The sequence below is a fragment of the Otolemur garnettii genome, unplaced genomic scaffold (assembly GCF_000181295.1).
Source record: "Otolemur garnettii isolate 467f Iridium unplaced genomic scaffold, OtoGar3 scaffold00026, whole genome shotgun sequence".
NCBI lineage: Eukaryota > Metazoa > Chordata > Mammalia > Primates > Galagidae > Otolemur > Otolemur garnettii.
In genome coordinates this window covers 7,816,665-7,868,561 of record NW_003852421.1, presented here as the reverse complement: position 1 = coordinate 7,868,561, position 51,897 = coordinate 7,816,665, and the positions used below count along the sequence as shown (strand labels likewise).

Here is a 51,897-nt window from a genome sequence, read left to right as displayed (position 1 = left end):
AAAAAAAAAAAAAAAGGAAAAGAAAAGAAAAAATAACTACCTTAAAGATTGTACGTCCTCTGGGCAGGAAGTTGTTGAATATAATTAGAACAGGATCTCGTATTCAAGGGCAGAGTTCCTGCCGAACAGCATCTGAGGCTGGCAACTGCAGATCATCGCAGGGCAAATGAGGATAGGGAGACCCATTCCATACCAGACTCAGGGGTGCTGTATATTTGGTTTCCAATGTCCAAAAAGTATATCTAATATTAGGGAACTCCTGCACAAACAGCATAGACTACGGAGATGCAGGCAGGCCTTCCCTCCTACCACACATAGACAAGTATTGCAGTATTCATAATCCAGCTAAAAAAAAAAATGGAAAATGACCACATGGCAGAATTAATATAGAAATCAAACCCAGAGCAGTAAGACAGCTCTGATGCCGCCCTGGGGCACCATGGCCCACCATGGCGGGGCCCTGATACAGGTTGTAAGGCCTGGAATATTAACATCCCACATGGACAGGAGATGTGGCCTCCAAACAGTGGAGGGAGAGAAACTGGACCAAGCCCTGACATGAATCACTGAGCCTCCTTTATAAAAGGTGGTCTAGAAATTTCTGCACATTGTCCCAGGAAAGAAACAAGAAATATGGTCAGCTGTGCAGGGATTAGAATGAAAGGAAAAATCCCATTATACCTGAAATAAAAATTACAGGCATCTTCCTTACGTAGATGTAAAAGAATATAAACCCAGATCACTATCTTATTGCATATAAAAATAAACTCAGTATAGATTAAATACTTAAATATGAAAGGAAAACTAAATCCTGAAAAAACTCTAGGTAAGTATATTTTCAGTATAAGGATGACAAAGACCTTCTTAATTATGACTGGAAACTTGGGAGCCATTTAATACACATTGATGGTATATTTGACTCTAAAGGAGTCCTAAAAATGCTTTATGGCAAAAGAGAACAGAAACAATAAACAAAATAGATTCAGATAAATAGTGTCAGTGCAGAGAATAGACACAGAGTTAGTATCTATAATATGCAAATATTCCTTATTCCCATAAGAACAGAACAAAAGTAGAGCATTGAGAAATAGTATGAAGATAATCATGATGCCAAACCTTCAAATTGCCAACAAATATATGAAAAGATAAGCAAATTTACCAAGTTAAGAAAATGCATATTAAATTCAGAGTGAGCTATCACTCTGTACCAATCAGACTAGCAAAAATAAAAAAAAATTCATATCTATTTGTTGTTCAAATTCAGGAGACATTTCAGACATTACTCGGAGGCATGAATTATTATAGCTTTTTTGAAAAGTAATCTGACAATTATTATTACAATTTTTAAAAATATACACTATATTCTAGTTTGTAAGCCCAATCCTGCCCAGGTTCACTTGTTTACATATTTCTCATAGCTGCCTGGGCCCAACAGCAGAAGTAAGTAAAGACCACAAGACCCATCAAGCCTAAAATAATTTACTATAGGAGCACCTAAGTTGACCACCCAAGGGACTGTAACAAATTGGACAACATACAGAGGTAGTCAACATAAGGAACTTCCATTGAGTACATGTGGTGCGGGTCGGGTCTATGAAAATTAGGTCAACTTAAGGTAGGGGTCAATGTAGGGAGGTAGTCCACTATGAAGGTTCTACTATATTTCACCCTTTATAGGAAAAGTGTATTGACGCCTAGTCTAACCCATGGAAATAAAAGCACAAGTCCATATAGCTATTTGTACAAGAATGCTTATTGCAATATTATTTGTAGGGACAAGAAAAATGTTAAGTCCACTATTCCACACCATGGAATAGTAAGTAAGTATTAAAGCAATGAATTAGGCTGGGCATGGTGGCTCACACCTGTAATCCCAGCATTTTGGGAAGGAGAGGCAGCAAGATCCCTTGAGGCTAGGAGTTTGAAGCTGCAGTGTGGTATGATTTCCACATTGCACTCTGGCCTGGGTGATAGACACCCTGCCTAGAAAAAAGCAATGAATTAAAATTTGACCTATTGATTTAGAAGGGTTTCTATAAGATATCTTTGAGCAATATATCAAAAAGCACATATATGATTCTATTTTTAGGAAAAAAATACAATAACCAAAACCACATCCCATATATATATTTATATATGAAGTGTTAGATTATGATTACATGAGCAAGGTGAAAACACATGGGACAATAATACACTGACTTAATGTGAGTTTCTTAGGATGGGGGAAAGTGAAAATAATACACTGAGTTAATGTGAGTTCCTTAGGATGGGGGAAAGTGAAAATAATACACTGACTTAATGTGAGTTCCTTAGGATGGGGGAAAGTGAAAATAATACAGTGACTTAATGTGAGTTCCTTAGGATGGGGGAAAGTGAAGTAAGCAGAGAGCTGGAGGAGAGAACCCGGATAAAGGAAAACAAGAGAGTAAGTACACACACGTACACACAAGTATGTTCAAGGCCACATTTATATATTTATATAAAAATATAATTGTGTCTAAGCATATAAATAGTGGAATGAAAAACTGAATGCTATTCAATGGAGGGGGTTAAACCAACTGGATGTAGGTGAAGAATCAATATACTAAAAAGTTAAAGATGAAGAAATCTAGTAAAATGACAGGCAGATAAAATGTTGGAAAACTTAAAGGGTCCAACACTGGTCTACTCAGAGGCCCAGGAGAATACAAGGAGAATGGAGGAGAAAGGAAATGTCAAGGGAATGGCTGAGAATTTCCCAGAATTGGTGAAAGGCCTACGCACAAGTCTCAGGCCACATTAATGAACACATTTATTCCTGGAAACATGGCGGTAAAACAGTACAAAAACAAAGGAACTTGTGTTGGGGTGGCAGGGTTAGGTAGGAGACAGACTGCTCACAAAGGGAGAGAGTTTACAGCTTTCCTAATTTATCATCGACACCAACAGAAGCCAGAAGACAACAGAATGGTAACTGCAAAGTGCAGATGAGAAATAACTACGATTTCCACATCCAGCTCTTCTTCTGAGGAAGGGCAAGATAAAAACCTGTTCAAAGACAGGAGCACTCTACAGGGAGACTTTCCCCAAATGACTGCTACAGGATGTGGCTTCAGTGAAAGGGAAACTGAAGACAGCAGGAGGGATTGGATTGCAAGAAATAATGGGGTGCAAAGAAACTAGAAAACATGTTGGTACAGCTAAAGAAGCTTCAACTCTTAAAAATGTAATAATAGGGCGGGTCTTCCGAGGCTAGAAGCGGGCTTACCCTAGTCTGAAGTGAGTGACAGCACTACAGGCCACTCCTTTTCACCAAAGGGATGGAGCTCAAGGGTCGACCACCCCTAACTTCTGCAGATCTGTTCCCTTGGCAACAGGGCTCTAGAGGGCTTGACCTGATAACCTTGCCCCATTCCTCTGATGCCCTGGCAATGAAGATTCCTAGCCTTCAAACTATCCCTGAGAATAATAACTGACAATTGTACGGTTTCCAACAGTGTTTCTAAAAAAATATACATATTCTGAGTCGTGAGAGTAACATGAATTGTAGCCAGCATTAAAATAAGTTAAATAGAATAGGAAAAAAAAATAAAAAGATGATAATGATTAATTAATGACAAATAATAATTAGTTAAAATTAAGGTGAAGTGAAAACATTCGGCCCCAATAACAAGAGAGACAAGGCCAGGCGCGGAGGCTCATATCTGTAATCGTAGCATGCTAGGAGGCCGAGGTGGGTGGATTGCTTGAGTTCAAGAGTTCAAGACCAGCCTGAGCAAAAAGCAAGACCCCATCTGTACTAAAAACAGAAAAATTGACACAAGGGGACTGCTTGAGACCAAGAGTTGGAGGTTGCTGTGAGCTGTGCCACCATGGCACTCTACCCAGGGTGACAACTTGAGACTCTGTATCAAAAAAAAAAAAAAAGAAAAGAAAAGAAACATGAGAGATGAACAGGATGGAACACTTACTACCTCCTGAGGTCCTGGTATTGACAAGGAAACATCACAGTCTGTCTTTAGCTGTTTGTTGAGCGAGCATCCCTTTTTAAGGAAGAAAGCATCCTTTTTAAGGAAGAAACATATGACTGCCCACCCCTAACAATCAGGTTTTTTAAGAGGCAGGCAACAGAAACCAATGATTTAAGCAGAAAAAGGGTTTTTTTTTTTTTTTTTTTTTTGAGACAGAGCCTCAAGCTGTCCCCCTGGGTAGAGTGCTGTGGCATCACAGCTCACAGCAACCTCCAACTCTTGGGCTTAAGCAATTCTCTTGCCTCAGCCTCCTAAGTAGCTGGGACTACAGGCATCCACCACAAATTGTGACCGGCTATTTTTTGGTTGCAGCCATCATTGTTATTTGGCAGGCCAGGGCTGGATTTGAACCCACCAGCTCAGGTGTACATGGCTGGTGCCTTAAGATGCTTGAGCCATAGGCGCCAAGCCAGAAAAAGTGTTTCTTAAAAAGAGTATCCGGTAGCTCACGATCTCAGGAAGAGCTGCAGGAGCAGAACCAATGCTGCCCTTGGGCTGCAGAGCTGGCCCCCACCACTCGCACTGTCCACGCCCTGTACAGCATCACACACGCCACCCTGGCACCCCTGCAGAGCTGCCTAGGCAGCACAACTTGCTGCAGACCAGAGGGATGTTTCCCTGTGACAGCCTCCTTGGGGCCACTAGCTCCCACTCACGGGAACACGTGGCACGTGGGGCCACGGTGGTATGCTTGCACAAGTGCTGCACTGCAGGCAGGGAAAGCAAAGGTCTGTAATTTTCTCACTTGTACTGGGAGAGATGGGCTCAGCCTTCTAAGACACATGAGGTAGAGAACATTCCCAAACAGAGCAGCCATTGAACCACAAAAAAAAAAAAAAAAAAAAAAAAAAAAAATTGACATATGTCCACTACAACATGAAAAGAATTTAAATAGGAAGCATAATGTCCTGTGGAGGGAAAGGGGAAATGAAGAAAACACAACAGAAGGTAGGGGAAGAGGAGGTGGGAGGGGATTTGTCTCCTAAGGCTGTGCTAACAAGGTACCACAAACTTGGCGGCTTAAAACAGCAGAATTTTATTCTCTTCAGGCTGGAGTCTGAACTCAAGGTGCTGGCAGGCTGGACTGCTTTTTAGAGGTTCAGGGGGAGAATCAGCTCTCTGCCTCTCTCCTAGTGTCTGTGGTTGCTGGAAATCTTCCCCATTCTTTGGCTCCTGGATGCATCACTGCAATCTCTGCCTCCGTCTGCATGTCATGTGGCCACTCTGCACCTCTGTGCCTCTGAATGTCCCTCCACACAATGCAGGAGGGCCTGCTCTCAGCCAAGTAGCCTCTTATCGTGATTATGTCTACAAAGAACTCATTTCCAAATAAGGTCATATTCATGGGTTCCAGATGGACATGGATTTTAGAATTCAGGCCAGTATGGGGGGAAAGAAAGGATAGTAATCACTTGGGGGAAACCATGTTTAAAATATAGAATTTTAGTCCAGACCTCCTGAGATTCGGATCCAGGGGACTGAAACAAAGAAAGGCCAAGACTCTGCATTAGCAAGCACCCCCAAGTGACTGTGTGTTGGGAACACTGGCTTAGCAGAAGAGACAAACAGGAAGTGATCTCCTGGAGGTACCAAGGCTACAGGATCACTGGGGTCCAGGGAAGGCTGTGTGGAGGAGGTGTCCCCGAGTTAAGCGGTGGTCACCAGGCAGGGTGATTGACATTTGCAGCAGCCTGGTGCAGGGTGTGCAATAACACAAAAGGACTGATGGACCAAAGGGAAAGGGAAGAGGTGGCTGGAAACCCCAGGGCTCTGCGTTTCTTTCTGTTTCATTTATTGGTCTGCAGAGGAGCAGGCTTCTATTTACATGTAATCACTAATGAATGTGAATTAATTTGAAAACACAGTACAAGATTTGTCACATATTTTGTCTTATTTCCAAATCAAATTAAATGTGACTCTGTGTCTATTTAGGAGGGTTGGTGAGGCATTTAATATTAGTCATTACTGGCAGCATATCTAAGAGTCTGATGGACCCTACACATTCTGAAAACTTCATAAAAGGCTTTCAACTTCAGGCCATCAACCTTGACATTCAGATGTCCATCACTTGCCCCCTAGGGTCCACTTAAAGGTGGGCACCTACTGCTCACAGTATGACTCCCTGGGCTCAGCATGGCCATGGAAAACATGGCTGCAGTTTCCAAAGCAGGAGTTTCAGCATTCAGATCCCAGGTATCTATAAGCAACCTCCGTCAGAGACCTGTCACTTTCCAGGATCATGTAGGCGTGGGTGCACTTTTCTGCTCTCAATTCTTGGGAATCCAATCACATTGCCCACAGGCCACTAGGTCACTGTCTTTAAACGTACCTTCCCTTTGCAAGTCCTTCTCCTTGTTGGACAATCCAGATTGAGAACTCTACCGAGCCAAACCTGTTGAGTCCCTGTGGAGTGACACAAAGGTTGGTTGTTCTACCAGAGGAGTGAGGAGGAAACACATAATAAACACTGATGATGCTTAATTAGTTCATCCTGCCAAGTGTGCTTATGTAAATTAGGGCTTCATCTTGTGTTTGCATTTGAATATGTACTTGTTTTCCTTTGGGCTGAATGACACAGAGTGATCTGAATGCTTCACATGAAAAAGAAAATCTATTTCTCCTTCTCTAAGCAACAAGGCTGAGGCTCAGGGTCTGGCACTTATCACATGTTCGAGCTATTTTACTTCTTTGAACCTCAATTTCTTTACCTGTAAAGTGTTAGGATAATATTTTTCCTTCCCACCTTACTCCTCAAAGGGCTTTGAGATTTGATGAAGGCAATATACAAAAAAAGGATTCTGCAAATCAAAAGCTATATTCAACACGAAGCTTTGTTATTTCCATGACATCTTACCAAAGGGAGGGTTTCCCTGACTCCCAAAAGTAAATATATGGGGCTTTGGATCAGTCATCCTTTCATCACTCATTTTCTAAAACTGTTTTCTGGAGTCCTACAGGGGTTAGTGAAGTCCACACTCCATTTGGGAGTCCTGCTCTTTTCTCCAATTTCAGGCTTTCATCAGTAAAACTCAGAGAGACTATAAATACTTGGTGTTTTTTTGTTTTTGAGGGGTTTATTTTGTTGTAGTTTTTGGGTTTTGAGGGGTTTTTTTGGTTGTAGTTTTTGGGTTTTGAAGGGTTTTTTTCTTTGTTTTTGTTTTTTCCTTTTTGGAGACAGCGTCTTGCTCTGTTGCCCCGGCTATAGTGCCATGACATTAAACTAGCTCACAGCAACCTCAAACTCCTGGGCTCAAGTGATCCTCTTGCCTCAGCCTCCAGAGCAGCTGGGCACCTGCCACAACGCTGGCTAATTTGTCTATTTTTAGGGCAGTGCCTGTGGCTCAAAGGAGTAGGGCACCGGCCCCATATGCCAGAGGTGGCAGGTTCAAAACCCAGCCCTGGCCAAAAACTGCAAAAAAAAAAAAAAAAAAGAAAAATTTCTATTTTTAGTAGAGGTGGGTCTTGCTCTTGTTTAGGCTGGTCTTGAACGCCTAAGCTCAAGCGATTCTCCCGCATAGGCCTCCCAGAGTGCATGAGCCAACGTGCCTAGCCTGTATTTTGTTTTGTTTTTGTTTCTTTCTTTACATAACCACACTCAGAGTAGCACCTTGGCTTTATATGGAGAGGAAAGATGTCCCCGTGTGGCCCAAACAGTCCCAATTTACATCTGCTATCCTAGCCTAATGATGTATAATCCCTTTTCCTCTCCTTGACCCTCAAAATTTTTCTAGTTAGATCAACAACATATATGACCTGGCCGCTTTAGGTAAAGAGATGACACAAAACACTGTGCCCCATATAATGACCAAACTTCCACTCACTAACATCCTTTTGAAGAAGCACACTCCTGACCAGACCAGACCAGAGATCGGACTCACCTGCTAACTCTTGAAAACTGTCGCCACCTTGTGGCCAAAGGCTGCTGTTCCTACAGCATCGGACAGGAAAGCTTCCTTTTCGGAAGGAATGGAGAAGTAAACACAGAAGATGCAGAAAGAATCAGGGCTTGAAAAACTGAGTATCCTTAACACACACTCTTGTGTTTGTCCATTAAAGAAAATGGCAGCCATTTTCAGGAGACACTCATAAGGCAGGAACGAGGCCTCTTATTTTAGACTCAGATTCCAATGAAAAGATTGAATATGGGCATTTTGCAGGCTAAAATGTTATTTTGATATAAGTTCTACTTATATTGAAATATAACTCAACATAGTGGGAATAATTACATTTAATCAAAATAAATCCATTAACAAATGTTTAACTCTTTGAAACATTGAAAGACAAACTATTTTAGGAGAATAGGTAACAAAGGAACTGACCGGAAAGAGGGTGAGTGTTTAAAGGAAGCTTCCCTGAGAATGTAACTTATAAGCTGAAATCTTAAAAATGACTGGAAGGTAAGGTGAGGGGGACAGTGAGTGGAAGGAACGAGTGATGGCGGTGGATCTGAGTGAGGACCACGTGTGTGTAACTGAGAGATGACTCACACAGATGGAAGTGTTGCAGGTGACAGTGTGAGAAGATGCTGGAGGGGCTGGTGAATGCAGCACATCACTGGGTGCATTAGGTATTTTCTACTTTCCCATACTCTAGGAGCAATGTCACAAGCAAAGAGAAGAAAAATCTGAGTTGTGAAAAGATCGTAACAATGAGGAGAAAAGACTAGAGATGGGCTGTCATGATCTGAGACCACCACCATTATAATGGTGAGGAATATTCAATATATGCTGAGCTCAGTTCTGAATGCTCTATGTGTATTGACTCATTTAATATTTACAGAAACCCTATGAGACAGGTGCTAGCCTTGTTCCTATTTTACACATGAAAAATGAAAATTCTAGAGACCATACTTGTGGTCACTATATGACATTGCCTACAGACAATGACAGGAAAAGTATATGGTTCAAGAGCTATTTCAGAAGTAAAATTGAGAACTGGTGATGTGGTAGAGATAGGACTCCAGAGAATATCAAGGATATTTTCTCTTGCTTAAAAAAAATAAAAAAGAATGCTTCAAGCAACTAACTGCATAGTGGCACTGGGAGAATACCAGGCTTGGAGGTCATAAACTTGACCTCACAGATGTTGAGTTCGACCACAATTTAAGATACTGCAAAGAGGAGATACTGCAAAGGCAGTTAGAAATGTGGGCACTATTGGTGAAGATTGTAGGTGAAGTCACAAATAGGACTGCCTGAGGAGACAGCACAGAGTAAGGAAAAGGGAGCTAGAACCTAACCCTGAGGAACCCTGCATTTACGTGCAAGGCAAGCCTAAATCAGACAAAGGTGTGACCAGACAGGCATGAATAAAATCAGCAACACCAGGAAAATGGAGTGTCACAAAGGCCCAGGGAAACAATATTTCAAGGAACACGGAGACACAAGGGAGAGTGCCAAGTGAAGACGAAGGCAGTGATTGGAGTGATACATCTCCAAGCGAAGGTCTGCAAAGGACTGCAGGCCTTCACCAGAAGCCAGAAAGGTATGGAACAGATCCTTTCTCAGAGCCCCCAGAAAGGAATCAACATTGCTCACACCCTGACTTTGGAATTCTACCCTCCAGAACTGTTAGAAAATCAATTTCTCTTGCTTAAAACAAAATAAAAAAGAATGTTTCAACAAGGAAAGTGCAACTACAGGAAATGCTACCGGGAAGTCAAAGATGAGGACAGGAAAGTGTCCTTCAGATTTTGTCAGTGGAGTCCCAGAGATAACTACTTAGTGGGGCCTGGTGCCAAGTGGAAGAGTGGCCAGCAGCAGAGGGGACAGGGAAGAAGGAGGTCTTTCTTCCGTTCTTTCAAGATGGAATATGTTTAATGAATATATTTAAATGTTGAAGGGGAATAATCCAGTTGACCGGGAGTGACTGAATATATACAAGAAATCAATGATGGTGTTGACTTCCTGAGAAAGTGGGAGGAGAGAGGATCCAAAGCACAGGAAGAGGGACTAGTTTCAGACAGGCAGAGAGGTCTGTCCTCTAAGGCACTAGGACAGACATGACAGGTGTGAACGGACTCCAGGGACTCCAGGCCAAGGCTTCAATTTGCTCTGTGAAATAAGACACCCAGTCCCTCCCCGGTGTGGGGTGCATAGTCAAGGGTGGGAGATTAGTATTTGGTACACCAAACAACTAAGTTTAACTAAAATCATTTCCAAACCCTCTTATTCCAGGGGATATTGTATTCACATAATTTAATTAAATATTACAATGAGGCTGGGGGCAACAACTCATTCCTATAACCCATCAATGAGATAGAAGTGGAGAGGTTAGCTTAAGGCCAGGGTATCTACCTGGTCAACACAGTGAGACTCTGCCTCTACAAAAAAATAGAAAAATTAGCCAGGTGTGGTGGCACATACCCAGCTACTTAGGAAGCCAAGGTAGAAGGACCACTTGAGCCCAGAAGTTCAATAGTGCAATGAGTAGACTGCACCACTGCACTCCAGCCGGGGTGGCAGAGTGAGACTTTGTCATATATATATGAATACACACACACACATATATATAATTTATACTTATATCACAGTGAAATATATGCATATATATTAAAATGAATTATTAAGTGTAAAGAGACAGTTGCTATTTCTATGAACACTTAAGTGATTGCTTTGGGAAAAAGTTGTTAAAAATTCTGTCTACCGAGGTACAACTGAGAGAACTATAAAATATACACATACTTTATGGCAATTAACTATAAAATATATCTACTGTATATACCATAAAATAAATAAAACAGTACTATGTTAATCGTACCATGAAAGGGAAACACAGTGCCACGGATGGTAAATATAGTAAAAATATTTGCCCTACAAGGTTCTGTTCTTATTCAAATTTTAAGAGAACACCACTACAAATAAGGGAATTGTCTTACTTTTTCAAAGAAAACTGAGATTCAACTCTAATAAATGTATATTCAGTGAAAGAAGCCCTGGGCTTACCTAGAAATAATGTAGGTCTACTGACTTTTTCAATAAATTGGGAAATTTCTGGATCATGTTGTCATTGCTTCTATAGTTACAAAGATAAATAAGGAGAAGGAATGGAGGGGGGTTAAGTTACTGATTGCCTATTCTATATGAATATGTTTGATGGCTATTTTTTAAAAATCAGACCTATGAGATAGGTATCATTTCCATTTAGTAGACAAGGAAGAGAGAGGTCAAATAAACTGCCAACTATCAAGTCACAGCATTTGGATAGGCCTTTATCCTAAGATCTAGATTCATCATTTCCACTGGTATTTCATGCATCTGGGCTTATCTCCAAAGTGCCCTCTCAAATATGTATCACTCGTGTCCTCAGTCAGCAATACACCACTGACTCATCCTTATCCTCCACGTCCTGTAACTAATCAATCACCAAACCCTGTCAAATCAACTGCCATCACTCTCTCTTCAGTTTGTCCCCACTATAGGGTGACCAGACGTCCAATTTTGGCGGGACAGTCCCTGCTTTTCAACAATTTGTCCCGTGACACGGGCGTTTTAAAAAAGTCCCGATTTTTGGAAAGAATGCACGAACTGGCTGAAGAACAAGAAGGGAATATACGGTTTTAGGCCACCATATGGCTATTTTGCCAGAATATGAATTTTATATTATTTTTGTTAATTTTATAATGTTAAACTGTAATAAATTATTGCTGAGAAGTGATTATCGAGAACTGCTTATCAAAGTTTGCCTTGTCCCTGCCAGCGCCGTCCTCAGCCCAGCGCCCCCGCCCCGCCCCATGTTGTCTCGCCTTACAGATGTTAGAATCTGGTCACCCTACCCCACTAGCCTTGCCTGGATTCATATTATCTTTTTGCATGAACAACTGCTTCCTATTGGCACAATTTCTTAACAGTCAGATCCAGCAACATCATTCTACAATACATTGTTCAATGTATTGCTCTCCTAGTTCTTTCCCCGTTCTGTATCTAGCACATTACTTTCCTCCACGTACATTCCTGGATCTCTTACTAATCCTTCTCAGTGTCCTTAATGGACTTTCAGCAGCCTATTTAGGAAATTTTTACTAGGCTCTTTAAGAAATACTGATGTTCTTTAGAGCCTGTGTTCATCCACTGTGTTATATAAAGGAATATCTGAGACTGGGTAATCTATAAGGAAAAAGATTTATTGGGTCCACAATTCTGCTGGCTGAGCAACAGCAGAAGCAGGAGCAGCAAACTGGGTGGGTCTCTGGTGAAGACCCCAGGCTCCTTCTATTCATGACAGAAGACAAAGAGGAGACGGCATGTGCAGAGATCACAAGGCAAGAGAGGAAGGGGAAAGGAAGAGAAAGGAAGAGGATTAGGAGAAATTCTAGGCACTAACAACCAGCTCTCTCAGGAACTAAAAGAGCAAGAACTCAACTCACTACCAAGAGAATGGTATCAACCATTCTCATGAAAGATCTGTCCCTCATAACCCAAACACCTCCCACTCAGTCCCACCTCCAACAGTGGGGATCAAATTTCAACATGAGGTTTGGAGGGGACAAATATCCAAACTGTAAGAGCCTATAACAGAATACCTGAGACTGGGTGATTTATTGAGAACAGAAATTTATTCTTTCATAGTACTGGAGGCTGGAAATTCAAGATCAAGGTGCTGGTTCCAGGATGACCGCTCTTTCCTGCATCGTCCAGAGAGGAGGAACATTGTGTCCTCATTTGGTAGAAGAGAAAACCCACCCCCACAGGGACTTAAACACCTTCCATTATGCCTCCCACCTCCCAGTCACTTTTGGTGATTAAGTTTCCAACATGTGGATTTTGGAAGAAAAAAAAAAAAAACATTCGAACTACAGCAGACCCACTCCTTGGGTCTGTTCCTATTCTATCCTCCCCCTTGGGGAATCCTATTTTTGCCTACCACTTCAACTCCATTTGTGTTTTCAACCTGTACCCCTCATATTATTTTTAAAACTTTTCTTAGTTTTATTTTATTAGTTATTTGTCTACCTAATGTCCTACAAGCACCTCAAATTGAAAAGTACGCCCTGAACTGGACTCCCATCTTCCTTCCATGCTCACAATCTCAATCCTTTTTCTGTGCGCATCCCTTATGATTCAAACGCAAACGCTGAAATCATCCTTTTCCTTTATTTGCCCTCATAATCCAATCTCAGGTCCTATAGTCTTCATGTTCTCAAACTCTACATGATCATCACACTTTTTCAGTCTGCCAGCAGTAATCTATTTTCTTGCACACGTCAGCTCTGAGACACCCTGTTTTCACTAAGCCTCCTTGCTGCAGTTAGCATGAGCTCTTTAAGCCATCTGCATCTAGCCCAGGTGCCTGGAAGAACAGTTGCTCAGTATGTTAAGCGCTTCAGTGCTGTCTCTCTTCATTTCACACTTCAGTACTCTCTATCCCATATGGCATGAATGGCAAAGACTTTGCCACTGCATACAAGGCCTTTTGTGATCTAGATCTTTTGTACATCTCTGACATCAAAGCAGAGACCCCCTTCCCCCAACAGGAATGAATAACCATTATGTACAGTTCTCCAAACAAGGCATCTTCCCATGACTCTGCCTTTGCATGTGCTTTCTCTTTGGAATCCACTTCCTATCCCCTACCTGGAAAACTCCTGCCCCTTCAAGATTCTTAGTAAAGCTTTTGCTGTCCTTCCCTCCATCGCCCACAACACACTCCCCCAGTTCTCCGTAAATAGCATCACTTTTATAATTCAGTTGAAGTACCTTCTTATACATGATGTAATACTGCACATACTGACTTGAAGAGATGCAAGGGGTGGGGGAGAACAGGGGAAAGATGAGGAGAGAGCATTCTCATAGCTCACTCAAAACATGCCTCTTCCATTTTCAGGAAACTCCATAGTTTCAGAGGCACTGGACATCTTTTGATCTTGTTATCAGTCTTCCAAGGCCCTGACCTGGTCCCCAGCTCACAGTTATCGTCTCCATCTCAACTCTAGACATCATGTAGAAATTATTAGTGACCATGCTGAGGGGTCACACAACATCCTCGAATGAGTCACAGTTCTCAGACTCCCCTTTCCTATGGCTGTATTTACTGTCACTGCTCAGAGACGCTTGACCTCTAAAATCCTATCTCCACCCCAAACATCCTATTCTATTCATCCTACACATCATACCCATTTTATCTTTGATCCCTATGCCTTTCTATTCACCTGTTTTGCCAGTGCCCTACAGCTGTAACATCTCTTTACAACCCAGCCCAAATCCCAGGGCCAATCTCTAACAATCTCTCATGACCTTGCCCTTCAGACACTTCTGCCTCATAAAACCCAACCTAGGCACAACCCACTTTTTCCCATCCTGCATTCTTGGCAGCTGAGCACTGCTTTAAAAAAAAAAAAAGGTAATTACAACTTTAGTCCCTAGTCACTGAAATCATGGCTATTTCAAATAGGCTCTCAAAGGTATTCCTCAGTCTTTTAACTTAGCTTTGTTCACTTTCCTCAATCTTTCTGGTGGTTCACTCTAAAAAAAGTGAGATAAGATCTAAGGCAAATAAGATATCAAAACAATCTTAAGGGTACTGGATATAGTATGAGAAGAAAACAAAAGGTTAAATATGGTAAGTATAATGATTTTTTCTCTAAAGCTATCTAGGTTTTAAGTGAATTATTATGGCACTAAAAAATACTGCTATCCTCTAATCTTTACAGATTTTTACTTTGGAAAATGAAGTGAAGCATGGACCATTAGTAAAAATGGTCAAATACCTTCATGTCCAAGGCACCCATCATACTTATTATCCTGTATCAATGAGACACACACAACTTTTGCTTTCATTTTATTCTGTGCAATTTAAAGTGAAAGCTAAAACATACAAACCACAGAAGCTTTAGATATAGTATAACAGTTGTAAAACAAAAACAGTAAATGATCATTTACACGCATTCCTCATCTAATTTTATATCTTGTTATACAAAGAAAGATACTATTAAAACACATAATTCTAATTCCTTATAAACTTATTGTCAAGCAGCAAGATGACAATGCATCATAGCACAACACAGGATGTTTCCTCTAAGAAGCCACAGCAGCAGTATGTGGTGAAGGTTATGCATAGAACTGACTCAGAGGGTAATGTTAAACATTCCTCATGAAACAGGTAGTACATGGACAACAACAAATGGAAAGTTTGACTTTTATTAATATAAGATAAAATGTTGCTCTTTAGGCTTTAAATTAAGAACAATAGGACACTTTAGAAACAGACAATAAAAGGTGCTTTCATTCTAGGCTCCGTAATAGAACAATATTCCACTAGTTCCTTGAGAGTCCATAAGCTTTGAGGACTGCCCACTGTCTTTTAAAGTCAACCTCAAACATAAAAGCATTTGAAGTTTCCTAGTCACAATCGATAGTTACACTGGCTTACATGTTATATTAAAGCATACTTTTTGAGGAAAAAAATGACTTTTTAAAAGTTGACTTAAAAGAATTTCAAAAATTATAGCTCATACAAGTAAAAACACATCTCTTTCAAATCGTTCACTGTCTTAAGATGCCATATTTCACGAATCCATTACTTTATATATTCCAAACTCCCAGCAAAGTAACATTTTATAATGGTTTTTAAACCTCATATCTAGAGAAATGGGTCTGCATGGCTGTGAAATGGCTATTCACCACATAAAAATGTTTCCACTATGAAAATGTCATTATAAAATGTATTAAGCAAATTGGATATTCAGCTTGATGTAAATTTTAAAACTTCACTTAACAGTACATACAAACATTTAGTGTTTTTGGCATTTAAATCAGAGCAATGTTATCAATACAGTTGATATAGGCAATTTTCAGGAAAAGTTTCAGAGGCAAAAGAAGATTTGGGAATGAATATCTGGTTGGGAAGGAAATGAAATTACCTCCACAATCCTCAATTTTAGAATTAATCCTCAAAAGATGGCATATTTGATCACCATCATTCTTTGTGAGGGTTTAGATGAGATTTGAATACTAATACTTATAATGTGTTTTTAATGGTTATAACCTTTGAAACTTTAATCATAGGATAGTGTACCTCCCACTGAGACTGAAAACACAGTTGTGTAGTTCTGGTAAGCTAGTTACAAAAAACACTACAACAGAAACACTATATACAACATGAATAATTCCTCATTAACAACTATTTCTCTTGCCTCTTAATGGCCTTAGAGATGTTTACTATGACAATTATGTGTGTTGTGGGATACTGGGGGGGAAAGTTTCAAACAAAGTATTAGTCTGTACAAGTTCATATTGGCATCAGTGATTACTCTCCCCAAGTGAGAGTTACATGGAGAATGAGGCCAGGCGTGGTGGCTCACGCTTATAATTCTAGCACTCTGGGAGGCCAAGGCAGGTGGATTGCTTGAGCTCACCGGTTCAACACCAGTCTGAGCAAGAGCAAGATCCTGTCTCTACTAAAAATACAAAAAACTGAGGCAAGAGGATCACTTGAGCCTACGAATTGGAGGTTGCTGTGAGCTATGATGACGCCATGGCACTCAGGGCAACAGCTTGACACTTTGTCTCAAAAAAGATAATTAAAAAATGAAAAACAAAACATGGAGAATGTGAGCTATTAGTATGCTTTCAGGTATATTTCTCAAGTAAGTTAAACAGAACATTTCTTAAAATTCTATAAAATACTGGGAGCCCGAGGTGAGTGGACTGCTTGAGCTCAAGAGTTCAAGACCAGCCTGAACCAGAGCGAAACCCCATCTCTACTAATAGCTGGGCATTGTGACAGGCACCTGTAGTCCCACCTACTCTGGAGGCTGAGGCAAGAAAATCACTTGAGCCCAAGAGTTTGAGATTGCTGTGAGCTGTGACGCCACAGCATTCTACCAAGGTTGACAAAGACTGTCTCAAAAAGCAACAACAAAAAAGCTATAAATTAGACATGCTTGAAGCATGAATGTCAACAAATAATGCCAACATATATACCTTCACACAGATTAATCTGTATTAATTTGGGCATGACCCTTGGGCATGACCCTTGTAGATCTGAGGGAGTTACATGAGCTATCACTCTTCAACACTGACAACAGGAAGCTCTTCAACTACTTAAAACCTTTCAGCAACTATTACCACAAAGCAGAATCTGTAGCTCAAAACATTTGACTATGAGAAAACATAATTTAAATATCCTCCAAGGACCGGAAGTTACTGTGGTATTTAGCTAGTAAGAAGCATTCAAATTAATGCTTGAAACTATGTTACTTTTGCTATGCCCTAAAGTCACATAGAAAATTGCATCTAATAAGGAAACGAAGACAGGAAGATTTCCTCCCACTCGCAGCACCTGGGAATCTTCCCCTAGCAAATACATAAAGCTAAAGGTATACTCTGTGAATTCCCTTTTAGTATCTCCACAAGGCTACAATATCAGCAAAGAGGTGTTCAACCATCAGGATCACAGTGGGACAGAACCAGTGAACTGTTAATAAACAAAACTGTAAGCATGAAGTATGAGGTATCAACATAATTATATACCATCATAAAACAGAGGTTACTCAAGTAGGTATTTTGTGATGACGAGTTCTTAAGAAAACAAAGGTGAAAAATATAAAAAGAATTTAGTTTAAGAAAGAAGTTGGCTCTCCATTTCATTCTTGTACAAAGCAGGTAACGCTGAACAAGAAAGTTCTTTAATCCATATCTCTCTTCCTTGGTAAACAGTCCAAAGTCCAGTAAAGACAAACAGAGGAACCTGTCACGAGTCCTTTTACAGTTAAGCGGGCATTGTCACCCGCTATTTGTTCTTAACATAGTACCTCTGAGGTCTTATCACTGAATTGTTGCTTGCAAAAAAGTATTTTTCTCCACAACACATGCCTTGAGCATGAAGTCCTCCCATACAAAGGGCGCAACTAATCCTACTCTAATTAATGTAGAAGACAGTGCTTAGAGTCCCCAGGTACTAGTCTAGTATCTTAAATAGGTTACCAAAAAAAACATATTTCACACAGGATAACAATTTTAACATTGTAAGAGTCAGAATTAAGTTCCTCAATAAATAACTGCTATCTTAAAAAGAAAAATAAATTTGCAAACTACTATTTTTTAATTTAACCTAAGATACCACCAACTGTTAAGATGCACCATGTACATCAGTAAGAAAAATCACCACCCATTAAACTATGACACAATGCTTTTGTATCACAGAAAATGTTTATTTTATATCTATTAAAACAGTGCTTTTAGAGTTAAAAGAGTTTTATCACATCGATATTGTGCATGTGTAAAGAAAATGTGTGAAATAAATTGGTTAAGTTATAACTGTAACTTCATATTCTGAGTCCAACTCTTGTGAATCGCTTTTCAGATCACAGGCACAGATGGCTGCGTTCTTCCACACACCACTCCCTTTGGTGTTGTCGGGAGCAGTGTTGATGCAGCATTTGTGGAAAGAGTGCTCTGCTGCTGTCTTCTGTTTAATGTCAGCGGAAAGCTTTGGATAAAACAATGCTGGATGCCTTAACGATAGTCCTGCTCGTCGCATGAAACGGTCACACCACCCTCTGGTTGCTTTAAATTTTGCGTCATCAATTCCGAGGGTTTTGGCAATTTCTCCTGCCTTCAACTGCATTGCCTGGCGTGTGACAGGCAAGCCTTTTGCATGTGTTTCACTGACAAAATGGAGCACAGCTTCATCTACTTGTGGGTATCTTCCTTTCTTAGGTCCTGTAAAGCATTTTGTTGTTGCTTTGCAAGAAAATATGGAATTGCGGTCATTTCTCCAGCGACGGATATTTGCTTCGCTAATATCAAATGTACGCCCTGCTGCTCTGTTTCCATGCTTTTCTGCGTACAAGATAACTTTTCGTTTCAATGCTGAATCATAGTGTAATCTTTTTGAAGACATTTTTAAATGTTAATTAAACCTGACGCATTTAGTACCAACAATACACACGTTGATGAAAGTGATGACACCATGACAAGCTGTAATTCACACATGCACCAAGGATGAATTACATGACTATCACCTGGTTGACAGTAATGCGATGCATCCTGATTTGAGACAAGTTAAAATGTAAAAAAAAGTACACATTTTAGTACTAATAAAATATGGTTTTTTCAAGCCTGTAATGTTTACCAGATTTGCACCATTGCAAGAAAATAAGCCCAAAAGCCAAGGAATAAATGTGTAAATAGAAAGCTAGTGAAGCAAAAGATTATTCTTAAAATGAAATTTGCAATGGTTCAATTTGGTTTTAATTCCCTTTATTTTTATATGGCTTACATGTAAATCTTTTCTGAATTGGACTTAAAATCCAAGTATAAAGGCTCACGAGTCATTTCAGTATCAAGTCACAAAAGAGAGGCTGACAACTGCCCTCGTCATTCACCGTAAATGACCATGTCTGGGGTCAGTGGCCCTCATCAGCAGGTACCCTCCTCTGTCGAGCAGATCTGATCCTGTGTGGAGAGGAGGAAGCGTCTTCTTCAGTTTCAGAGCCTGAAAGCTCATGATCTCCTTCCTGGGATCCTGTGTCTCCCACTAGTTCTCGGAGAAACTTGAATTTTGATAAAAAAAGATGCCATACAAAATACCAACCTAAACAAAGACAAAAACATTAAGACAAGTTATTATACACAATGTTACCAATTCGGAGTGTTACAGTTAATCCAGGGAGGGTATGTTATAAAACAGTATATACAGAGGGTGTCAAAAAAATGTATACACATTTTAAGCAATTTTGTTGAAAGTAAAATCCATCATTCCCCCAAAGTGTAGGAATTTCAAGTGAAATGAACATGCACAGCATGTCTAGGTACACTTAACCAGTACCAGCACCTTCAATTCAGCTTTTAAAAGTAATACACAGACAACATCTCTTAAAATGTGTGTACATTTTTTGGCACTCTCTGTATCTAATATAAAAATAAGTTTCACAGAAAATATACAGTTTTCTTTAACTATATGCTGAAAGAATAAAGCCAGAGTACCAATGTCTTAGGTTCAAGGTTTTTAAAACAGATTTAAAAATACAAACTTTTTATATCAAAGTTATTAAAAAGTATGAACTCTTAAAAAAAAAAGCACCCAAGTTTTTTTTTTTTTTTTTGCAGAGTTTTATGTTAAGTAGGTTCTTAGGTGCCCACTAATAAGGAGCAAACATCAATCACTAAAGAAATACACCAGATAAAACTCGAACTGATGATACTCAGTTGCTCTGTAATGTTCAAAGTATAAAACAAACAAGATACACCACTGTTACAAAGTTTTTATGCTAGCAGGTTTTCTTGATGTACCTACTTTAAACACTCTGGTTTCACATAGTTAGCAAAGGATCATAACATATTCTGTGAAAACAAAATTCAACCAACCTTTTAACCCCAGTGTTAATAAAACAGGCCAAGATAAATGGACACTTAGGGGAAGTTTCTAATTTTACTTAATTTTCTTACAATCTTTGGGGGAAAAAAAAAGATTAATAAACTCCTTGATACTAAACGACTTCAACCATTTAACTCATTTTTCAAGATTTTGCTTTCCTTCACTTTGAAGGCTGAGTGCTAACTGAACCAAACCACAAATATTTTTTGGTCAACCATGTGTTTGAGTGAAGTACCTAACTTCATAATATGGTTTTTTAATTAGATTCCAAAGTATCATGTTCTCTCTTCATCCAAAATTCTTTGTAAAATTGGCCCCATGAATTAGCAGGAAGAATACAGGTCAAGGCGTCCCAGCTCTGACAGAAGATTCACAAAGCTACTACAATAAATGAGAAGATATTTAAAGGGCTTACGTGCCTAGTGCTAAGTAAGCATTTTGTAAAATGCTCCACTGACTGAGCTGTGGTTATTCTTGCATAGCAGGATCTCATGTGACTTTTACTGTCTTTTTAATTATCTTTTTGAGGTATAATTCACATACCATAAAATTCAGCCTTTGAAAAGTGTACAATTTAGTGGTTTTTAGTATATTCACAAGGTGGCACAATTATCACCACTATCAAACTCCAGAATATTTTTATTAACTCCAAAATAAAACCCATAGCCATTAGCAGTCACTTCCCCTCCCCTGCTTCCCAACCCGGAACAACAAATTAGCTGTCACTGTGAACTTGCCTACTGTGATAGTATCATATAAATGTAATCATACAATATGAGCACATCATATAAATGCAATCATACAAGTGAGCACACCTTATAAATGCAATCATACAATGTGAGCACATCATATAAATGCAATCATACAATATGAGCACATCATATAAATGCAATCACACAAGTGAGCACACCTTATAAATGCAGCCATACAATCTGTAGCCTCTGTATCTGGCTTTTTACAGTTGGCCTGTGTTTCCAAGGTTTATCCACAGTGTTGCATCTGTTAGTACTTCATCCTTTTTCGTTGTTGACTAATACTCCACTGTATGGATATATCACATTCTGTTTAACCATTCACCAACTGACAGACATTTGGATAGTTTCTACTTTTTGCCTAGTATAAACAACGAAGTTTCTACTTTGGGGTTGCAATAAATACTTGTGTTCAAGTTTTTACATAGATATGTGTTTTCATTTCTCTTGGTATTTGGTATCAAGGAGTGGAATCCCTGGGTCATGTGGTAACTGTCTTCATCCACCAGTGAAATTACTACACTGTTTTCCAAAGCAGTTGCACAACTTCACATTCCCACCAGGAATATAAAAGGTTCCAATGTCTCCACATCCTCACCAAGACCTTTATTGTCTTTTTTTTTTGCAGTTTTTTTTTTGGCCAGGGCAGGTTTGAACCCACCACCTCTGGTATATGGGGCCAGCGCCCTACTCCTTTGAGCCACAGGCACTGCCCCTTGCCTGTCTTTTTAATTACGGTCATCCTAACAGGGTGATCTATCGTGCAACTTTGCATTTTCCTAATGAATAATGATGTTGAGCAGCTTTTCATGTGCTTATTTGCCATATGTCTACCTTTTTGAAGAAGTAGCTATTTATTTCCTTTGCCCATTTTTAAGTCAGATTGTCTTATTGAACTGAAAAGATCCAGCAGTTTTCTTTTGTTTGTTTTGAAGCAGAGTCTCACTATGTCGCCCTCAGTGCCATGGCGTCATTGCTCACAGCAACCTCAAACCTTTGGTCTTAAACTATTCTCTTGCCTCAGCCTCCCAAGTAGCTGGCACTACAGGCGCCTGCCACAATACCCAGCTATTTTTTTGTTGTAGTTGTCACTCTTGTCTAGCAGGCCCAGGCCAGGTTTGAACCTGCCAGCCCCGGGGTATGTGGCCGGCACCCTAACCACTGAGCTACGGGCGCCAAGCTGATCAGGCAGTGCTTTATATATTCTGGATACTAAATGCTTATCACATGTGATTTGAAGATATTTCCTCCCATGCTGTGGGGTGTCATTTATCTTTAAAATGTCCTTGGAAGCACAAAAGTTTTTAATTTTAAGGAAACCCAATTTATCATCTTTTTCTTTGGTTGTTTGTGCTTTTTTGATGTCATACCTGTGAAAGCACTTATTAATCATATAAGTCTTTTATCGACCTCTGTGAATTCTGGTGTGTGAGAGGGGTACAAATTCATTCTTCTGTGTGTAGATATCAAGTTATCCCAGAATCAGCTGTTGAAAAGCTAATTCTCTCCCATCATTACCTTATCTTGGCACCTTTGTCAAGAAGCACTTGACCATAAGTATTACAGTTTCTTTCTGAATTCTCAATCATTAGCCTAATCCCTATTTTTTTTTTTTTTTTTTTTTTTTTGCCAGGGCTGAGTTTGAACCTGCCACCTCCAGCATATGGGACTGGCACCTTACTCCTTTGAGCCACAGGTGCCACCCGCCCCTATCTTTATGCTAGTATCACACCATCTTGATCATAGTAGCTTTGTGTTAAGTTTTGACATTAGGAAATGAGTCTACCAGCTTTGTTTTTTTTAAGGTTTTTTTTAGCAAGAGTCCCTTGCACTTCCATGTGAACTTCAAAATCATTTTGTCAATTTCTACAAAAAAGGTAGTAAGAATTTTGATAGGTATTGTACTGAATCTGTAGATCAATTTAGGGACCAACATTGTTTTCTAAAATACTTCTGGGTATTTACCAAATTTTCCCCACAATGAACACACATGGGTTTGATAATCAGAAAAATAAAAAACAAATTGGTAAGTAAATCATGAATGCTCTGTAAATTTATATTTTTTAAATACTTAAATGCCATTAACTTGCCCAAAGTTGATTTCAACAGATAATAAGGAAAATTCCTCCTAACTCTTAGGTTAGTTTTGAGAATATAATCTAAAAGTTAAAAAACCTCATTTGACCAAGGTATAATGCTACACAGAGATCACAAAGGTGAATTTACCATCAGGAATTTCCACCTCAAAGACAATGGTCTTGACCTCATTAGAACCAAAGATTCCAACAGTGGTTACAGGGTATAAACTGACCACCAAGAAGAGCTAAGTGAAGTGACTGGAAGGGTTTTGACTGAAGAGATAGCATGGTGAAGGGCCTCATCTGTGGGTTCCCATCATAAAATATTGCAGTGCCCTTACAATGGTTATGAGAAAGCAAAGTCAGCACAGAAGTCTACAAAATAAGGAACTGAGGATATCTGTAGCTATCAAAGTCCTGGGATGTAACGCATTCAACTAGATTACACACTCTCTCTTCCCCAATTTTAATAAAAGGAACAAAAGAAATATTTTTAAATCACTGCCAGCAACCAAACAACATAAGGGATTTAATTTCAAGTCAAAATTCAGCATGCGGTGCCAGTAAGAGAAACTTGAGGGGTCACAGCAGCAAGTTACGGCTACCATGCCAAACTCCCCATCCCCCTCACACCCACACCAGCTGAACCACTCTGACTCCATACCACTGTAATTTTTATCCTCAAATCTAGAGATAAGCAAGCTTGAAGTGTATGCTTATTTCTCCCTATCCTGTCTGGATGGAGGCTATGTGTAGAGGGTAGCATGTGGGTAGCGACACTGTTTCCCAAAAAAAAGTAAGGTAGAGAGGCTCAGCGCCTATAGCTCAGTGGTTAGGGCATCAGCCACATACACCAGGGCCGGCAGATTTGCACCCAGCCAGGGCCAGCGGATTTGAACCGGACCCAGGTCTGCTAAACAACGACGACAACTACAACAACAACAACAAAATAGTCAGGCATTGTGGCAGGTGCCTGTGGTCCCAGCTACTTGGGAGGCTGAGACAAAAGAATCACTTAAGTGTGAGGTTGCTGTGATCTGTGACTCCACAGCGCTCTACTAACGGCGACACAATGAGATTGTCTCAAAATAATAAAAATTAAAAAATAAGGTAGAGAATTCCCCTAATATAAACATGGAGTTCATCTGCTTGGCAGCCAGAAAGAACAGCCTAGGTCTGCTAAACAACAATGACAACTACAACAACAACAAAAATGCCTGCAACAATGCCTGGCTATTTTTTTGTTGTTGTAGTTGTCATTGTTTTTTACAATGGCCAACACTTACAAATTTTCCCCACAATGAACACACAGAAGTTTGATAATCAGAAACTCCCAGAGGGTGGGAGTGCAACGAAAAGAGAGAAATTGTAGTGTTGATACTTGCAGTGGTATTCACTAAACTGAGGGAAGTTTCACAAGTTGTCTCCACGAAAATAACTAAGTTCTTACAGAGCTATAATTTGGGGGAGAAATAGGAGAAAGATGGAAGGGGAGGTGCCTCTATCTCCCAGTACCTAGGACTGATCAGATCTGATGCTTCTACCTCAGGCTATTCATTAAAGAATTTTAATAGACTAAACAACAGATGATACTAAAAATATCAAGTTTGAATGGAAAAACTATACAACGCATTTATTTTGGGAAAAGCACCATCATTAAAGTTTCAATGAATATATACCAGGAAAAGCACGACTGAACAAAGATGACAGTAAGACTATTATGCCAGATAAAACTGCTAATGCCTACATTAATTAGACATGAAAATAACAACAGCTAGGAGGCATCACACTACCATGTTTCCCCAAAAATAAGACACTGTCTTACGTTTATTTTTTCTTAAGAACACACACTAGGGTTTATTTTCAGGGGATGTCTTATTTTTATTAAGTATAATACAGCAATCTACAAATCTACATTTATTCAAATATAGTGAAGTCATCTTCTTCTGGAACCTGACAGGGGGAGCTGACCTTGTTGGTGGGGCTGGCGCTAGTGATGCGTGAACTCCTTTCCCCTAGCTGTACGCACGTGCACAATAGGATGCCTGCCACTGTGGTTACCACATACGCACCTGCACAAGTGCGAATGGTTCAGAGAAAGAAGCTGTGGCAGATAAAAGGTATTCCAGTCTTCCTTACCTCTCTGCACCGAAACACATGGTGTCTATCTGTGGCAGATAAAAGGTATTCCAGTCTTACCTCTCTGCGCTGAAACACACGGCGTCTATCTGTGGCAGATAAAAGGTATTCCAGTCTTCCTTACTGCTCTGCGCCGAAACGCATGCACACCCATCACTAGGTCTTATTATAGGGTAGGGCTTATATTTAACAAATGCATAGGAATCCTGCTAGGGCTTATTTTTTGCATAGGTCTTATTTTTGGGGAAACACAGTATCTGATTTCAAAACATAGTACAAAGCTTCAGTAACCAAACAGCATGGTACTGGCAGCAGAAAGACAGACCAACAGAACAAAGTAGAGAATCCAGAAATAAATCCACCTATTTACAGACAACTAACTTTCAACAAAGGCACTAAAAGGATTCAGGTTCCTCAAAAAACTAAAATTAGGTCTAACATATGATCCAGCAATTCCACTACTGAGCATATGCCCAAACGTAAGGAAACCAGCATATTGAAGAGACACCTGCTCACAGACCCATGTTTATTGCAGCACTATTCATAATAGCAAAGATATGGAATCAATCTAAATGTCTATCAATGGATAAATTTTAAAAATGTGGTATGTACACAATGTAATACCATTCAGACATAAAAAAGAACAAAATCCTATCATTTGCAGCAACATAGATAGAGATGTAGGATAACTGTATGTTAAGTAAAATAAGCCAGGCACAGAAAGACAAATATTACATGTTCTCACTCATATGGAAAAGCTAAAATAGTTGATCTCACAAAGGTAAAGAGAAAAATGATTGTTACCAGAGGTCGGGAAGGGGATGAAAAGCAGTAGGCTAGTGCGTACAGTATAGGAATAACAGATATAAGGAATCGGTTTTAGTGTTCCATAGCACAGTTGGGTGAATACAGCTAATAACATTGTATATTTCAAAACATCTGGAAGAGAAGATATGAAATGTTCCCCATTTAAAGAAATGATACATGTCTGAGGTGATGGATACCTTATGCATCCTAACTTGATCATTACACATTGTGTGCATATAACAAAATATCACATGTACCCCACAAATACTATGTATGAACAATTATTACACATCAATAAAAGAATAACTTTTCAAAACTTTGAGACAGGTACTGTGCAGAAATACCCATAGCCAAATTGTTACTCAGTTTAAACTATCCCATCACATACTTCTGTTATGTCACACTCCTTGTCACTGGCTCTGATCCATTCATTTGTGGTATTTTATTTTCACTGATCTTTTAATACAAGGTAGAAACACACACACATAATTCATTTCCTGTTACACAGCAGCTTTTAGTTCAAGTTACAGAATCCTTAAGACTTAACCAAAAAAAAAAAAAGCTGGCGGGAGGATCTGTTACACACTTAAGGGATGTCTCACAGCCCGTGGAGCGAGTGCCCTTCCCAGGGACTAGAACAAGGAGAAGGTTCTCATGAACTGAGATCATTCTCTCAGCATTATCTGCCTCTCTCTGCACACCTGCTGCACTCTTCTCTATGCTTCTCTTCGTATTTTGCTGCCCCTTTCCCAGTTTTCCCAACTTCTCAGGTCATATTCCCAGAGACAGCCTAAGGCAGAGAATTCTCTAAGGCCTAGATTCTCTCTAAGGCAGAGAATCTCTGCCCTAAATTGAGTCAAACATCAGACCCAGAAGCAGTCTGCCTTATCTGGGGGTAGGAGCAAGAAGAGTGAACGGGAAGGTACGGCCTACCACTAATAGACCCCGGGTGTTTTTAAAGATTGAAAGGTAGTGGATAGGACAACCTAGAGCAGCGGTTCTCAACCTGTGGGTTGCGATCCCTTTGGGGGTCTCCTGCATATCAGATATTTACACTACAATTCATAACAGTAGCAAAATTACAGTTATGAAGTAGCAACAAAAATAATTTTATGGTTGGGGGTCGCCACAACATGAGGAACTATATTATAGCATTAGGAAGGTTGAGAACCACACTGACCTAGAAAAAGATCCTCAGTAAAGATACGTGCTATCTCCTCCATCTTTACAAGCCAATAGGCTCCTAGAGGATGACCTCTCCTATAGAAGCCACCAAAAAAACCTAGGCAGGCAATTCTATCTAACAAAAGACGTCATCTTGGGATCTGCCTCCATTCCCTTAAAACTTCAACAAAATATGACCTTTGATTAATGTCCATGCAGCAAGAGGTCCTCAACCTCTGGAGCAGAGGAACTATTTGTAGTGGGGTCAAGGTGGGGTCAGATGAGGCTGGGAAGCATATTCTTCCTTCTAGGAAAAAGACTACCTGGCTCAGTGCCTATAGCTCAGCAGCTAGGGTGCCAGCCACATACACTGGAGCTGGAGGTTTCCAATCCAGCCTGGGCCTGCCAAACCACAATGATAACTATGGTATAAACAAAAATAGCTGGGCGTTGTGGCAGGCACCTGTATTCCCAGCTACTTGGGAGGCTGAGGCAAGAGAATCGCTTAAGCCTAAGAGTCTGAGGTTGCTGTGAGCTGTGATGCCACCGCACTCTACCCTGGGCAACAAAGTGAGACTATGTCTCACCAAAAAAAAAAAAAAAAAAGAAAGAAAGAAAGAAAAAAAATACCAGTAAGTATAAGGCACATTGAAAAGCATTTATTATCTAACAGAATGACTCTTGTTTAAAGATATGTGATTACCACATTGCAGCCTTCAAAGAGGGATCACTCAAACTGGCAACTGCATCAGAATATGTTAGGGAGTTTTTAGAAACTAAATTTCCAAGCACTGTGTCTTTGAAACTTACTCCTTTTTTTTAAACTTCTAGATGATTCTGGTGCACATACAGATTGGAAAAGACAGATGTGGTAAAGAAAAAGCTTGAGTGTTGTTTCCAATTAGGGAGCCAGGGAATAGGAGAACGGGATCCGCAGTGGAGTGCCCAAAGGGCAGAGACAGGACACAGATGATCAGATAGCCTGAAAAGACTCCACTTGAGAAAAGGTAACACCCACATTTGTGTTCACTGAGACCATGCAAGTATGTCAAAGGAGCTACAAAAATAACTGACCAGATATGGCTGATAAGTGGGGTGATGCTGTAGAAGGATGGTGGACATGATGACCAGTGACAGATGGCCAGAAGTTAGACATAAAAATGGTATCTTTGCTCCAAGGAGAACGGTATTCTGTCTTATTAACAGAATGGTTTAGTACAGTGTATACATTCAGAGCTCATTCTCTTGTATACTACAAACATAAGAAAAGAAAGAGAAATGGAAAGTTACCTACATGTTATTGGTCATAAGACAACACCAAATCAGGACAGGGGTGTGTGTGTTGGCAGGAGGAGAGGCACCACAGACACAAGAGAAAGGATCACTAGTTCAGACAGAGAATTCCAACTTATCGTAAGAATAAACCAGCCTAATTTGGGCTGTGGGCCACAGTTACTGATTTCTCCCAGGTGTGTGTATGTTCTGTAGAGGAGGAAGGGACTGAGGAAGACCCAGGCTACCTTTTACTAAAGAGAACCCTTCCCTTGCATTTTGCATGCCGACAACAGACAGGACCTCTCGTGGAAGTATAGTTCACACATGTGCTGCCACCCAAACCTGATCCACACACACCAGAAACCTTACTCTTTACCTACGGACACATGTCTGCTACCAGGCCTGGGATTTAGTAAAAGGCAAATTGATGCTTAGCTGCAGCCTCACATTGATAAGCACTGTATATATGAAAAACTAGCCAGCAGTAGAGGGTGTGAATAATCAAAGGAGCTATCACTTATGTGTGCCAATAACTAAGCATTACTTCAAAAAATGAATTTCATGAAACACACTATATGTTGTTTTTCCACACAAGACAAACATGCTGGCAACAGAAGGGTAATGATAGAACTTGAACTTACCAAGGAACCATTGCCATCTACACACCACAAGCCCAGGAGGTAACTGTAATTTCACCACCTTCACTTATACAGTTCTCAGTTCACAAAGTGCTTCTAAACACAACATCTCATTTAGTCCTCACAATCCTTCTGACTGAGGCCAGCAACCATTATTCCTGTGTTCCAGGTAAGAAAATAAAAGTTCAAAATGACTCACAACTATTGAAGAAAGCCAGCTACATAAGGTAGAACAATGAATTTTAGCAATTTATCAAATTTCTCAGATTTTCAGTTTAAAAGTATGGCCAATACACAAAACACTATTTAGAGAATGAGAATCTGATTTCACTACTTGCTACCGATTGAACGTTTGTGGGTCCCCAACATTCATATATTGAAACTTTTTTTTAAGACAGAGTCTCACTCTGCTGCTGTGGGAAGAGTGTTGTGGCACCATCGTAGCTCACAGCAACTTCAAACTCTTGGCCTTAAGCGATCCTCTTGCCTCAGCCTCCCAAATAGCTGGGCAAATACTGAAACTTAATCCCCAATGTTGGAGGTAGAGCCCTTGGGAGTGATAGGTCACAGTGTGGAGTCCTCGTGAATGGGGTTAAGAGCATATGTGAGACAGTCCATCAAGTTCCCTTATCCCTCCCCTCGTACACAGCAATAAGCCAGCCATCTATGAGCCAGGAAGCAGGTCTTTACCAAACTTAATCTAACAGTACTTTGATTTTGAACTTTCCAGACCTCCAGAACTATAAGAAATTTCTGTTGATTATAAGCCACCCATCCATGGTATTCTGTTATAGCAGCCCAAATGGACTAAGACACTACCCAGGATCTTTTTAGTCCATGAGCCCAGGTGCAGTATAAGCACAAATTATTGTCTTTGTAAATTATGGCATCATTCCAATGGAGTTACATAATCTCACCTTCATGACAGAATCCACACAATTAACCGACTGGCTCAATACCAATATCATGTTTGGACAAAGCTCTTTTCCATTTTCAATCCTACTACCTTATTTTCACTTTACTCTGAAGGAAGTTAAGATATCCTACTCCACAAAGTTGACTAAGCCAAAGAGAGCCAACCTCTCCCTCTACGCTGCCCCTCTAGTGCACATCACTTTCTCAATGACACAGTAGGTAAAGCTAGAAGGCCCTGGAGTTGCCACTGGTGAGTCAACATAAAGTTAAACCATAAGACCTCCATGTACAAAATTTTATCCAATAAATGTTAAGACATCTTTAAAGCTGTCCTTTACAATCTCTCTTCTCCTCTTTCTATTCTCTTTCCCTTCAGTGATCAAAGCATTTCCATGGATCCAAATATCATTTATGTTACAGATAACCAAATTTTTTATCCATACCTTCCACCTATCTTGAGCCCCAGAAAGGAATTTACCTGGTTGGCCTGAAGACATCTCAAAAGTGTGTGTGTACATACCTGTATCCATCTCCCAATGAGTACTGTTTCCTCGCCCCATTTCTGCTAGGAAAGAGTTCCTCTTCACTATTTTGTCCCTTCCTTACTTTAACCCAGTACTAGAGATTCTCCCATCTGTTTTATTCTCTATATTCCTACTGCCACTCTCTATCCTAAATCAAATCCTCATTTTCTATCAACTGAGTTATTACCATAATCTTTTATATCTCAGAGGAATGTTAGAGCCACATTACTCTCTCATGAATCCTAACTCAACAACCTACTTATAACAGTTTCCTCTTCTATAAAACATGGATGATAGATACTATACTTACTCTCAAAGGGTCAGTGCAGTAATTAAAAGTTAATACACATAATGGATAAAAACCAATGTTAGATATAATAAAACACTCAAATACTGGCAGTGTTACTTACCATCTTCTAGGCTCCAACCTTCTACCCACTAAGGGAAACTACAAGGACATGAGACTAGTACTGCTGTTACTGAGAATTTAAGCATATTTAATACAGAACTATGAAATCTTTCCACAAAACTATTTCTTCAATATGAGCTGTCTTGGGTGATCACTTCAGCACCTCATGTTCACTTCCATCATTCAATGTGTTAGTACTGTCTTTCTGTGAGACACAGATTTCTCAAGGAAGTATATGGATTACTCAGTGTTTTCCAGTGTGTTCCCTCTGCCTTAAAACAGTACCTGGCACAGAGAAGATACTCAAAACAAATTAACCAACCTCCATCCTCTCTCCCCTTCTTCCTTATCCGTCCTCCCAAAATATTACCCTTGAATTTAAAGACTGAATGATTTTCACCAACTGATCCATTTCAGAATCAACATTAGCTCTGAAGATTCCTACCTTGTAATACAGTGGCTACTCTATGGTGAGAACTGCTGGTGCCCTTTCTCAAAAATACTGAACCACTCCATCAAACAAATTGACCTGAGATGTACAGAACATTCCACTCAACTGCAGAAGAAACATTCTAACTATATTTGGAACACTCACCAAGATAGACCATATTCTATAAAGTAACTCACTAAATTGAAGGGTAAATCCTCCCAATTTTTATCATACAGAATACATCTAACAAATCAACTGATGAAAAAATAGCTTTTAAAAACCAAATATTCAAAATTTAAAACATACTTCTAAATATTTCTCATGTTTCAAAGGAGAAATCACAAGTGAAATTAGAAAATATCTTAAACTGAATACAAATAAAAAAAATCATAAGCAATACATGGAAAAAATTTTATCATTAAATGAGAAAAAGTCTAAAAATCAATAGTTTGAGCTTCCCCAGAAGCAAACTAGAAAAAGTAGTACAACTAAACTCAACATAAGCAGTAGCAAGGCAAGAAAGATGTGTTTATAAATCAAAGAAATAGAATATGGACAAACAATAGGAAGAAGAGAATCAGTGAAACTAAAGCTACCTCCTAGGTAGGCAGTGGATCAACAAAATGTATAAGGGAGGCTGATTAACGGGACCATACCTATGGTCCATCTTACAAGGGTACATGTGAATCTTTCTAAATGTAGAATATAAATGTCTTAACACAATAACTAAGAAAATGCCACGAAGGCTATGTTAACCAGTTTGTTGAAAATATTTCAAATTGTATATAAAACCAGCACACTGTACCCCATGACTGCATTAATGTACACAGCTATGATTTAATAAATAATAAATAAAAATAAATTTTAAAAAAAGGACACAAATAAGCAAGATGAGGAATGAAAGCGAAGACACCACCACATATCCTTTAGGTATTAAAAGGATAATGAAGGAATATTATAAACTTTATCCCTGTAAAGTATGTGGGGTAAACCCCCACAAAAATTAAATGAAATGTGCTCTTTCAATTCCAGAACTAAGCTAAAAGACTTGTGAGTATTATGTGCTTTTGTTGAGGCCCTAAGCGACCTGGGAAAACATGGTGGAGGCCTGCAGGCCAGGCGTAAAAACCTCTTACAGGTAACCCCGACTGTGCAGTCAAGTCAGCCTGTCAGATAAGGGTTGAAACGGCCCATCTGTGCAGAGGACATGACTCAAAGGTTGATGTGAGTAAAAAGAAAAACTCCATCGGAATGATGTCGAGTAAAATACTCCATCGTAACTGCAGGATCTCCAAAGCCATAGGAAAACAGTCATGAAGCCAGTTTCTCAGAAATTTAATTGAGTACATAGAAGAGAAAGGTTTTACTCCTCTGTTTATCCTAACCTTTAACTTTAACAATAGAAGTCAGATAATGTATTGTTCTTTTAGATCTTCCAAGAGGAATAGCCTGAGGCTAGCTTAAGATGGTTGTCTTACTTTCCCCGGACTTTCTTTCTTTTGGCTAATCTTAAGATGGCTATCTCACATTCCTGGACTTTCTTTCTTTTTTATAGTTTAAGATAAGAAATGAGGATGCTAGGATTACTTTCTTTCTTTCTTTTCTATAGTTTAAGATAAGAAATGAGGATGTTAGGATTATTGATCAATGTGTACGTGACTAGCTCCCAATAAAAGGGAGTAAAAAATAAAGACATTTTGCTACATGCCACCTAAGAGTGTGTAGTTGTTTCTTGCTTTCAAACAATTCTAGGAGCGAGCTTGCACCCGCGGCCAAGCCGTCCTTCTCTCCCCACGAAAAAGAACTTCACACAACAAAAGTATACAATTCAGCAAAAACAGACACAAAGCTTGATAGACACAGTGTTTGAAAGACACAAACTACAAAAACTGGTTCAAGAAGAAATAACTGGAAAGAAACTGAATTTGTAATTGAAAACCCTTCCAAAAAGAAAAGTCCAGGCCCAGATGAATTCCAAACATTAAGAAAGAAATTATGCCAACTGTGGCAGATACACTCCTGTAACACCAATACCTCAGGCCTTTGTGAAATCCTTGTATGACTCCTCCCCTTGTGTGTGGGTGGAACCTGTGACCTGCTAACCAACAGAATATGGCAACCATGATCAAATAGTTACTCCCTTTATTAGGGTATGTTATAAAGGTGAAGGGATTTTGCAGATGTAATTAAGGTCACAATCATTTGACTCTGTGTTTCTCAAAAATTAAATTACCCTGGGTGGGCCTGACTTAATTAGGTGAAAGCCTTGAAAGAGAGAACTATGGCCTGCCCTGGTGTCAGAGATTCTACTGGTGTGGAGGAGGAAGCTGCTCCAAGGCCTACAGTCACATGGAACTGAATCCTGCAAACAATCTCCTGAGCTTGTAGGAGGAACTCCCACCCTCCAGAAAAGAATGTAGGCACGCCAACACCCTGACTATAGACTTACAAGGTAGGCAGCAGAGGACCCAGCTAAGCCAGGCCCTGACTCCTAACCCCAGAAACTGTGAGCTAATAAAGGTGCTAAATTTGTGGGAATCTGTTACACATCAATAAAAAAACAAATATACCAATTGTATGCAAACACATCTAAAAAAAAAAAAATCAAAATAAATAGTTTCCAACTCATTGACAAAACCAGACAGAGGCCTTTAAAAGTACAAATAGCTTTCCTCTGGAGATGCCATCTTCTAGTAATTCACCAAAATAACAAACACAAAGGGAAAGAGGCGAGGCACCCAATACATGAACCTCAAGGCCTTTTAGAAAACATGGAGTTATTCCTTTGGTTACATACATGTGAATCTACAAAAAAGGTGATACTACAGACCATCAAGGGAATGGGTACTGTTCAAAAACGCATATCACACAGATATTACCTTGGCAAAACTAGAAGAGTCTACAGGGTTACCAAGCATGCTATTGGCATTATTGTAAACAAACAAGGTAAGGGCAAGGTAAGGGTTCTTGCCAAGAAGATTAATGTTCATATTGAGCGTATTAAGCAATCTAAGAGCCAAGATAGCTTCCTAAAACTCATGAAGCAAAATGATCAGAAAAAGAAGTACCTGGGTTCAATCGAAGCACCAGCCTGCTCCACCCAGAGACGCATTGGTTCTTTGTGAGAACCAATAGAAAGGAAGCTGAACTCCTGGAACCCATTCCCTATGAATTCACAGCATAACAGGCATATAGCATAGCACACAGGAGAACCAAGAGAACAGATGGAACAGGAACATAAGGTGCCAGAACCTATTCTCCATGAACTCATGGCATAATAGGTATAGCAAGCTTTGTCACATTCAATGGAAAGGAGCCTCCCCAGAGTTGCTGGAACCTTTTCCCTATGAATTCATGGCATAATAGGTATTAAAAATAAAAGGCTACTGTAAAAAATTAAATAAAAAATAAAAGTACAAACATTCCTTTCCTCATGACTGTAAATAGAAACACCTTAAATATTTAGTAAATCAATTCCTACAATATAAAAAGGAAAAAATAAGTAATGACCAAAGTGAATTTATCTGAAGAATGCAAGATTGCTTTAATACCATATTAACAGACTTAGAAAAAGCACACAATCATCTTAGATACACAAAAAGCACTGTAAAAAAAATCCAACATCTATTCAGAAAAAAACTTCAGCAAAGTAGAAACAGAAGACAAAATTACTTTCTCAATTTGACAGCTACAAAAATCCTACAGCTAGGGATTAATGGTAAAAGTCTTTTACCATTTACATACTTAATGGTAAAAGAGTGAGTATTATTTTGCTCCAAAAGATCAGGAAAGAAGATCTGCTCTTTCTTTCAAGCTTGTAAGGCGCTAGAACAGTACAATAAGGCAAAACTAAGAAAAAACATACAAACATGCGCACGCACACACACGAAAAAGAATAGGTAAGGTTATCTTTGCTTGCAGTTAACACAAGCCTGTAGGCAGAAAATCTTAAGGACTTCATAAAAATTAAATGTAATAATGTATCCACTAAATTCATTTATTATATTTAATTTAGTTCACATTCATTTTAGTTTTTGCCTCATTGCACTGGATAGGACCTTACAATGTTGAAAGATAGACAATGGAGAGATATAACAGGGTCATGGATTGGAAAACTCAACACTGTTAACATGGCAAACTTACAAGGAAATGCAAAGAATTCAAAACTTATACAGAAATGCAAAGGACCTAAAATACTCAAAACAACTTTGAAAAAGAACAACTTTGTACAACTTAACACAAGTGGCATAAGGATAGACATATAATTCAAAGGAACAGAACAGAGTCTAGAATAAACTCATACATACAGGATAAACTGATTTTCAACAAAGGTATCAAGTAACCCAATGGGAAAAGAATGGCCTTTTCAATCAATGATGCTAAAACAGAGAGAGGGAGGGAGAGAATGAAAAAGAGACAGAGAAAGAAAGGGAGCTGGAGGGAGGGGAGAAAAAAGGGAGGGAGGGAAGGAAGAAGGGGAGGAAGAAAGGGAAGGAAGGAAGGAAGAAAAGGAGGAAGGGAAGGAAGTAAGAGAGGGAGGGAAGGAAGAAAAAGAATGAGAGACAGAGAGGGAGGAAGGAAGGAAAAAGGAAAGAAGGAAGAAAGAAAGAAGGAAAAAGGAAAGAAGGCAGGCAAAGAAACACTTAACTCAAATCACAGACAAAAATTACTGCAAGGTGAATCACAGACCTAAAGGTAAAATCTAAACGTGTAAGTCCTAGAATGCAAGAGAAAATTTTTGTGACCTCTGAGTAGACAATAATTTCTTAGGACTCAAAAAGCAAGAAAGGAAAGAAAAAAAACCTGATCTCACCACAATAAATAAATATATGAGGTAAGGCATTAAGTTAATTAGCTCAATTTAGCCATTCTAAAATGTATACATACTCCAAATCATGTTGTACACCACAAATATATTATAATTCTTATTTAGCAATTAAAAAAATTTTTTTTAAATAAACATGTCATAGCTGGGTGTTGTGGTGGATGCCTGTAGTCCCAGCTGCTCGGGAGGCTGAGGCAGGAGAATCGTCTAAGCCCAGGAGTTGGAGGTTGCTGTGAGCTGTGATTCCACAGCACTCTCCCAAGGGCAATAAAGTGAGACTCTGTCTCTAAAAAATAAATAAATAAAAATAAAAAATAAACACATTATACTTAAAAAAATTAATAAGCTGGATTGGAACACAAAATAACAAAATAAAAGACACAAAAAGTAAAAAAAAAGCAAAGCTACAATTTAGAAGGAAATATTTGCAAAACTTTTCCCTAATAAAAGACTTGTACCCAGAAAAAAGAATAGCTACAACTTGATAATCAAAAAACAAATGACACAATTTTTAAGTGAGAAAAATGTGTATAGACATTTTACCAGAGAAGATAGAAAAAATGGGAAATAACACATGAAAAGATGCTCAACATCACTAGTCATTGAGGAAACACAAATCAAAACCCTAATGATTTACTATCCTTCCTCCAGACTGGCGAAATTAAAGACAGACAATCCCTAAAGTTAGAGATAGATTTGGAGTAACCAAAACTCTCACGCATGGCTGTTGACAATGCAAAATGTTTGGCAGTTTCCTACAAAGTTACCCAAGGGAAATGAAAACATGTTCACATAAAAATAGTGTAGTGGCTCACACTTGTAATCCTAGCACTTTGGGAGGCCAACCTGGACGGATTGCCTGAGCTTAAGAGTTCAAAACCAGCCTGAGAAAGAGAGAGACTCTGTCTCTAAAAAACAGCCCAGGGCTCTGGGAAGTGCCTATAGTTCCAGCTACTTGGGAGGTTGAGGCAGGCGGATGACTTGAGCCCAAGATTTGAGGTTGCTATGAGCTATGATGACACCATGGCATTCTACCCAAGGCAACAGAATTAGACTGTCTTAAAAAAAAAAAAAAAAAAAGACATGAGAGAACTTTCTGGAGTGATGGATATGATCTGTATCCTGATTGTGGGTGGTCACACTACTGTATACATTTGCCAAAACTCATCAAATTGTATACTTTAAATTTTATTATATATTATACTTTAATAAAGCTGACTAAAATCAGAAAATGTGAAACAATTATCTGTCACACTCCTGAAGCACCCATTAGAATAATTAGCTGAGAGGCCATTAGGTTGAGACAACTTTGGCACCCTGGGTTCCTACACAAGCAAAGTGACACCTAACTTGGAGTAAACAGTCAAGTAAAATTTAAGCTTAACTAACCAAAAAACACAAACTAAACAACAGCTAAAGACTCTCTAACCATCAAATATTCTGAGTCTTATTTTCATGCACACCTTATAAAAGTTTATTCCTTGAGTTCCCCTGTTAAGAGTCGCAACTGCTTGAAGTTTATAATTTTTTTAATGCCGAAGTTTATTTTTTAACACATCTTTGCAGATTATATGAAAACCAAGCTGTAAAACTTGTTTGCACTTTTCTGCAATCAATACAGTTTACCTTATCCTCCTATTATTTTTGAAATGTATGTTCCTCCGGGACCTATGTTGACTGGGTTTTAATTCTGTCCAAAGACTTCAAATCCTACATGGTTCTAGACACAGTGAAAAATGCTGAGGACATGAGTGGAATTACTATTGGTGAGTCACCTTACAATCACAAAGCTACCACTGACTCTAAGCCTGTTCAAACTTTCATGGTCACTTAATGCTAATCTCCTAACTAGTTTCTTGGTCTCTAACCTCCCTCTCTCCACACACTGTGGCTAGAGCAACCTATAAAATTTTAAAGTGCTGGGCGGCACCTGTGGCTCAGTGGGTAGGGTGCCAGCCCCATATACCAAGGGTGGTGGGTTCAAACCCAACCTCAGCCAAACTGCAAACAAAAAACAGCTGGGTGTTGTGGCGGGCAAGTGTAGTCCCAACTACTCAGGAGGCTGAGGCAAGAGAATCACCTCAGCCCAGGAGTTGGTGGTTGCTGTGAGCTGTGATGCCACAGCACCCTACCAAGGGTGATAAAGTGAAACTTTATCTCTACCAAAAAAAAATTTTTTTTTTTAAATGCTGGCTAAAAACCCTTAGTTCAGCCAGGCACGGTGGTGCACACCTATAATCCTAGCACTCTGGGAGGCCAAAGCCAGTGGATTGACTGAGTTCATGAGTTCAAGACCAGCATGATCAAGAGCAAAACCCCATCTCTACAAATAGCTGAGCATTGTGGCAGGTGCCTATAGTCCCAGCTACATGGGAAGCTGAGGCAAGAGAATCGCTTGAGCCCAAGAGTTTGAGGTTGCTGTGAGCTATGATATCACGGCACTCTACAGAGGGTGACAAAATGAGACTCTCTCAAAAAAAAATAAATAAAAACTCTCAGCTCCCCATTGCCTATAAGAAAGCATAAATTCTGGAGGCTATATATATATATATATAGTTTCACAATTTAGATGCCTCTTGTATACATCTATAATCTCATCCTTGCTAATTATTCAAGGGCTCAAAATTCATTCATTCATTCAAATATTCATGGAGTTGGTGCTGGGAGAACGGGAAACTACAAGTAAAAGACCAAAACTTGATCCACACCTTTCACCACTGGATTCAAGATGGATAAAGATTTAAACCTAAAGCATGAAACAAAAAAATCCTAGAAGAAAGTATACAAAAAACTCTTGAAGATGTCAGCCTAGGGAAAGATTTTATGAAAAAGACTTTCCATGACAACTGCAACACCAATTAAAACTAACAAAAGGGACTTATGAAAAGTCTGCACAATTAAGGACAAAACAATCAAAGCAAATAGATAACCTTCAGAATGGAAAAAGATATTTGCATATTACAAATCTGACAAAGGCTTGATAACTTGGATCTACAGAGAACTCAAATTAACCAACAAAAAAAGAGCCAACAAACCCATCTATCACTGGGCAAGAGACATGAGCAGAACCTTCTCTGAGGAAGACAGACGAACAGCTAACAAACATGAAAAAGTGCTCAACGTCCCTAATTATCAGATATGCAAATAAAAACCACCCTGAGATATCACTTAACCCCCAGGAAGATTAGCTCATATCACAAAATCCCAAAGCTGCAGATGCTGGCACAGATGTAAAGAGAGGAACTTTTACACTGTCGGTGGGACTGCAAACTAATACAGCCTCTTTGGAAAGAAATATGGAGAATCCTCAAAGAATTTAAATTAGATCTCCTATTTGATCCTGCAATCCCACTATCAGGCATCTACCCAGAAGAAAAAAAATCATTTTATCATAAGGACATTTGCACTAGATTGTTTATCACAGCTCAATTTACAATCACCAAGACAAGGAAACAACCTAACCTGAGCCTATCAACTCAGGAAAGGATTAACAAACTATGATATGTATGTGCATACCACAAAATACTATTCAGTCATAAAAAAGATGGTGACTTCACATCTTTTGTATTAACCTGCACAGAGTTGAAACACATCCTTCTCAGTAAAGTATCACAAGAATAGAAAAGCAAACATCCAATGTACTCAGTACTAATATAAAGCCAATAGACGATCTAATTCACTCCCACATAGGAGAAAAACTCATTTTGATTCAAGTTGGGGGAGGGAGAATGAAGAAGAGGGAAGGGGGGAGAGGGAATTAGGGTGCTCCCACTGAAAGGGCACAATGTAGGGGTGTATGGCACAGCTTTTGGGTGTAGGACATAAGTACAAGGCAGACTCTAGCTAACAAATCCAAACATTGTGATTTAGTTGTTTGTATCCTCATATTTAACCTGAAATTAAACAAAAACAAATATTCATGAGTACTTACTATGCTCCAAATAGTATCCTTATTACAACATATCTGTCTGATGATTATAATAAAGTACTATAGGAAAATATAAACCAGAGTAAGGGGAAAGAGGCCAGGTGTATGTGAGAGAGGCCAGCATCTTGCAGAAAAGTTTGGGAGCCTCATTGAAATGATAAAGTTGCCATCTACCAAAATAGAGAGGGCTATAAAGAGCAAGGTCTGGAATACAGATATACCAAGTTTGAAATGCTTGTCATGCTCATTGTTGACATTTTGTTTTGGTTTTTTTGTAGAGCCAGAGCCTCACTTTATCTATTACCTTCGGTAGAGTGCTATGGTGTCACAGTTCACAGCAACCTCCAACTCCTGGGCTTAGGCGATTCTCTTGCCTCAGCCTCCCAAGTAGCTGGGACTACAGGTGCCTGCCACAACACCCACCTACTTTTTTGTTGCAGTTTAGCCGGGGCCAGGTTTGAACCCGCCACCCTTGGTATATGGGGCCAGTGCCCTACCCCCTGAGCCATAGGCACCACCCTGTTTGACAGTGTTTATAAGCCAATCTCCAGCCTCCCTGCCGAAGGTCAGATGTGGGGCTGTAAACGTCCCACCTTCTAATCACCTGTTTGGTCTTTCCAGAGATCAGCCTAACTAACTAGGGGATGCACTCTGAGTCACCCTGAGGCATTAGCATAAAGCAGGCCAGGACAGAAAGGTCTGAAAACAAAAAACATTCCTACCACTCAAATTCTGTGGGTTTTGTGCCAGAAATCAGGGACAAAGACCAAATATATTTTGAATTATATCACAGGGGTGAGCCTGGGTGCTAATTGCTTTTGGAGCCTTAGGCAAATAACCTGAGAAAGGAATGGAAACCTAGGTTTTAACTCCCTTTACCTGCTATATGAATGTCTTCTCTACTGAAGCATGAGGTCCACAAAGGCAGAGATTATGCTTTATTAATTTGTAGACTCCCATGACCACCACTCATAGCAAATGAATATGAAGCTCATAAAGTATATTTTATTGATGGATAAGGGCTATCCATCGTGAGAGAACTGTCATTTGTGCCTCACTTAAGACTTCTTTGTAATGAGAATTTAATAATTTAAACTGAGGAATCTTTCTTCATTCCCTCTTCAAACTTCTAAGGGCTTACTATGTGCCACACGCTATTTCAAGCCCAGGGATGGAGTAGTGAGCAAGCCAGGTAAGGTCCACAACTTCATGGAGCTTACAGTCTAAACACACAAACAACTCATTTCAGATAGTGTTAAGTGCTCAGAAAACAATGGGTAAATGAGATAAAGTGAGTGAATAAACTACTATAAGCGGTCAGGGGAGGTTTCTCTAAAATGATGTTTATAATGAAACCTGAATGAAGAACAACCAATCACTTTAAGAGCCAAAGGAAGACTGGGGACAAAAGCCCCAAAAGGTTGGCTTGTTCCTGGAATGTTAGGAGTAGTGGGGAAAAGTCCAGAGATGAAATCAAAGAGGTAGGTAGGGGCTACATCACCCAGCTCTTTATAGGCCACAGTAAGACAACTGGATTGTATTTCAAGGAAAATGGGAAATCATCTGAAGATTTAAACAAGAAGGGACATTTAAAAATATTACTCCAAGGGCTCTATGTCCATAGCTCAGTGGTTATGGTGCTGGCCACATCACCAGGGCTAGCAGTTCGAACACAACCCAGGGCTTCTAAACAACAATGATAACAACAACAACAAAAATAGCTGGATATTGTGGTGGGCACCTGTAACTTGGGAGGCAACTTGGGAGGCTGAGGCAAAACAAAACTCTTGCTTAAACCCAAGAGTTGGAGGTTGCTGTGAGCTGTGATGCCACAGCATTCTACCAAGGACAATATAGTGAGACTGTCTCAAAAAACAAACAAACAAACAAACAAAAAAAATATATATTACTCCAAGGACAAGCAGTAACTCAACTAACAAAGGAAAAGAATGGAAACAAAAATCTGGATCGTAAGAGAGGGGCTAACTGAAGCCAAAATGAAATGAAGAACCATGGGGAAAAAAATAAGGACCTGGAATGCGAAGAGGAGAGGGGAGAAAAAAGGATTGGTTGAACGTCTATTCATAAGACAGCCAAGTTTACCACACCCAACTGGGAAATGAGAGAATTCCTGTCTAGAGAAACAGAATACCCACAGAGAATAGATCTGCTGATACTAACAATTGGGGATACTCCTAGAGAAGAGGCCAAGTCTCTGTCATCATACTGCGTTAAGTATACTGCAGACCCCACACAGAATTTATCAACTTCTTTTACTATCTCGTTCTTTAAATATGAACACAGAACAGGTCACTAAACATTTATAGAAAACCTCTATCAAGAAAAGAGTCTAAAGCAAATAAGCAGAAAGAAAAAAACATTCATAGGTGGCTCCTGTGGCTAAGTGAGTAGGGCACTGGCCCCATATACTGAGGGTGGTGGGTTCAAACTCAGCTGTGGCCAAACGGCAACAAAAAAATAGCCGGGCGTTGTAGCAGATGCCTGTAGTCCCAGCTATTCAGGGGGCTGAGGCAAGAGCTTCGCCCAAAAGCTGGAGGTTGCTATGAGCCGTGATGCCACAGCACTCTACCAAGTGCAACACAGTGAGACTCTGTCTCTAAAAAAATACAAAAAGAAAAGAAAAAATAATCATGCACAACACAGACAATGTAAGGAGAAGAGCAAACACTTTCTAAAAAAAAAAAAAACCTGTAACATGCTTAGGGAGATATAGGATATAGGATACTGCATATATAGAGCACAAATAGGTGCTGCAAAAGAGCAATAATCAGAGAAGCAAGCTTGGAAATTAAAAATTGGATAGCTAAAATTAGCATCAGAAATCCAATATAAGAGAAGATAAAACCCAAAATATCTCCCAGAAGAAAGAGGAAGGAAGGAACTGAAACAGAAAATAAAAGATAAAAAGATATGTTTCAGAATAAGAATGATAAAAAAGGCTACCCAAAATACATTAAGAAACAGAAACCAAGGACAAGGAAACAAAAGGCAACAGATTTCTTAAAATCAGTCCTAGAAATCAATGAAATACTAATTTCAAAAGTCTGAATGACAGTTATTTACAATCCCAAATATAGTCTAACTATCAAGTATAAGGATAGTAAATAAAAAGACATTTTCAGCCATTAGCTCAAAATTATTTTCAAAGCGTTCTTTCTTAGAAGGCTACTAGGAAATGTGCTCCAACAAAACAAGAGTGTAAACTGAGAAAGATGGCATGAGATCCAAAAAACAGGCTATAAAACAGGATAGCAGAGAAAGACAGCTTTCTGTAGGAGAATGACAGTTGTTGAGAAGGAGGGCTCTGGGACTGGGCAGAAGAAATATTACTGAAGGCTGTAAGATTATAGAACATTTGGGAGGGGGACAAATAACAATGGGTACATACAAAAAGGTAATACTATATATTTAAATTAAATTTAAAAGGCAAGTATGTATTAAGTTCAAGGAAAATGAGATATGGTCATATTATACTACCAAGGAATAATATTTACACAAGCAAAATATAAATCCTATTAAGTTAACCAAAAATTACGTTATTAAAAGCAAGCAGGGAAAACATGGGGAATCTACCATGGTTAATAATGTCTAAAATGTCAAAAAACAATAGATAGCAATGAATATGTTATTTAGAAATATGGAATAACTAGGATAATAGTGAAAGTGAGGATTGAAAGGAACTACCTTTGATAAGTACTACGGACTTTTGAAACTATAGTTCTTTTGTTAAAAATTTTTGGTGAACTATTTCCTTTATAAAAAACTGACTAGGATGTGAAAAGTAAGTTATAAAGGAAAAATGAGTTGGAAAAAAGACTAGTTAGGAAAGAAAGCAAGCCAAAGATGACGATGGTGACAGTATTTTCTCTTCATGGAGAAGATAGAATATTTCCAATTTTTTTAAGGTATAAAAGTTAGAAATTCTGTGCTAACTTAAAGCACAGAAGTCCATGTGCTTTAGGGGCAAAGGCTAGAAAGGAAGAGGCAAAAATCAAGGATGACACAGAAGTCTTTAGCTGGAACCACTGAGTGGAAGCAGGTAACACTGCAGATGGGAAAGACTGAGGAAGTAACAGGAGGTAAGGAGTTTTGTTTAAGGTGTATTAAATTTGATATACTTATTAGATATTCCATTGGGGATATCAATAAAAAAGTTTGATGCATGAGCTTGGCGCTCAGGAGAGAAATGAGAGTTACAAGCTCGGTGCCTGTAGCTCAAGTGGCTAAGGCGCCAGCCATATACACCAGAGCTGGCGGGTTCGAATCCAGCCTAGACCTGTCAAACAACAATGAAAACTACAACCAAAAAATAGCTGGGTGTTGTGGCAGACACCTGTAGTCTCAGCTACTTGGGAGGCTGAGGCAAGAGAATTGCTTAAGCCCAGGAATTGGAGGTTGCTGTGAGCTGTGATGTCACAGCACTCTACCTAGGGCAATAGCCTGAGGTTCTATCTCAAAAAAAAAAAAAGAAAGAAGTGAGAGTTACAGGTAAACATTTTACAGTCATTAGTTACAGTTGGTCTTTAAGTCTCTAGGATTAGATAAGATACCATACAGAAAGAATAGGAAAAAGAAAATATAAATATATTTGTATATTATGAAGATAAAAGCAGAAAATGAAACATCTCATGGAGTAAAGGCAAGCAATAGTCCCTAAACTTTTCATTTCAGAGACAGGTGATAGGTAGGAAGATGTAAACTGATGGATAAACATAACAGTTTATATACTTATGAATGTGCTAGGAATAATATATTTCCTCCTATAGTAGGTTGTAGTTTAACAATTTAAGAAATTCTGGGGGATGAGAAGCTAAGAAAACATAAATAGCCACTATGGTAGGAAGAACACCATGGAAGTACAGCTTACAAAAAGCAAAAGAAATGCTTGTCAAAGAAATATTTTTATGCCATACTTCCACTGTAGAGAATGACTATAACAGGTTAAGTTCAATTAGTACTGATAAGTGCCTACCAGGAGCTGGTGATAAGGACAGCATTTGTTATTGACCTTGACAAAGTAGCTTCAGTGAATAGTAGCAGTGGAAAACATTTTAGAATCAATGAGAGGTGAGAAAGCAGAGACAGTTCAATACAGAAAAGGAAAACCTCCTTAGGAACCTAAAATTTGCAATCAGAATTCTCAAGCAAACTAAGGTATGAATTCCTTGGGACAGAACCCTGTCACAAATTCTTTGTTCCCAGTGCCTAGTAGACACTCAGCACTCAGTATGCTAAACTGAATAAAATAGAAAACAGGAGATCCAGCCCCAAGGGCAGAAGCTCTTAATCTGATCTCCAAGTTTGGGAATAAGGAAGAGGAGTCCATGAAATCTCTGAAACAGGGGGGTGGGTGGTGGGTGTATTGGTGCATTTTTCTTCTAAAAAGTGGGAAGATTCACAGCATTCACCAGATTCTCAAAAAAGCTCTTGACCACCAGAAAGTTAACAACAATTGTTTTAGGAGCTTACACTCTAAGCTATCCAGCTAGTCCCTAGGTCACTCAGTGTTAAAGACATGGTGCTTGTATGTTCCCCCAAAATTCGTAAGTTGAAGTTCTAACCACCAATATGACTGTGCTGTATTTGGAGATAAGGTTTTTTTAAAGAAGTAATTAAGGTTAAATCGGGTAATAAGGGTGAAGGCCCTAATCCAATGACTGACATCCTGGTAAGAGGAGATTGGGTCACAGACACAAAGACCACGTGAAAACACAAGAAGAGATGACTATCTAATGGCCCTAATCCCGTGACTTGGATCCTTAGAAGAGATTGGGACACACACAGAGAAAAGATCATGCAAGGACACAGAGAGACCACCATCTATAAGCCAAGGAGAAAGGCCTCAAAAAAAATCAGTCTTGCTAACATCTCAATCTCAGACTTCTAACCTCCAGAGAACTGTGAAAAAATAGATTTGTTAACATATTCACCTGTGGTATTTTGTTATGGCAGTCCTAGAAGCGGCGTCCTACTTTTCTCTCTCAAGGCTGGTCAGATCCTTCCCTCCTCTCCCCAAGACTCTGCCCCACGCTCTTCAAAACATGAGGTTACCCCATTATTAGTTCTCCCGACGAAAAATGTATTAGGATCACTTCTTCACAGATCATTAGTTCTTGACCATTCCAACCTAAATAAGATGTTCTTTTTACCTAGCCCACTTTACCCCTTATTCCATAATGTTTTCAGAAACTAAAGGCACTTTTAGAAAAATGAGTAAAATTAAACCATCAAAGAGCTGTTGAGAGAGGAGAGAGCAATTAGGAATTCTGATGCCCCAGGGGTAAATTTGGCAAATTCTATCCAAGGTGTAGTAGGGTCCGATCCCCATGTCCATTATGCATTCAAATTTGAAAGGACAGCATGTGCTTTCCTCCTTCCCGACATGCAAACAAGTCACAAGGATCTGGTTTTCCTTACTTCAAGAACCTCAAACATCTACAGTTAGTTCAAAATGCTGACATCATGAGCAGAAAATTACAGAAGGTTATTCAGCTGCTTTATCTTATCAGAAAAGAAAGGCTGCAAATTAAAAGCTTTAACTCTGATGTCATAATAAAACATAACAAATTTTAAATATACATACAAATATATAAATACAAATACACAGACATACATATGCACCACCCCACACATATCTTCAAGTTCTACTACGCATTTATTAGTACACTGTGTAATGAATAAGACTATAGTCATTTTTATGAATTCTGACCAATTACTGCATCAACCTGAACCCATACTTCAGTCTTGTAAGTATGAATAATTTCACTGACATCTGTTCTCAACACTTTTCACATTTTCACAACAATCAGCCACTTTGCTAAGAGACCTGTAGTTATCAGTTACTGTGTATAAAGAAATCAAAAAGAGATAAAAGTGCACTAACATTATCTTGAGAAGAAAGTTTAATGTCCTCTCATTCCAAGAAGGAAAATACCCACAGCAAACAAAATAGCACCATTATTACAGAACTAAGGGTTAGGTTACCTGACCCTGGGACGTTTAATATAGCCGCTGTTTTTCAGTTGTGCCTGGTCTCAACACCTCCACTTGGAATTTAGTTGAAGCCTGAAGTCTGAATAAACAAACAATTTCACCTGTGCTGAAAACCCAACTCACTCCTTGATTAAATAAAGGTCGTGAAACCTCTCATTACCATTAAAGTCAGAACCTGTGAGAAAGAAAACGGAGTAACCAATCACTTCACCTTCGAATACAGGCCAAGGTTAAAATCTGTGCAGACTGTGGTTAGAATGGCAATCAAGAGCAGACGCTGTCAGTGAGGCTGTAAACCCAGAGTCAAGATGCCCAGCTCTGGACACCGTCCCTTCCCTCTCCAGGATGCCCGCGGGCCTGCCATGGGCCAGGGACACATCTCCTCTGCGCTCGCTCCTGAGAGGTATGGGGGCAACAATTGATTTCAAGACATTTGTCCATCCTCGTTTTTTTAAAAAACTGACAAAACAAGCAAGTCAGCAACCTGGCGTGTGCAACTGCCCCCTCCGCGGACGTCCCCACTCACCGCACACCATCAGCAACAGAACGATCAGCAGCGTGGCCACGAACACCAGCAGGGTCAGCCCGACGTTGTGCCACATCTTGCCGGGAGGGTGGTCTGCTCAGGACCTCGGGCGCCGGCTGGCTGGCAGCGCGTCCTGGGCTTCAGCGGCGGGCGCCAGGCGCGGCGGGGCGCCAGGGCAGCATGGGCGGCGGACGCCCCCTCGGCAGCGCCCCCACGGGGCGGGGCGGCGCAAGGGCGGGCACTGCGAGTTGTCTGCCCGACCGGCCCTCTTTCTCGCTGCGGCTACCAGAGCGCGCGAAGCAGGCGGGCCCCAGGGCGTCTCTAACCCCTCATCGCTCCGGGGAGCCGGGGCCGTGGGATCCTGAGACCCGGACGACGGCCGGACGCGCTTCCATGTCAGACGCTGTGCGCCTGTGGAGAGGAGAGAGGACCAACACAGGAGCACAAGACAAACCCACGGCTCTCGTAGCTGCCCGCCTGAGTGTCCCGCTGCCCCCAAAGACGCCAGATGTCAATGTCTCCTGGCGGCGGCTGCAGCGCCTTCACGGCCCCAGGCCCCCTCCCCGTGGCGGCTCATCACCGCGCGCCCCCTCCACTCGCCTTCTTCGCGGCGCGGGGACGTCTGGGAAATGGAGTGCGGAGCCTGGTGAGGGTGGGAGGGTGCTGTCCTGTGTGGACTACAACTCCCAGAATGCACCGGCTCTGGGGGCTTTGCTTCTCCCTCCCTCTCGCCCCTTCTGCCTTTGGTCTTTCTCAAGCTATCGCCGCTTTCCATCCGCAGCGGGATGGGGTTCTCGGAACCCGCGGAGTTGGCTTCCCTGCCTGCCGAGGCGTCCGTGAGATTTCAACCATTACTCCACATTCAGAGTCGTCTGATTTCAAGCAGCGATCTACCAAGTATGCAGAGGGAGGAAAGGGGAGGTGACCGCCTGAAAAACTGGTTACTCTTGAGTCAGCCCCATTGCTGGGGGCGAAGATTGGGTACTTGGGAGGAAGTAACTCAGGTCTCTGTCAAAGAGAGGGGCCAGGGACAAAGAGTCTCCTTCCCCCTCACTTCGCCCCCCAGACGAAAGTTGAGTTCTGTGTTTTCATGGGTAATGTTTTTCAGAAGTAACCCACGAGTGACTTAAGGACATCTATAATGCTCTTAATTCACCTACCTGAAAGTAGTTTTTAAGTTTGATTCAGCTGCTTCCTTGAGACCAAACGACAGGTGACCCACAGCTGAAGATTGTTGCTGCTCTGGCTTGAACAATCCTCTGTGAAATAAGACACTTTAACAATATCAAATACTCTATCGCCAACCGAAATTAACACCACCCCCCACCCCCCAGTTACACCACGTTACATTCATTAAAGAAGTGCACAGTAGTTAAGGCGCCGGCCACGTACACAGAAGTTAGCAGGTTCGAACCCTGCCCGGGCCAGCTAACCAACAATGACAACTGCAACAAAAAAATAGCCGGGCGTTGTGGTGGGCGCCTGTAGTCCCAGCTATTAGGGAGGCTGAGGCAAAAGAATCACTTAAGCCCAAGAGTTTGAGGTTGCTGTAAGCTGTGATGTTACAGCACTCTACTGAGGGCGACACAGTGAGTCTTTGTCTCAAAAAAAAAAAAAAAATCAGAAGGGAAGAGGATAAATGGGTCCCTCTTGTAGAAGGAATCGCAGCTTTCACATTTTCCTGTAACTACTGGTCCCTGCAGTACTTTCTACTCTTCTGGTAATTACTGTTTCCTGTCTTCTGTCTCCACAAACAAATCTAAGCTGCAATCCTAGCTGCCCTACTGTGTGAGCTTTATTCCCTAAGAGGCAGCATTATGAGCCAAAGCCATATCTGGAAATACAATAAGAGATCATTTCTTTGCTGAGTATGGTCCTATGACGACAGAATGAACCCAGCGTGATTAAGATACATTTACAAAAAATCAATTTGTACTTTTTTCATGGATGGTTCGATTAGATTGCATAAGAAAAATGTTATAGTAAAAGCCAGTTGAAAATAACACACAGAAGAATTTCTTAAAGGTTTTCTTTTCTCTTTTTATTCACACCTATTGAATATCTATAGGTGCCAAACATTGTTCTAAATACTGGGGATAGAACAGTGAATAAGACAAACAAGGTGTCTGCATTCAAGATACTATACTGTGTTACAATGGAAAAATACAGACGATACTCATAAATAGGGAAGTCTCAGGAATTGCTAATTCCTGAAATGAAAATGGGGAGATGTGATGAAGATAGTGATCTTATGATATTTTAGGTCGAGGGAATCAGGGAAGGCCTACCTGAGGAAGTAGTGTTTATTCTGAGTCCTGAATGACAAGAAGGAGCCATCGAAAGACCTGCAGGGATCCTCAAACTTTTTAAACAGGGGGCCAGTTCACTGACCCTCAGATGGTTGGAGGTCCGGACTGCACCCGGGCCCTGGGACTAGTCAGCTGCTAAGCAGGACAGAAAGCGGTGGCAAAAACACCTGGCGGACCGGATAAATGTCCTAGGCAGGCTGCATGTGGCCCGTGGGCCGTAGTTTGAGGACTCTAGACCTAGAGGAAGAGCATACCTGGTAATAGGAACAGCTACAAGCAGCAGACAAACTTGTCCATTGCTCTAAGCCTTGACAGTGTTTCTCAACCCTGGGTGCACATTTGATTTTTAATCACCTAGAGAGAAATGAAAATTACAGATGGCCAAATCTCATTTCTATAGCAAATAAATCAAAATCTCTAGGAGTGGGATCCAAGCATGGATGGTTTTTATAGCTCGCAGGTGATTCTAATGTTCACTCATGATTGAGAACCATTGTTCTAAAGCAGTGGTCCTCAAACAGTGGTCTCTGGATCAGCAGCATCAGCCTCACTTAAGAACTTGTTAGAAATGCAAGTTCTCTTTACATGGATGGAACTGGAAAATGTTCTTCTTAGCGAAGTATCTCAAGAATGGAAGAAAGAAAAAGTATCCAATGTACACAGCCCTATTTTGGAACTAATTTATAGCTTTCATAGGAATGTTATAACCTAGTTTTAGCCTTAGAATATGGGGAGGGGAGGGGGTGGATGGGTGGAGGGAGGGTGATTGGAGGGGTCACTTCTATAGTTTATCCTACAAGGGTACAAGTGAATCTTTCTAAAAGCAGAGTATGAATGTCTTAACTCAATAATTGAGAAAATGACATGAAGGCTATGTTGACCAGTTTGATGAGAGTGTTTCAAAATGTGTATGAAAACACCACACTGTACCCTGTGACTGCATTAATGTACACAGCTATGATTTAATTAAAAAAAAAAAGAAAGAAATGCAAGTTCTCGGGCCCTACACGAGACTTACCTAATCTAAGTTCTAGGGCAGGGGTCCTCAAACTTTTTAAACAGGGGGCCAGTTCAGACCATTGGAGGGCCAGACTGCAGGCCCTGGGACAAGTCAGCTGCTAAGCAGGACAGGCAGCCATGGTGGCAAAACACTCGGGCAGGCTGGATAAATGTCCTAGGCACACCCGGCAGGTCAGATAAATGTCCTAGGCAGGCCACATGTGGCCCCAGGGCCATAGTTTGAGGACGCCTCATCTAGGGTAATGTAAGTAAAAGGTAGTGGCTTGCATTAAAATTAAATTAATCTTAATTTAGTTAGTGGAGTTAGTGAAAGGTTACAGATTTGAGGTACATTTTAGAAGGGAATCATCAGGATTAGTTGATGAATTAGATGGGGGGACAGAGGAAGAAAAGAATGAAGAGTGACTCCCAGGTGTTTAGCCCAAGTTTCTAGGTGAATTATGGTGCCATTTCCTGGACTGAGGAAGACTGTGCAAGCATCTCTCCAGAAAGTTTTAGGAACTCCTGTCTTGACAAAGTCCAATATTTAGAAGAGATTCTGAAGTATCAGCCTTTGCAGAAAGTAAGTGTGAATAAGTGTGAAGGATATTGGGACTGGGCAAAGTCACACAGTTGGGAAACAAAGTCTGTTAACTCTAAAAAGTCTAAGGTCTTTTATGCTAAACCATGCTTTCATTTGTCTTATTATTTGCCATATATGTTAGCACAGATAATTTTCCCAAGGATAAATTCTGTAAGAGTTTGCAAAAATAGTCTGAAGGTTGCTCCTGAACCACAGTTATTTCTGGAGCCCTGCTGTTCTCATCCCTTTATGAAA

The 51,897-nt window shown here is 40.0% G+C and overlaps 1 protein-coding gene across 1 annotated transcript; it reads right to left on the bottom strand.

Moving 5' to 3' along the window:
* Positions 1–19,053: 19,053 nt before the first annotated feature.
* SMIM13 (small integral membrane protein 13) lies at positions 19,054–48,309 on the bottom strand. The gene is made up of 2 exons (XM_003788305.3): positions 47,752–48,309; positions 19,054–19,544 (listed from the first exon to the last, which is right to left on the bottom strand). Exons 1-2 carry the CDS (start codon positions 47,825–47,827, stop codon positions 19,357–19,359), a joined length of 264 nt encoding a protein of 87 aa, XP_003788353.1. The 5' UTR covers positions 47,828–48,309; the 3' UTR covers positions 19,054–19,356.
* Positions 48,310–51,897: the final 3,588 nt, after the last annotated feature.

Coding starts and splice junctions, on each gene's coding strand:
- SMIM13 (XM_003788305.3), bottom strand. CDS start 47,827: ATGTGGCACAACGTCGGGCTGACCCTGCTGGTGTTCGTGGCCACGCTG. Junction 19,545..47,751: donor TCTGTTGCTGATGGTGTGCG/GTGAGTGGGGAC, acceptor GTCTTTGTTTAG/GTTGGTATTTTGTATGGCAT.